The sequence below is a fragment of the Lissotriton vulgaris genome, chromosome 12 (genome assembly GCF_964263255.1).
Source record: "Lissotriton vulgaris chromosome 12, aLisVul1.2, whole genome shotgun sequence".
Classification (NCBI taxonomy): domain Eukaryota; kingdom Metazoa; phylum Chordata; class Amphibia; order Caudata; family Salamandridae; genus Lissotriton; species Lissotriton vulgaris.
In genome coordinates this window covers 671,383,282-671,455,370 of record NC_141700.1, presented here as the reverse complement: position 1 = coordinate 671,455,370, position 72,089 = coordinate 671,383,282, and positions in this window count along the sequence as shown.

Here is a 72,089-nt window from a genome sequence, read left to right as displayed (position 1 = left end):
GAATGTGTCATTGTGTAATGTAAGTGATGCTCATGTAACGCGCTCCAATACCCTCGAGGGGAAAAAACTGTTTAACGCTATAGAATCCTGCTGCGCCTCACCTCCAGAGACTAGTTCATGGTTAATTTTAGACGAAGCGCGCATTACGTAGGATTATAAAAATGAATCTGTACTCAGACCACACAAGTGCAGGCATTTTTCCGCATGACTCAGAACTGGGAGGGCGAAGTGCGTGCGAAGTAGAATAAATGTGCGCATCTAATACCACAGTGCTTCGCGCATCCTGAATTTCACAAGAGACGGGTCAAAATTAGCATAAACCTTTCGTGAGCATACCAATAGGCAGCTATCGCATTATCTGGCCAGGAAAGACTAGTAACTATTATATGCACGTAGGCATTTATTAATGCATGCGCTGTTACAGGTATGCCGCTCGTGGGCGGCTCGGTGCTTCCAAACGCCAACAACCCTCCAAAAAAGTGAAACACATTAAATAGCGAGACAAAATAATAATGCGTTATCTTCATAAATATATAGACCGTGCTTATGTGGGTTAAAACGGGAAAACACCTCTTTCTGTATTGAAAATAAGATGTAACTTTGATATAGCATCGTTTATGATGCACCTCTAATGCCCAGTCTTGGAGAGGAGTACTATATTTGTATTGATGGGTATTTATTTTATTTTTTCACATTTTTGTACCCAATGTCAAGATTTTTTGATATCGAATTTTAACTAGGTATGCTACAGAAATAGAGAGATAGTCGAATTCCAGATTTTAGTGATATTGTGTGAATTTCCTTGGTTAGGTACATGTGGTGCTCGTGAGCACACTGTAGGCGGTCACGCATGAAGCTCGTTTGTGTGGTCGCACATCTAAGTAAAAATCAAAAAAAAAGGCAAACAAAAACACCAAAATCAAACTATATTAAACAATCTAAAAAAACGAAACCGCATTATTTTATATTAGGAATAGGAAATATTGTGCATGCCTTCATATTTAAAACATTGATTCAGGTGCAGACATTACAACATACTTTATGGATTATATTGATGTATGTGTTCGCCTGTATGCTTTATAACCGCGATTTCTTGCTGGCCGCACCCACGTACTGTAATTGGATGTTCATATTTGCTCCAGTTAGCGTATTCCCCTGCGTAGTTTGACAGGTATATATTTGCACGTCTATGTTGTTCAATTAAGCACGAAACTACAACTACGGCGAATTTCTGGAGAACGCAGCTGAAGGCGTCTACGGTGTCCGAGCGCGGACAGTGTTCAACAGCATCGCGGTTGCCGCGCGGTTAACCCCGGCTCGTGGCGAGTGCCCGGGACGCGTCTTATCGGTGAGGACAAGGGAGGCGCGGAGCTCCGGCCCCAGATGAGACTGTGAAACAGGATTCCTCGACAACAATAAACACCGTATGACAGTATCGACCCTAAAAACCCCACTTAAGATGCTACTTTCCCATAAACTAAACCTAGAGACGTTATTACCAATAAAGTGTCTCGGTTAAAAATATGAGATTTATATGGAAGCCTCAGCCCGGGCTATCTTGAGTGATACCACCTTGAGTAAAACCTTTAAAACTGTCCTAGTGTTCCACGTGCAAAGATTTACTGTTTGCAACCCTGAGTTACAACATACAACTGCAGGTCAAGGTTAAATAGTATTGGGATGTGATAAGAAAATTATAATGCAGAATACCGATGTAATAAAATACGAGAGTCTAGTTTAAGAAGGATATCTCTCAGTGTAAAACAGATTTCATGGCAAGGGACAGAGGCCAATATTATGCAATAATCCTTTATTGTCCTTATACACAGCAGCAACACATCATTCTAAAAATTCTATAACTCTTTAGAACATGCATGATAACATAGAACACACAGCCATCTTCCTTTTGTTGCTGCTCATACACAGAGAAGTACTATTTCATCTTACTTCTGATGTGTGTGATAACATGTATTTTATATGTGAAATGAATAATAGATGGTTAGGATAAGATTTGAAGGGAAGTATGTTGTTTGTTTAGTAGCTTTATGTAAAGAAAACCAAATGTAATTTTAAACCAAAACTGTGTGGTTTCAAGTAGTTTGCCCCCCCCCCTCCCCCCTGTATGAGTCAACTCCACAGCACAGGGAACATGAGTGATGAGAATTTCAGAACAGAAGAAATAACAAAGAGTGGTTTTAAATTGAGGAGGACAAGAGTTTCGACATTTCTATTTTTGAAATAATCATAATTTTGAGAGGCATAAGGCAAGAATGCGTCATGTTATTTAGAATTTAAATACTACAGGAGAGTGCGCAAAGGAGTGCAGGGATTTTAAGTGTCTTTATATGTCGAAAGCAGTCAGTATCCTGTGCGAGGCAGCAGAGGGCATTGGGATTTTGTAAAAATGTACTTACCGACGTGTAGCATGACGTGATAGCGCGCGAGTAGGGGCACGCAAGGGCAGGCCATTATTAGACCATTCGGAATGTTGCAGCACGATAATTCCTTAAGAGTGAGTCGCAAAGGTTAGGGCAACTTGCACGTAGGATTGTTACTTTTGACAGGATGAGGCCACATTGCGTGTTGCTTGTGTCAGCCATTTTAAAGGATTGGGAAAGTTGAGGATCAGATGCTCTAAGGATTAGGTGGCCATATTTTGGGGCATTATGTTCACTTAGTAAGGAAATTGCCTTCTCACAAGGAACTCATTTCAGCCACCTGCTATTCTGGCAGCTGGGGAGTATCTGGAGGCATAAAGAAGGAGGAAGTATTGAATACTGGAAAATAAAATGTATTACCATGGAGCAGGATAGAAGAAATATTTTAGAGGAAAAAAAGAAGGAATATATGGAGAGAATGTTTGGGGACTTGGCAGAAAGAATGGATAAGAACATACATAAAAGTTTTAAGAGATTTTTAAAGGAAAACAATGATTTAAAGAATCTAGATGAGGAGGAGGTTTGGTCAACAGGAATGGTTGAACCGGTAGCTAGTGGTTCAAAGGTAGGCAGCACTAAAAGAGCTTTAAAAAGAAAGCAGAGGGTCTGGGTGTAAGGAGCCAGATACAGGATGTGCTATGAAGGCCAAAGGAGATTCGATAAAGGGAAAAGGGAAGAGTCATAATGATGTGGCATGTGATGAGTCATCCTCAAGTGGAGATGTAGAGTTGACATGCTCGTCGGATCTCGATGAGACAGAAGAGGAGAGTATTAAAAGTAAAAAGAGGAAATTGGGACAAAAGAGAATACAATTTGAATTGGGTGATTTTGTTGACCCACAGGGTGAAGAAATGTTCGATTCTCTACTGATACAACACTCCATGTCACACAGTGGTCGCCAGCAGAGCATGTGGCTCTGTATGTTTCATACTGGATTCACAGGGAAACCCCTAAGGAGGTTTGGACAAGACTATAGTCTGTTGTCAGAGGCCTACCCTGCAGTCAGAGGTAGCCTATACCCTAGAGTTGAATCCCAAAATGTTGAGTTTCCTCAACAAAACTAGCACAAAACCTCGAAAAAGGGTTAGATCAGTGTCTGAGGGATTGCAAAGATAGGCGTTGAGATATTTTCAAACCCCTTACAAAGGTGTTTGATTTGTGTGAGGAGACACCTACCAATAATACTTGAGTGGATGTATTTGATTGTCTCCAATTGGTCCAGAGAGCGATCTGCTTACTGGACAATACTAATGTGGCCTTGTGTATGGAAAGGCACAAAAGTATTTCATGAAAATAGATCCCAAGTTAGCAGAATTGACAAGCAAAGAGTTTGGCAAAGAGAGTAATGGGACGTTGTTTGGCAAGGAGTTCATCAAGGACATCTCCAGAGATGACAGCCCTTTTAATTCTTTACAGAAGGTGCAAAAGGACATATGAAAGGTTTTGGTGGGACCGGGAGAATTCAGGGTCGATTCCACAGCCGTGAACATGGGTTAGGCCATGATTCTTTCACGCGAGGCTTCAGACCCTATGGCTATGGGTATAGGTTAGAACAAGGAGGATTTTGTCCTGAGAGACAGTGAGCAAGATTGCGTGGATAACGGAGTGAGAGAAGCAAGAGGTGGAACAGGTGAGTTTAAGAAATGCCGTGTCATGTACCCTTGTAGAACTCGGCAGCAGACTAGTTTAGTTTGTTACGAGAAGGAGAGAGATTAGATATGATCCTTGGGTAAAAGGGACAGTTCAGGGGTATCATATGGACTTCGTAGGGGTACCAGAGCAGGAATATTCTCCAAGGCAACCACAGCTTTCAAAAGAGCAAGAGAGGTTGGTGTCTCAAGAGGTGGTCCCCCTTTTGAAGAAAGGGGCCAGAGAGAGAGAAGAACAGAGTCCAACATGGTTTGTAAGCAATATATTCTTAGTGGTGAAAAAGGAAAAAGTGATGAGACTGGTATTAAATCTGAGAGAACTAAATGATTGGGTGTGTTACAATCACTTCAAGATGGAAGGAATAGACATGTTGAGGGACTTATTAATACAAGGGGATTGATTAATGAGGCTGGATTTAAATGATGCTTATTTATCAATCCCAGTATGTGTAGAGCACAAAGATTACCCACAGCTCAGGTGGGAAGAGAAGCAATGGAAATTCAAGAGCTTACCATTTGGGCTGACGTCAGCTCCTTGGTATTTTACGAAGATCATGAGACCTGTGATGGCATAGTTGAGATCAAGGGGAGTATGGATGATAGTGTCTTTAGACGATGTGTTGATTATAGTAGAGAAAAGAGAATGTTGGAGGATCTGGGTTTTGTGATAAGCAAGGAAAATTCTTGTCTGACACCATTACAGGTGATTCATTTTTGGGGTTTTCAGATACAGTCCCTGGAGGTGTGTTGAAGTTACCTATGGAGAAAGTAAAACAGATATGGAAGGAGTTGAATATAGTAAAGCAATCAGTATGAATTTCTTTGCGTCAGATAGTAAGGCTGTTGGGACTTTTATCAGCATCAGGTCAGGCAATTGTTAGGCACCCCTGCATTGCAGGGCACTCCAAAGATTGAAATGGTATCACTTATGTTCGAGAGCAAAGTATTGACAGACGGTAGAGATGAGTTAGGAGGCAACACAGGAGGTGAATTGGTGGTTAATGTACATGGAGGTGTGGAATGGAAGAGCCATTTTTGGGGAGGTCCCAGAGGTAGTAATAGAGTCGGAGGCAAGTCTGTATGGATGGGGAGTAGGTTGTGAATCGGTGACAAGAGGAGACCGTTGGTCAGAGAAAGAGAGGGAGATGCATACCAATTGTATGGAGTTACTGGCAAGATCATTTTACAGTGAGGCATTTTGTAAAGAATCAGCTGAAGTTTTGTGTGCTGCTGAAGATGGGCAATGTTTCAGCGGTTTGTTATGTCAACAAGTTGGGAGGCCCTCGATTGAGGGGGTTAGCGGAGTTGGCAATGGAGTTCTGGAGTAACTGCTTGGACAGGGAGATTAGGGTACATTAGGGTACAGGCTCAAGATGTTCCAGGGAATACCAATGTAAAGGCAGATTGGAATTTGAGAAATCTGAAGGAATCAAGCAATTGGATATTGAACAGGTAGGTGTTCTTGAGTTTGGGCAGTAGATGTAGTCCATTGGAGGTTGAATGCTCAGCTACAGAAGTTTTACAGTTGGAGACCTTATCCAGAGGCATTTGGGGTAGGTGCTTTCCTTCAAGACTGGGGGAAAGGGAGGTTTTATACATCCCCTCCTTTCTCGGTGCTTTAGAGAGTTCTCATGAAGGTCAGGAGAGAGAGAGGGTGAAGTTGGTGTTAATAACTCTGTTTTGGCTGTCACTGGTGTGTTTTCCAGGTATAATGGGTGTGATGGGTCTGTTGCTTGATGATCCGGTATTATTACCATGTTTCCCACAGTTACTGATGGATGACTAGGGGAATTGCCACGAGTTGGTAACAGAAGGACAGTTGGATTTGAGAGGATGGTTAATTTCATGAGAGGATGGCAGGTGTCTGGGTTATCGAAAGAGGCTTCAGAGCTTATTATGGAATCATGTGCACCAGGAACAACAAAGGTGTACAGGTATGGAGAAGATGGTCTGGTTGGTGTACAGCAAGGGCTTTGGATCCGGTATCAGCACCTGAGGTAGAAATAGTGAATCATTTGTCAGAATAGCTTAAGAAAAGTTTAGCGTACAACTCAGTGAATTTGAGCACTTCAACTACTTCAGCTGGGCATATATTGGTGGATGACATGCTTTCGTTAAAGGAATAATAAAGGGGGTGCAATTGGACATACACTCTTAGGCTAAGTATGCTTCTTTGTGGGATGCGTCACAGGCCTTAAAGAAAGTAGAAGGATGGGGAAGTAATGAGTTGATGTCATTAAAGCCGTTGTCATGAAAGATGGTGATGCTGTGTTTGGAGACTTTTTGGAAGGTTTCAGAAATAAGAGCTTTGGAGCTGAATTCTAGGAGTTTTCAACCTGAGGGTGTGTGTTTTGAGTACAAAAATTCACCAACACTATGTCTAGGATGACTTTCTATCCAAGGATGGAGAGGCATGATCTGCTGTATGTGGTGCAATGTTTGAAACAGTATGAGGAAAGGACTATAGGTTTGAGAGAGCAAGGCTGTTCACAATTGCTGATTTATTATTGGCAAACCTTCCAGAGCAGTATCTGTGCCTATTTTGGCAAGATGGGTAAAGGAGGTAATGAAGTTAGCAGGAGTTGATGTGAGTGTGTTTGGGGCACATTCGGCTAGAGGAGCGATGACAAGCAAAGCCTTTGTAAAAAGTCTAAGTAGTATTATGAAGGCAGCCGATTTGTCAAGCGAGTTAATGGTTAAAAGCTTCTACTTAAAACCTGAGACCAGAGAGTAATGGATGAGCTTTGAACATGCATGATATTGTCCTCGTGCTTTGCCATAAAATGCTGATTTTCCATAGTTTTAATTGGAAGATAATCATAATTTTATTAAAGAAACAGAGTGTAATATTGTCCCTCCCTATTTGTGCCCAACCCTTTTGATGTGTTTGATTTTTATTGTTTTCCTGGACAGAACTAGGGAGAAGCCATCAGAGAGGATTCTTGGCATCAAGGGAAACGTATGTGGATTACAATGGATGGTGTTAATGTTTTCTGTGTAGTTTGGACTTTGATTTAACAGCCATAAAGGAAGGAATATGGCTGCTTGTTCTATGTTATTATGCATGTTCTAAAGAGTTTTAGAATTTTAAGGATGTTCTATTAAAATTCTAGGTTCTTTGTTGCTGCTGTGTATGAGGGCAATAACGCTGTAGTGCATAATATTAGCTTCCGTGTTTTTAAAAAAAATCATGATATTCTTCCCATTAAAACTGTGGAAAATTTGCACCTGAAAAAAATGTTACTCACTCTTTGCAAAGGTATAACTACCAGCATTAAAGTGTAAAGTACATGCACTTTGTTTCCTCAAATATGCACACCTTATGTACACTGCAACCTAGCCTACTTTAAACTACAGGCGTTCTGAGGGGTGGGCCACAGCAGTGTTCAGGGAAATCCTATATAAATGTGGTGAGCAACACTCACATCCAGTTTAGATCAGTAAGATGCTGCTTAAAACGTGGGGTAATCATGTATCAATTACCCTGATGTGCAGAAGGGGGAAGCTATTTAAGGAAAATATATTGAATTGAGAATAATAATAAAAACCCTTGTCTTACCATATACACAAATGGAATACTCACAACTATGACTAGAAAAGTAGGCATAGGTTGTTTTTGTTCATAAATTCCATAAAAATATGCTTGTTTCTTGTGATGTGAAATTTTATACAAAGTCCTCCCGCCATCGTAATAGACCCCATAGTGTCCAAAAATGAAGGGGATGGAATGATGACTGCTGAGAGCTTCACATATTGTTTCAAATGTAAACTTCTTCAAGAGGACTATGCTCACAAGTTTTAACAAACATTGTTATGCTAATGTTCTGGACTTTGATGGGCTATCTGTTGAAACAAGTCATTTGTAGGCATTTACAGTCCCAAAAGAAATATCTGTGTAGTAGATAAAATCCTACTAGTGCATTAATACAATTGGTTTATATATGTACATCTGATAACTTTTTTCGATGATCTGCAAATATTCAGTTTTTTGGGGGGCGGGAAATAGCCACACTGAAATATTTTCAGGTGACTAGGGGATTCTGACCCCACAATGAATTTGGGACAGAATGGCAGATCCACATAAAATTTCTATTCATTTTCCCTTTTTATATATTGCATGGTAGGATAAGATCCTTCTGGACAGGGGCTTTTCCTTCAGGATACATAATATTCTTTGTACTATGCTTAAGGCAGAAGGACGAACGAGCCAGCTGATAGCTGTCCCAGCCGTAAAACAGCCTTTGCCACGCAGTCGGGACCACTCAGTGCCTTTACAACACTGGCACTACAATTAGTACATCGTTACCATGTGTTGTTTACCATCCGAGTCATTACAATGACTTGCTTTAGAGAACCCATTGTTGGACTGTTGTTGGATTTTAAGTTCAAGGCCTTCCCTACTGTTGCGCAGACTGGATTTAGAATAGTAAATTATACTATTCCAATGTCCAGAGCTTCCCTAAGGCAAGTTGTTGTAATGGCGTGAAAGGAACGCGTGGTAATGATGCGCTTGTGGTACTGCCCATGGTGTAAATGCATGCGAGATAAATGCATGCCTGGTTCAGTCATACAGCATTCAGCTGAGAGGAAGACAGTTATACAATGTATCCACAACACCTATTCGTTGATTAAAACACAAAGGGCTCTCCCACTTTGAAATCGACTAACTCACTCATCTTTCTCGCCCTGACCTTAAAAGAAGTCATGTTTTGAGGCCACATTCCATGAATCTACAGATTTTACAATGGTAGATACATTAGCCACAGACGAGGAGTCCTGGAGCCTTCGCAGGCAATGCATTTCATTCGCCAAACCATAGGGAGAACTGTGCACAACTCCAAGTTGCCCCCTTCCTTGTCATAAAGACCCGGGTGTAAGGTTCTGATTACTCCCCCTCTTTTGGGTCAAAATGTCAAATGTCAATGTCATTACTCCAGCCTGCACTGAACTTGTGCCCTTATATAAGAAGAGGGCTGATTCAAGCACCCACCTCTACTTTATGTATGATAATTTGGTTATTTATCATGTCTACAGACAGTATATGTGCAGTTGCCTATGTTCACTGCGAATTGTACTTTAGCTGTTCATTGTTTAAATATTTTCAACCAGAGATTACTTTTGAATGAACACTTTTTACAGATCTTTCTTGCACATTATGGAGCAACCATTGTGTTTAAAACTATTTGTCTTTATTACCAGTCTTTAATACAATTTTGAATTATTTGCATGTATTTTGCCTCTGTTGTATTTTTCCATATTTTCTCTCCTATCTCTTACCCCCTGTTTGTTGTATTGATCACTTTAAAGGATTGAGATACTATAATTGAATTGATAAACTCTGTGGAAGTTTGCGTCTGCTCCTTTCGATTCTCCGTTAGGACAATTTTGTTGTTTGTTCGGCAGTGTACCCAGGTTTTTCGGTTACCCCATTGTTTTTAATGGTTCCCTGAATGTAAGCAGTAGGAGGATGCAAGTCCTTTAATTAAAAGTATGGCAAATATGCTATGCTTCAGGAACCGGTCAAATAAAGGAAGATAAAAGTAAGCTATAGAATGCGAAGCAAGTACATGAGATTGACAAAAAAGCCAAACAATAGTGAGCAATTGACTTATCAAATCTAACTGTAAGTGTTGGTATTGTTAACAATGGGTCTTCAACAGCAGCTATTTGTAGGCAGGACCTAAAAATTATCCAGGCCTCTAGTGAATTTCAGCTGCTGAAATTAGTGAAAGGAAAATATTCCTACCAAACACCAATTCATCCAAAATGTAGTTGACGTAGAATTTAGGAAAATGAGTTTGTTTGGGCCTGTACCGAAGTCAAACTGCCACCATTCACATTAGAGAGCCTGTTCTGCAGTGTTTCAGAGGGACCATCTCTCAGTCCTACCCTGTTCAATGTCTACATGACTCCATTTGCCAACAACATCACTCCAAGGATATGGGCATGCATCTTGGCACAAAATCCAACAAGCATAGTTACTCCTTAAATTCAGGAAGGACTTAAAAACGAAAGCCCCGATTTAGATATTGGCGGAACTGGTCCTGCTAATGTTTTTTTGGGTGGGATTTCCACCCACCGCCTTGGCAGTCTGCCTGCCCAATTTAGATGTTGGCTGGGCACTGGAGGGAACACTGCAGTGGTACCACTGATTCTGCCGGGAGAGGGGCCACGCCAACAGTGGCACAGCCAGAATTGGCTAGTTACGGGACTCCAACCATGATTCCAGCTGGCTGATTACAATGTGCCTCTCTGCCTGCCCAATTCTGGTGGGAAGACCTCCTACTTTCAGGTGGTGGAATAGAAGGAAAATTAGGCAACAACGTACCTATTTCCTGCTTCCTGCTTCTGTTTCCTTCATCCGCCCCTTCGTAGAGGTCCTCCCATTGCTGCACTGAGACCACCACAATGCTAAATGCGTCTGTTGTCACAGGATTGAAGGTAAGCCACTCATACATTTTTCCTATGTATCGTATGGGGTGGTCATTCAGTGGTGTGTAAATGTTGTGCGAGCGGCATGCAAAATGTGATGCAGAGTGACATACCACCTTGCCTACATATGAATTGCATGCCGACATGGCCCATATGTATTTAGACCCATAAATAAGTTGTACTTACCAGTCTTCATTGCACCAGGACCTCACTCCACCAAGAAACTGCTGCTCACAGACCCCAGCACAGCAGGAACATCTAAATAAGGTCGGAGTAGTCCCACTGGCATGACGGTTATGGAGTACTGTCAGCCAGAAGCAAAGACCAACGTGGTCTTCTGCCTATTGCAGCAACATCTAAATACGGTGGGTGAAAGACCATCAACTTGGCAGAGTAGTTGGGACTGCCAATACTGCGGATGGTAGTAAGACTGTCAAGATCTAAATCATGCCCAAAGATCTTCAATAAACAACTCACCAGTAAGTCACAAATGTTGCTGCACCCCGTACCCTCGATTGAAACCGTCCAAAGAGTCCCCCCTTCACCTATAAGCAAGTTTACCTTGACCTCTGTCATAATTGTTTGGATTTAAAAATATCCCATAAAAAGTTACAATGAAACTAGTGGTAATACATTTGTGTTAAAATTTCATGGACAACATGTTTTTTATTTGGAATACATTCATGAGGTAGTAATAAGTAGACATTTTTAGAGTTATGCCCCTTAATCATATCTTAGTCATAAACCTAACTCTTAACAGATGCTCCCACCTGAAACCTACCTTTTAGAATTCTAAATCACCATTTACCCTTAAAGTAAACCTAACTCCAACTCCAAACCTATCCATGGCACTAAAACGAATCAAATGAAACCATATTCATAACCCTAACCCTTACACAGTCCCTAACAGTAGACACCAATCCTAATCTTCATCCAACCCCTCAACCTAGCACAACTCTACCCATATCCCTAATCCTTAGCCTACGTCTATCCCTCACCTTAATCCAAGCCCTTACCATTGTGTTTACCATACTCTTTAACTATAACCTAATTACATACCTTAAATCAAATACTTCCCCAAATACTTAGCCTATTCCTAACCTTTAACCTTTAACCTTTACCAAGCCACTCACCTTATTCCTATCCCTTTATTATAACCTAAATCCATATCATAACCGTAATCCAATTTAGTGAAAATATTTGTAATTAGTGGTAGCTTTTTAAAGTTTTAATATACAAAAGATTATTTTAATTTTAAACTACAACTTTTCAAGTTGTTTAATATATTCAACTTTTGAGAAAAATCCATTTTAGGTGAAATATTCAACCTCTTAGGTGAAATATTTTTAGATTAACTTTTTGGGGGAACTTTTTTTATCTGATGTTTTTTACTCCAAACTCTATTTTGTCTTACCTTTGTCCAGTTATCATTTCAGTATCGCTTTACTGCTTGGTTGGCACTTTTTAAATACGCATACATGTACACACATAAACTGTTCACTGACCAATGGACTACAGCTCGAACCCCCACATGAATCAACATATTATTGGTGTGCTTTTCTGTATTTATTTGTAAAAAATATCTGAGGGTTGTATGCCATAAGACTCTTGTAGAACTAATAAGCATGTGCATCAGATTTATGTTTCCTGTTTATGGTGGTCTTTGGCAAGTCTGACATCCAAGTTGGGTCTATGAGGCCTGAGCCGGACCTTAGAATAATTGCAAAATTTCACTTCAAAGTTAATGTACACAATCACACACTATTTTTAGGTCTGGTTTAAGCCAAGCAATCTTTAGATCTCACCTAGGCAGCACATGCGAGCTGTCTCTTCGAAACATGCTGTATCTACAATATAGGCTTCATGCACCACCCAACTTTTTCATTGGTTCCTCTTTTTTAATGTCGAGTTTTGTTTGGTGAATATGCTTAGTAGTCCCTCATTTTTGAATTTTGTCTCCTCCCATGAGGATTGCCTCTGTTACATGTGCTCTTACTCTTCAGGTTAATTAGAATATTTTGAGAGCACATTTTTTTGTTGGCCTGCCTCTGCCTGTCTTAAGTGTTCTTGTTTTTTTTACTTTGCATGCCAGCTTGATGAAAGGTTTGCAGCTGCTTCATTTGCAGTGCTTGATCTTTCTTCACCCTCTCCTCGGGCTGCAGCTGCCTCAACTTACCCCCGCCTGTTTACTTTAGCTGCTCACATATCCAGATGCAAGCTCCCCTCCCTTCCCAAGTGCCGCTTTTTGAGGACACAACCAGGTTAATGCACGCCTGTAATACACAAAGAATCCACAAGTTGACACTGAGCAATTAATGATTCCAAAAAAGACTTGGAATAGGTAGGCAAAGTGGAGGCTGTCCCTCATGTAAATATTGACATTTGCATCGGCTCGCCCTCAGCTGATGGCTTTCTTTGTTCACACTGGTTACTTTGATTGCCTAGGCTCAAACGCGCTTTGCTGACAGCCTTATTTTTTATTAAACACACACATTTTATTTTTTGGGCAAGAAACACATTAGTTACTTTGCCTTGACTCTGAAGCAAACATGCTCCGCTGATGGCATTATTGTTTGTTAAACACACTTGGAAATCACTTTTAATTTTTATTTGCCATAAATACACGGAGAGAGCCATTGCCAAGACCCCACTCACATGCTGTTGCCACTGAACATGAAGTAGGTGGAGGCAAGAGACAATCTGCAATTTTCCTCTCTCACCCGATATCATTGGCCTCCCTTCTGTGCTGCTCCACCTCCAGCCTAATTTGCTTCAGAGTAGTAGCTGGTCAGCTACTCAGCACCCCACCACCAGCCGGTCTCTGCTCCTCAACCTGGATCCAAGGCAACAAACATTAAACACCCATCCAAAATACTTCTCCAAAAACACCTGCCAGGAAAGCGGACCAGTAAACTTACCCACCCTGCACCTGGTGAGGTACATGACTCCAGACTCCAGAGTCTGAGCGTGCAGAGTCCCCTCACTCTGAAGTTAGTTCTCCCTCCAGAAAGTTTGAATGGTTTTGGGCTTATCCAGAGCACTCTTCCTCATCCCACAGGCAGTTGCCTTAAAGTAGCCACAAAAATGCACTGCAAAAAGGGTGCACAAAGAGCCAGAGACCACATTTACTCCAGCCTGGCCAGAGGAGTGTTGAAAATCGGGAAACATTCAGGGAATACAAATGGAAGAACTGGTGTTCGTAATAACAAATACAAATATGTTTTTCACAGAGCCATCTGTCGCATGCAAACACGCTGTGCAAGGCCCTTCACCAGCTGCTTAGTAATCATTGCCAGCACATGATTAGGAGTTGAGAAGTCAGTGATTCTCAAATTTGGAATATAGTGTTGTATTGTTATCCTAGAGCTGGAGCGACTTGTTCCGCATGTTTCCAAAGGGAACGTTTGAGTCACAAACAGGTAGGTTCAATGAGTACCTGAATAGAGGGCTGGCATTTTGAGGTAAGTGACATCTGTATGTTGAACTATTCTTTATTTTTAGTCCATTTTCACTTGATGTTTACTTTTTTTTATAGTTTTCTATACAGCCTGAACTCAACTGGAAGGTATTGGAGCACTTAACAAGAGCAACACTTACATTATACAGGGTCATGTTTATTTTGCTTTAGGCACAGGGAGATTAAGTGACTTGCCCAAAATCGCAGGGTGTTAAATCGATGGCGGGACTCCAACCCGGTTCACTGGTTCCAAAAGCAGCAGCTGTAGCCCTTAATCCAGACCCCATCCCCACCCTTTTCTTGTATTGAGTTCTCTTTGCACACTACTCTCCTCCTGCTTTCACCTGCACACTTCACTGTTCCCAATGCACTTTATTACCACTCTTTTCACAACTGCATAAAACCTCCAGTGCAGTACCTCACCTGTACACTGCATCCCCTCACATTCCTCCCTCACATTCTAGGCCCTCATCGGAGTTCCTGGGGTTGCTACATGAGATAGCAACCCACCCCTAATGTTATCATATTTACAAACCTTTGAGATCTTAAATCTTTCTGGACATAAAATAATGGCATTCAGAGAGTGATAATGAAAGAAAATTCCCTTCTGATCACATTGGCAGCAAAATGGGCCTGTGGTACCACTCAGTAGATTCATTCTTAGCCATTGGAGGGACTGAGTGTGGTGCTTCTATTGAAGGTGCCTTTGAATTCATAAGATCTTCCATACTTTTTCTTGTCCCACATAACACAAAGAAAATTTGCAGGATAACCTAAGCAAAGGGTTGAGTTTATCCTGGGTAATTCTCACCCTCTCTTTGCTGGCACTGTAACTAAATCTTGATTACGCTGCTTTAGAATCAGGGGTGGTCTGCATTTATATGGGCAAATTGACAGATTAATGGTGTGAGCACTGTGCACCAAGGGTGAGCAAACAAAGCAGGCAGACTTTCATTTCGGCATATCTATGATATTTACTTTGATTATTACTTTTTTGAAAATGACTCAAAGTTTTTTTTAACACATAGCCAGTGTTCGACCAACACTTTTGTCTTTCAAATACATCAATAGAGGTGCATCATTTAACTTGTCCTCTATCTTAATTTTACAGGAAAGTACCATATGTGTAACATCTCAAGTGAAGCAATATATTGCTGAGCTAAAATGAAACTTGCCCAATAACTGACATCCGTGTTTTCTGACATTCTGTTTTAGAAATGAAGTAAGACTTTGTGTACTCTTTCGGGACTTTAACAACAACATAGCATCTGTAATCACATTTTGCCAAAAAGTATCCAATTGGTTGCCAAAAAGTATTCAATTGTTTCTTTTTTATTCCACATTGTAGAACACCATAGCATCTGTAATCACATTGTTGCCAAAGGTTATTGAATTGTTTTTTTTTTATTCGACAGTTAAGCAGGTGCCAGGCGAATAATGTTTTAGATTAATTCTTGTTTACATTTTTTTTAATGTAAACTAAAAATTGTAAACTACATCGAAGTGTCAGGATTTGGATGATAATATTTTAGTAATCTATATCCATACCATGCAGCAGAAAGTAGTCATTTGAGCATGCAATTTTGAGGGTTGCTGTAGGATTAGTGGTTCGTGGGAATCAGTAGAGCATAAACCTAGTTAAAACCAGGGACGTATAGGACTCATAAAAATATTCTGGATAATTTACAATAAATGCAGATGTTCAGGGTAGATATTTGTGGCTTGGAGAGATGCAGCCCACCTTTACTAACACTTTGCACTGGGGTTGCATTACTTTTATAATGCAAACCCATCACAAAGTTTTATGGTGGTATTTACTTACCAACGCAAATCAAGATTTGCATTGGAAAGTTTGCCAAAGTAACGCAAAACGGCACTATGCTAGATTCTGCGCCACTTGGTGCTAAAAAGGGACATTCAATGTGTGCTACATAGACCTTCTAAGGCAACCATCCATGAGCTTTGATGCAAATCCCTAGCTACTAGCAATATGGCTCATGGAGGCAGATGTATCAGAGGAGAAATGTTTTAATATCTCCATACCTTTCAAATTTTGTACAGTACACATACAACGTGGGAAAAGTATTAAAGCATAGGTCTTGCACTGGAAGTTTCCCCTTCCATTACAAATATGTTTGACAGAGCCCGTACACACTTGCACTATGGTGCAAGGATGTGTGCTTTGGCACAAGACAGCCTACAGAGCACCAGTGCTGGGGGAAAGAAACCTGCCATATTTTCCACTCTCCCTTTGACACAGCTCAGTACAAGAACTTTGGCTGCTGAATTTTGTCACATCAAAAGTTAGTATCTTTCCTTCTTAAGATTCTCTTATGGAGTGGATAGTCAGTACTTTTATGAACTGCAGAAATGTTGGGCCAGTTCTTTTTTCTTTTAACTTTAGAATGCTTTATTGAAATAATAAACAAAGTAAAACATCAGTACATTTTCTTATAACAAGAGGATGGAAGTTAGGACAAAGTGTGCATGGCAGTGAGAAAAAAATAAAATATCACCTCAAGAGATACTGTACAAAGAGTAAATGCATTTGAACTTTTTTGGTTTTAGTAACTGCATTTTAACTTTTTTGGTTTTAGATGTTGGGCCAGTTCTGATTTTGAAAAGATGTTGTATTGTGAACACTTTCAACCTAAATTGGTAATGTCATAGATTTCCTTTCTTTGTTTTGCATAATGTATGCAGCACCCTACTCTTATGAGAAGCTGGTTCATTGTGAAATTGTAACTATGGATCCATTGATAAATCATATCGGCCTCGATTAGGGGTTCCCTTTTAATTCTAATGGGTAAGTGGTCCAGGATAACTCCGCAGACCGATAAGTTTATCCAAGTTCTCTGGGTGCTGAAGGCAGCCAGAATCTCAGAATCTCTGAAATGCTGTGTGGAAACTTGGAGTTTCAGTTGAATAGATAATGGAAATACCAATTTCCATGACAATTCTTCATTTCTCAAGCAACCCCAGTATTCCACCGGTTATACCTTTTAGCTTCCCCACTAAAGCCCCCTCCCTCTGCAATATCCAGAGGGTAGAGTTAACGGTGTGTAATGCTGGTGCCTCCTGATGGGGTTCAGTGCACAATTACTTAAGCGTGGCCTGGGGCAGTCTTCCGCAGGTGCAGTAGCAACAGTGCTTCCACTTGTGCACCTTTGCACCTAGTGGTTTATTAAATATGATGCGGCTGTTGCGTGTGATTTGGTGTCCATTCTGCCAAAGTGCATTAATGGGCACTTCTGCAGTCCAAATAGTAAAAAAACATCACAATGTTGCACTGCTTCAACAATCTCCATCCCTTTGTAAGAATGCACAATTCGAATCAAATCCTTGCCTAGGAATGGCAGACAGGGCAACAGAATCATTTCAGGATTGCCTCACTCATAGCAAAAATATTGCATTATTTGTCTGGGAAGGGGAAACCGGTGTATTTTTTGCAACAAAGTAGCACAGGTCGCTGGGCTTGAATTACAATAATCCAAGACAAAGCAAGTTCTGTTGGCCCTCATATTTGTGGTGTAAAAGAATAGGCTTTTCTCTTTTTGTCTAAGAATAAAATCGCTTCTGCGGTGGAAACATGCAAAATGATTTTGAGGTTAATTTTTGTCTCTGTTAATATAGTTGTACTCATATATGTAATAAAAGGAACTATTTTTCCAGATGCATTATATGTCAAGAAATAATCATGAAAGGTTTCTGGTGCTTTACTTTCTCTGGAAGTTTACTTTAATTTGTCATTTAAATTTTAATACTATTTGGAGACAAACGGGTAACAATGCACTGCAACAGATATGAAAATACAGACACACAAACATACACACCTACTAGCATACTTAAAGATTAGGATTTCCAATTTGTTTCTTTTTTCAGCCCGAATTTACTCCCAACGTAATTTGAGGCGTGTTTCCTCGGTGCAGGTACATTAGAGAACAGACTTCTAAATGCAATTTAGTAAAAGGATCATTGGTCTGTTTCTTCCGAGACTCGCAGAGTGAGTCAAAACAAAAGATTACAATTATGTTTCTCCATTCAACATTTCCAAGGATTTCTAAACGTGTCAAATGTCCTGAAAGATGTGTTTGTCTAGTCTAAAATATCAAAATAATACATTCTAATAAGGTATCTTGTTTCAGTTGCACAAGCCTTCCACAGCCGGTGACGACAGGACCAGGTTATCCGACTTGCAGCTCACTTGTTCAAGTCAATTAAAGGATTTTACCAGATTGTTTCTGGAAGTCTTGCGTTTCAAAACAGGGCCCCTGTTTACATGGCCTGAGAGTCATGTCCCAGAAAGAATGTTAACAATTTTTATATCGTTCACTGTTGACTTGTTCATGTTCATCAAACATATGTGAGGCAGTTTGTTATGACATCTATTTGTGCTTCTTTGTAACTCTTCGGTTTGAATTTCCACTTGATTTATTTATTACCAAAATCTTTTTGAGTGAGCTGCACGCAGAAGGAATATGACAGAAGCTAATTCTGTAACAGTTACTACATAGCAGTCAGTTTACAATGTCTGGACATCGGCTGATTTAAATTATCCCAGTATGCCACTGGATTTCCAAGGTCTAAGAAAAAACATTGTCCCTCATTACATCAAACAGTAACACAAAATGTTTCTTTCGGTTTTATTCGATTGTAATTTTTTTCATCTTAGTGATTTCAGAAACACAATCGCTCACAGTCAAATAATGCAAACTATGTTATGTACTGCTTTTCACTAAGATTAGTTCCAGCAAACAGATGTGTAAAATGGAGCAGAAAGTTAGCAATGGCAAAGGTTTCATTGATCATAATGGCAGTCGTATAAAATGCATTTGGTACTGTCCAAAACCTAATGGTGTTGACATTTCGGCCCAACTGCTAATTAAATGCAGGGGCTTCATCAGGACTATGTAGATGCACTATAATACAGAACTTAAACTAAGCTCACAACCTCAGAGGTCATTTATCACTGTATGTCTTACCACTATATATGCGGAGCTTATGCCAACATGATTGAAAAGTACAGACATGAGAAACAAATAAATCAATGACTGCGGTTGAAGATAAAAAAAAGTCAAGCCAAATGCCTAAATGGGCAAGGCTTACTGCAAGTAAAGTAGATGGTAAAAGCAACACTTTTGCAAGAATAAAAAGTAATTTATTTAAAGAAATCGCTGCTCGTTTATTTAAGACTCAATCACAATAGGATGAGTGTTCAATACATGCAAAGCATGTAAATGTGGCTCAAATCTTCCCACATAGTTTTAAACCAGAAAGCTTTCAAATTTCCCGAGATGATGAAGGAATCAATATTCATCTATTTTCTTAGTAAATAGGATTCAGGTGCCATTGTGTAGAACTTTGGGAGAGTAAACTTACCAGCGTTCGAGCTTCATTGATCCTGCAAGCTTGATCAAGCAGTACATAGGCATGCAGGAGCCAAATAAATACACTAAACAGGCAGCTGCACTCAGTAACAAATTATGAAACTAGGGTACAATGCTAGTTATGAATGGTTTATATGTGAATATAAATATTAAACATTTTGCAAGAACTAAAAATGAATGTACAAAAAGCATCAAATAGAAAAAGGATTTTTAGAAAACAGACTTATGAAGTGAATGCTAACCTCAAAAGAAAAAATAAATCGGAAAGTGGACAACAAATTGTTGTTTCTAAACAAATTTATTTATCAAGGCAACAGCCTGTATTACTTAAAGGCTACAAAAGAATTTGAAATTTTTGATTTTGCAAAATCAAGAAATCGAATTGAAATGGTCGGCCATACCATCAAAATAGGCTCTTTTGGTGGAGGGGGGGGGGCGGAGGGCTGGGGTGGCAGGGTGTGGTAGGTGTGCCAACTCAGGGCATGAACATTTGCTCAACCCATTGGCCACACCAGTTATTATGCCCTCCTGGTAGTCAATAGTGGGCATTTCCTTCCCATCTCTACCCATGAGGAGGGGTCAGAAAGTCCAATTATTACCATGAATTAAAAAGCCATAAAAAAGTAGGGGTGGGTGGTAGCCGACCCATGCATCAGGTCATCTAAGAACAGGCACAACAGCCTCTCATTCTGGTGGGCAGAAAACTCACTAGACCCTAGGGAAAAACAGTAAATAAAAAAAAAACAAGGGTTGTTGGCAGTACACCTAGACTGGACACCCTAACACACTTTTTTCCTCACTTGAGGTGCTAGCAAAAACAACAAGTGATGGACTGAATGTGGATCAATGTCACACACTCCCCCAGTCAAAAGATCTGGGCCCAAATCCATCGTTTTTTTGCACTCCACACCACCCTGGGTTAGACAATGGCGATATGCAAATCAGCTCTTACCCTGTTGCCCCATGGGAACAGTCCAGTCCGAACTACAAAAGCCATGTCCTTCCCAGAACGGAATCAAGCATCCGAGGACCGGACCGGTTTCGAGGTAACACCTCTCATCAGCCCGGCTAGCTTGACTCCAAGTGGTGTGGAGTGCCTGGGACCCACGTCTGGGCATCCCCAGCGCACTTAGGGCGGCAATTGCAAAAACAACAAGTGATGGACTGAATGTGGATCAATGTCACACACTCCCCCAGTCAAAAGATCTGGGCCCAAATCCATCGTTTTTTTGCACTCCACACCACCCTGGGTTAGACAATGGCGATATGCAAATCAGCTCTGACCCTGTTGCCCCATGGGAACAGTCCAGTCCGAACTACAAAAGCCATGTCCTTCCCAGAACGGAATCAAGCATCCGAGGACCGGACCGGTTTCGAGGTAACACCTCTCATCAGCCCGGCTAGCTTGACTCCAAGTGGTGTGGAGTGCCTGGGACCCACGTCTGGGCATCCCCAGCGCACTTAGGGCGGCAATTGCAAAAACAACAAGTGATGGACTGAATGTGGATCAATGTCACACACTCCCCCAGTCAAAAGATCTGGGCCCAAATCCATCGTTTTTTTGCACTCCACACCACCCTGGGTTAGACAATGGCGATATGCAAATCAGCTCTGACCCTGTTGCCCCATGGGAACAGTCCAGTCCGAACTACAAAAGCCATGTCCTTCCCAGAACGGAATCAAGCATCCGAGGACCGGACCGGTTTCGAGGTAACACCTCTCATCAGCCCGGCTAGCTTGACTCCAAGTGGTGTGGAGTGCCTGGGACCCACGTCTGGGCATCCCCAGCGCACTTAGGGCGGCAATTGCAAAAACAACAAGTGATGGACTGAATGTGGATCAATGTCACACACTCCCCCAGTCAAAAGATCTGGGCCCAAATCCATCGTTTTTTTGCACTCCACACCACCCTGGGTTAGACAATGGCGATATGCAAATCAGCTCTGACCCTGTTGCCCCATGGGAACAGTCCAGTCCGAACTACAAAAGCCATGTCCTTCCCAGAACAGAATCAAGCATCCGAGGACCGGACCGGTTTCGAGGTAACACCTCTCATCAGCCCGGCTAGCTTGACTCCAAGTGGTGTGGAGTGCCTGGGACCCACGTCTGGGCATCCCCAGCGCACTTAGGGCGGCAATTGCAAAAACAACAAGTGATGGACTGAATGTGGATCAATGTCACACACTCCCCCAGTCAAAAGATCTGGGCCCAAATCCATCGTTTTTTTGCACTCCATACCCATGACAAGCAAGATGCCAATCTGATTTGTTTGGGCATAGTTGTGACATATGAGATGACAGAGTGGGGGTAAATGCCAATTTCCTCTCACTTGCTATGCAAAATGGATGTATTTGATAATGGGGCAGATGGCAAACAAGTAACCCTGCCGAACCCCAACATTTTTTAAAACTAGACACCCGATTGAGTCCAGATTGGTGTGACTTGTACGAAACCCACTACCTTGAAATACTCAGAAAATTCTGCAAACCTCAAACACTGGCTGAAATCATATATTTTTTTCAATTTCTTTCTAGGAAACTCCCAGAATCTGCAAAATATTCCTACCACACAACATTCCAACACTTCTCCCGATAAAAACAGTACCCCACTAGTGTGACTGAAACCAGCACCAGCAACAGGAAAGGTCCTAAAACACAGCATGGATGCCTCACATTCTGGCCATCAAAACTCACCTACTTTGGTGATGCGGTTAGCCGTGGTATTTGGACCTGTGATCAGCCACCACCCAGGGAAACTTTCTAAATTAAGATATTTCTTTAAACTAGATGCCAAGGGCAAAAAAAAAGTGGTGTGACTTGCATGGATCCCACTATATATTTTTACCCTCTATGTTTTTGTAAACATCAAACTCTGGCTAAAATCATGCTTTTATATCACATTCCTGTGAGTGAAACTCCTGGACTTTGTGGGACTCCGTGTAATTCCTATTACCCAGCATCACCCCACTTGTTACAATAAAAAATCTTCCCCACTTGGCCTAGAAACAGCGCATAGGAACGGATGAAGCCAGGGAGCATACAAAATTAATAAGGTATTTAGTAGAAGGTGACAGCCTCGCAACTGTGTAAATATGTGTTTAATAAATGGGACCGTTTTGTGAACTGTAAAGCTGGTGCAGTTTCTACATACAATTGTAGTTGAAACAGGCCCTTGTGCTGTAGCAGAATTGTTCTCCCTGCCATGAAGGGCCGTTTTGGCTTTCAATTTAGGGATTATTTTGGTTCTTACAACTCTCCAGCAGGGCAAGACTTGGGATGGACCCCATGAGGCTGGAAACTTGTTCTGCAAATTCTTGCTGATCCTGTTTTCAGTGCAGCAAAGAGCTCTGTGCAGGACAAACTTGTTTTTCATTGCCACCTTGTGAATAACCTACCAATGTTCGCTTGCCTGTGTCCTTCAAGTTTTGAAAAAATTACTAAGTCCCACTTTTCTCCAAATGTTGGTGAAAGTCACTTGTGCAGCCCTCAGGTGTTTGGGGCAGATTATGTGTTACCAGGTCTCCTTCTTCAGCCAGAGAAGCTGCCAGGGTCCACATCTCTGTGGTCAGCTGGACTCTCTTGGAATCAATCGTTCTACTGCTTTTTGTGTTCCTGGAATGGGAAAACAGAAGGTCTGCCCCACTGAGTTTCAAAACCTTGGCAGCAGAAGCGCTCTGCGGTCCTTGAATCTTCTTTCTTCCAACAGGACCTTCTTCTTCAGGTATTGTCGCCCCAGGTCCAGGAATTCCCCATTGTATTCTCGCCTCCTAAAAACTTCCACAAGCCCTAAAACTAAGATGAGTAACCCATTCTTCCCCCATCTAGGGTGATGCTGCTGAAAAGATGTAATCCCCATGATCACGTTCCTTATAAGGAGCGATTTATGAATAATTTTCTCCCAGGAATCCTTTAGGAGTGGCAGCCATATTCCTGGAGAGCCTTTTTCTCTTGTTACAGAAATTCATCTATTAATAATAGGGGTGGGTGGAACTTACGGATTTGACTCCACATAATTCTGAGGAATTAACCGCATCGCTGCGGAGGTTATTTTTCCGCTGTGTGGCTTTTTTCAAAAAGCTGCGTTAGATGACGAGCTCAGCTCGTCATCCGCACACGACCACCGTGGCTGATGACGAGCTGAGCTCGTCATCAGCAGCGAAGGGGTTAAATAAGATTCCATAGAGTTCTGCCAATGGATGAAAAATATGTAGCTTGTGTTGCAATTTGTCACCGGCAGCATGAACAGCACTAAAAATCAAAGTGAACGGCACCATGTACTGCGTATAAGAGCAGCCATTCAAGTTGATCTTGCTGCCACTTGAGTAGAAAATCTACGCAAGCAGCAGCAAATCTACTCAAATGACAGCCCTCTGATCGTGACCGCCCACCTGACAAACTCACGCTAAGGGACACCAAATCTCTGTTGCGCTTGCCAGCTTGCATTTTCTGTAGCCTCACAGGAGAAAAATTCCACCATATGGGGATTGGTGGAATTTGGCCAGAACTCTGTGTAACAGAGTAACGTGGAGTGGCCAAAATTCTATTAATTCCAAAAGTGGAAAGAAACGTCCCACCCATCTCTAATTAATAACTAATCATTTTTGTGTCTCAGTAATTAATGTGAACCAATCAACTGAATGCCAGCAACATATATACAGTCATTATTAAATAGGCTGTTTTCTTACTACAGGACTTACAAGATGTGTTGAAAATCAGAATATTCAGGAATAAACTGTCTAGATAGATTATTTTTTATGTATTTCTTCATCTGACAGATTGAAACATCCAGTTCAATGGTGTATTGGTAATTCTTAATGCATAGCACTTTAGCCTTGATTCATGCTGGGAATCAAGGTCTCAAAATCTACCCAGCATTAAACATGAAGAGCCCTGCAATCCACATTGTATTTCATCAGAAAGGTGAAACATTCCTATGTCATGCTTTTTTATATTCCCCCAGCTTTACACGTTCACTCTCACAAGATTCTCTGAGAGATTCTTTAAAAAGTCTAGATAATAAACAAGCCAGACCCTGAAGGCTTGAGGATATAAACTCAAACCGTTATTTAACTATTTTTAGATGAGAGTCTAAATAGATGGCTACGGTAATGGTTTCTGGGAAGGAGAACCAGGGGGTTATCAAATACTTCCAGAATTTGTTACATGGTTTGCACTACATATTCAGAAGTAGTTGCTGCTCTGAAAATACAATTGTCATTGTGCTAAACAGGAGACACATGGGCAGAGGCTGATGGGGTTGGTATATTTTGCTCTACCCTGGTCTGAATATCTACACTTCATAAGAGAACACTTTAAAAGATTTTGAGAAGATGAGCAGTTAGTACTTCTTAACTGTCTGTGCAGTAAGAAAATGGTTGCCATATTGCCTGGCACAATGGCCAAAGACTTCTCTTAAGTGGGTGCCCTTCGTGCAGGTCATTCATTCATTTATTCTTTATTTCAGTTCAAAATAACCATAAACAATTTCACAAAACAGTACAATTATTTCCACAATACATCTTATGGGAAGTAAAATACAATACAATGCTGCATGATTCGTTATGAAGTCAACCTGGATTTAACCAACCAATTTAGCGATGTTATAGCGATATCGCAAATTTCATAAATATTAGATAATTAAAAAATATTGATAAAAAACAGATTTGAGGAACAGCTCTTTCAGGACATTCTAAAAACAAAAATACCTATGTGAACAAATAAATACCAGTAAAATACATTTTTTTTTTAAAAGGATACGCTCATAAAACAGACTTTGTATGTAATATATAAATAAATATATATTTCATTTAGTTCTAGTAAAGTGCACGTGCCAAGCTCATAGTAATTTCCCATTCATTTTCTCAGCCTAGAGTTTCATCCTTCACTTTTCCTTATCAAGCTTACACCAAACAAATATTGACTAACACTGAAAACCACAGTCTGCCTGGTGTCAGAACGTAGTAGACTTTCTGCTTCAAGGCAGAATCTAGTAATAAGCAAGCGGAAAATAGGTTTTATCCATTTATTCCTACAGCACGCAAAAGCCGGACAGAGGAACAGCAGATGTGTCTCATTCATTAACCTAAATCACACGAAACACATCTGTCCTCCTCGTCCTTGCCCAGCGCCCATTTTACTGTATTTGACCTTATTTGTAGGATACCATAACGATATTTACGGTATAAAGACTTAGCTAATTGTGGCTGTATTTCATCCATTAAGGGTTCAAAATTCCAAACTATTTTCATTTGAAGGAACCATGTGGTTAATGACCCAACCCTAGAATAATGGGACATGGAGTCATCTATAAAAGACCAGTAGGTTTCTTTTAAAAACTTTTTTGAGGCAAATCGGATGGCTCATCCCAGTAATGCCTTAATCCCAAGTTAAGAAGCCAATCGTGAATGTGCTTTAACCAAGGCAAACCCACACCTTCATTTAATCCGAGAATTTCTTCAAGACCCTCCCTGTAGTGGATAAGCTCTTCTGTACTCCATAAGCGAACCCAAAACAATGGTCTAAGGTTAGCCTGGCCGTCCACACGATTAAAATTTAAATCCATCAATACAGGAGGTAATGGTGTTTGTGTGGGCAAACTTAATATTTTCTGAGAAACTTATTTTCACCCACCTTGAATGTTCCATTTACCACGGGACCCCCCAGCTCTGCCCCGTACAATGAAGCTGATTGTGCTTTATATTTGTACACTTCAATTGCTTTGGATGTACTACTTTCGATGTTCCTTATTAATGGGAATGTATTCTGGAGAAGTATAGTTCTACTTTTTTCTAGCTGGGGCCTCCACGTCAGTTTTGAATCCAAGGTAATACCCAAATAATTAAAATCATGCACAAACTCAATTATCTGATTATCCGCAGTTACGTTTTTCTTAAAAGTTTTGTGTGGGTTAATGAACATATATTTTGTTTTACTGGGATTTATTTTTAACCCCTTGGCTTTACAGTATTTCCCAAATGAGTATATTAAATTTTGTAAACCTTTCGGTGTTTGGGAAATTAAAATCGTATCATCAGCAAAGAGGAATGTCGGTACAGGCAGCCCTCCTAGCCTGGGGGAGTCATGATCACATCCCAAGAGATGATCAGGGATGTCGTTACCATATAAAGAAAATAAAGTCAGAGCTAAAACGCACCCCTGTCTTACGCCACTATTAACCCTAATTGGTTCCGTTAGTTTGCCTTGTGCACCACATCTGACCTTTGCCCAGTTGTCTTCATGTAATCTTATTATTTGTAAAAGAATTTCCCCCGGGACCCCTTTTTCCTTTAAAGACTTCCACGGGAGATTTCTAGGGACAAGATCAAACGCTGCTTTTAGGTCTGAAAAGGCGATATACAGATGCCACTTCCTAAATATTATATATTTCCAGGCTATACAAAGGAATATATAAACCTGGTCAATCGTGCCAGTCTTCACTCTAGAACCTGCCTGATACTGTGATAAAATATTATGTTCCTCAATCCATTCAATCAGTCTGTTTAAATTTTGCCTGGCGTATACCTTCTGCAAAACATCGATAAGACTAATTGGTCGGTAATGTTATGGGATTATGCCGATCACCTTTCTTAAAAATAGTCGTGATCTCTGCCCCTTTCCAAGTTTCAGTTAAGGGAGCGCCTGAAGCAAGAGTATTGCACAACAAATTAATATAGGGGTCCCACACACCTTTATCGTGCTTCCATAGGTCTCCAGGCATTTCATCAGGACCAGGCACCTTTCCTGGCTTTAGTGCATCTATGGCTATGAGGGTTTCCTTTAAGCTAAAGGATAAAGGTGCGGTGTTTAATGTAGTTTTGTAACTCATTGGGCAAAAATCAATATAATTTGGGGAAGAAGAGTAGAGACTAGAAAAATACATTATACAAGTATTAGCATCTAAAAAAGGTCCCTACTGCATCTACTATTTTTGTTGCCCTTTGAGATTAGCCACTAAAAGCCAACTTGGTATTTTGATTTTGCTGCTACTAATAGTTCATCCCAGATGTTCGACTCCCATTATTTCTTTGCGGAGGTTAACAGTTGCTTATACCCCGCCCTTTTTTCCCTTAAAGCCACAGCGTTTTTAGTTTTAGAAGCTACAATGAGCTCATATTTTACAGTACCACATGCTTTATTATACCATGGGTTTTTCAACTCAGCCGCCACCGTAATCACATTGTTAGCTTTCTTCGGGATTTTACTTAGTATAGGTAACAAGTCCTTAACTAAATTGCAGTGGATATCCATCATTGGAATGTCTGATACAGGGAAATCTACGTACGAGGAGGCCCTATCTACCAAAGTGTCATAGATCTGTTTGATAGCCACTGGGTTATTCCCTATTGAAGGCCATTTTAAAGCTCTCCTATTTTTACTTACAAGTGGATCTATGATTCCACTGTCAAGTTCCCCTGTTCTTAAGGTGGCAGAATGGAAAAGGTCAGCTGACAGTGTCAAACATAATAGATAATGGTCACTCTCTACTCTAGTTTTGACTTTTAAGTCATTTGCCATTGGCCAAAGCTCAACTGAGATCATTATGTAATCTAAAAGGGTTTTTATATTCTTCCTAATGAATGTGTGGGCTGCTGGGCTATCAGATGGTAGACGGCCGTTACAAGCTCTCAAGCAGTGTCCCGAAATAAGTCTTAGTAACTGAGCAACCGCTACTGTACAAGGCACTACTAACTGGCTGTCCATGAGTTGAATGTTATTGACCAAATCTTCGTCCTGAAAGATATTTTCTAGCCCCACCACAGGTTCGTATTTGTGATTAAAATTGCCTCCCACTATTTTCAATGCCCTTACCTCAATCGTGCTTAAAAAGTTATCTAACTGCTTAATTACAGTCAATTGTTTGCTTGTTAAATATTATCTAGAGTATATATTTATTATATAGACTTCCTTTTTGTCAGGTGTATACAATTTTACTCCAAGGATGTCCTCTGAACATATATCAACTGGTTTACCATCTAGACCAAGAGTAACCTTTACCCAAATACAGAGGCTTCCTGAAGGCCTCCCTCTAGCAGAGGGGATAGCACATTTACTAAAAGTTTTGTAGCCTACTTTATGTTGAGGTTCTACGGCCCAAGTTTCTTGCAGCATAATTATGTATTTCTGGTCAATATATTCCTACCATACAGCATCTTCTAAATTCCTTCTAAGACCTGCCACATTCCAGGATATCAATACTATCTCCCTTAGGCTTCCTACCTCACTTTCTTCCATGCACCCAGTTGCTGTGCTTAATATACAATCAGGTCTAGTATGCCTTGTGCGACAATTAACTTTGTCTACAGGAACCATATTTAGATTGGTAGTAATAACCATGGCAGATCCTTCCTCCTGAAGTTGCAGAGTTACTGCAGAAGATTCTACACATGGCGCTGATAATTGTCAGTCTTGGGCATCCAAGTCTGACAATGCATGGTATATGTTTGTCAGTGGCACTGTATGCTGTCTAGATGTTAGATTCCATGATGGTGGTCTGTAAAAAAAAAAACAATGGAAGTGCACAAATGTTAGTATTCGTCAAGAGTCATTCCTCATTTCTATTCAAAATGTGGCGTACCAATTGTGGCCGACGAAAGTTTACCACTATACAGTACCCTTCTATATTTTTGATAGAGTGGCCAAGCCAGACTACCCTGCGGACCATTATTATTTCCTTAGTGTCCCTTCATTGAAAATCCTTATATTTAGCTAGCTAATCTATGGTTTTATTCCGGAGGTCTTCCCAGATTTCTCTCTCAGTTGTTCTAAGGGCAGGGACGCCAGCTAGTATTAATGTATACGGGCATGAAGCAGGGGGCAAGTTTAGAATGTCCGTATTGGCAGTTCTATTTGAAATATGAGCCCTCACTGAACTCTGTGCATCATGTATCCTGTCCACTTTTGGGAGTGCTGTACAATTCCTCAGTGTCTCTGGTAGTCCAGGGCCAGTTAGTGGCACCTGGGTCCTATCACCTGTGCTAGTCTGCATAATCTGGATGGTATTACCTCTTTTTCCTTCAGTCAGTTGATGTGTAATTCTTTGTGTAATTCTATCCACCCTTTCAACCCTTTCAGTGTTCCCCCAGTATGATCTTCAGCCAATCTGACCTCTCTATTGTCCCCTAGATTTTTTACTACTATTTCTAAGCTATTCAGTTTATCCCATAACTGTTGAGGCCTTTGTTAAGAAAACCCTGCATCTCATTAGCCATTACTTCTATCATTCTGGCATGACTGATGACATCAATACCTGTCGCAGCTTCCTTAACATTACTTGTGCCTAAATCGAAGATCACAGGATCTGTCTGTGTACCAACAGAAGTGGTATAGATTTGGCATCTATTTGGAAAATGTTCCATAACAGAACTATCCATTACCTCTGAAGCCATCCCAGGTTTAGATTTTCTTACAGGAGCCCCCGCTTCCTTTTTGCAGGAACTGCAGCTTTTTCATTAGCAGCCACATTTTTTTGTACCTTAGTCCTAGTAACTCTGCACACCACCACTTCCGGCATCAATTCCCGGGTACAAAGAGTAGAAGGGGAGCATAACGAGGATGAGGGAATGGTGGGGGAGTTAATAAATAAACCATCACTTACACCCAAACCTGCACGCTCTACATGAGTTTCTCTTTGAGTTAAGGGGTCCATAGATAATTGACGCTCTGTTAATTCGATCTTATGAATCAACAATGACTCAGCCCTGACCAGAAAGGCATCCAGTGTCCCTACTGCACCCTTACGCTTCTTCATCTCCTTAGAGTACTCAGTTATTTGTCTATGCAGCTCGATCAACCAGAGAGCAGAATGGCAGTATCAAGGGATTTCAAAGAACACAGTACAAAGTACCTTCCTGCAGCAGTGGCTTCCAACCATTGTTTTACAAGAGGCAAGATGTTAGAGGGGTAGCCCAGCCCAGCCTCTCCCAGGCTAAGATGGGCGCAGACGGGTCCGCCCTTGGCCCGGGCATGCCTGCGTGCCTTCCGTGCTGCGGGAGCCCTGGCCGCGTTATAAGCGCCTCCAGGTGCTGGTGATGACGTGGAGGCACTGCGGGTCTACGGCATGCGTTGCAGCATGGGGGTTGTGGTCTTATCTCCCCCCGCTGTGTGGATGTGGCAAGTGGCAGAAGTGCGGCAGGGACGACAGCAGGTCTGTACCGGGCTCCCATGCTGCAGGAGCCCTGGCCGCGTTATAAGCGCCCCCGGGTGCTGGCGATGACGTGGCGGCACTGCGGGTCTATGGCCCACATTGCAGCGTGGGGGTTGTGGTACTCCCTCCCCCCGCTGTGTGGATGTGGCAAATCGCAGAAGTGTGGCAGGGACAACAGCAGGGACAACTCCAGGTCTATATCGGGCTCCCGCGGTGCGGGAGCCCTGGCCGCGTTATAAGCGCCTCCGGGCGCTGGCGATAACGTGGCGGCACTGCGGGTCTACGGCCTGCGTTGCAGCGTTGGGGTTGTGGTGCTCTCTCCCCCCGCTGTGTGGATGTGGCAATTGGCAGAAGTGCGGCAGGGATGACAGCAGGGACAGCAGCAGGTCTGTATCAGGTCAGAATTGTGCACCCAAATATGGAAAACCAATGTGTTCTCTGAAGTGCACACAGAACCTTTGTGGACGCGTGCCCCATGGAGGGTAGTTGCATACTTTGAAAGATTGAGCCACAATGTGCAATTGCTGCTCTGTCTTTCACTACCGGTGGATCCAGTCACATTTTCAAGAGAGAGCAGGGATGCCTCTTCATTGAGTGCATTGTGTGATGCATCCATCTGTAAAGGAGTACATTTACAACCACTTTTACATGTTGTATGCCTGCGAAGAATTCACAGAGCGATTCCAGGCAGGGATAAACTCATTTGTATGTGCGGAAATGTCAGCCATGAAAGTAGAATTCTCTGCACACGTAAATGCCAAGGGCTGGTAAAATAAGCATTCCAAAGTGTAATTAGCCTTGGAAGTTTGTGAACACCAGCATACATTTATGTTTGCGGGCAATCAGAAACTCCCCTCTTTTACATTTCCACCATAGAAACAGAAGGAATTTTACTCCAGGAGACCAAAACAAACATTTCTAGGGTGGAAAGGTGGATCACTTCCAGAATTGCTGGAGGTGTAGGAGCAATATCTATGTTGCCAGTGGTTGCATGTTGACCCACTGGCACTCATTTTTTGGTGGATCAATGCTTATTGTTTCTTAACAGAGTTTCAGCCAGAGAAAGAGAGGGTGAAACAGAAGAGGGGGAAAGACGAGAAAGAGAATGATGGAAAACAGTGGCCAAGGGATAAAGCAGGGGTGAAAAAGAATATGTAAGAGTGAGATGAAGACATATGGAGTATCTGATGGTGGGCTAAAGAAGCTTGAAGTGGAATAAAACTACACATCATTGGTTTTCGGCACACTGACCTTCTGGCTCTATTTCTTTTACAAATTAAGCACTATGTAGGCGAAGGGGATTCCTTAGCCCTCATCGCAGCAACAGACGACATTCGAACTCTACTGGACAATGGAGACACAGTCGCCCTCATCCTCCTCGACCTCTCTGCAGCATTCGACACAGTCTGCCACAGCACCCTTTTACAACGTCTCAGCAACATCGGAATACAAGGAAAAGCACTTGAATGGATCACCTCGTTCCTCACCGGAAGAACCCAGAGAGTCCGCCTTCCACCATTCAAGTCCGAGGCCACCGAGGTCATCTGTGGCGTACCACAAGGATCCTCACTCAGCCCCACCCTCTTCAACGTATACATGAGCCCACTCGCGACCATCGCCCGCCAACACAACCTCAACATCATCTCTTACGCGGATGACACTCAACTTATCCTTTCTCTCACCAAGGACCCCAGCACCGCCAAAACTAACCTACACGAAGGAATGAAAGAAGTTGCTGAATGGATGAAACATAGCCGTCTGAAACTGAACTCGGATAAAACAGAAGTCCTGATCATAGGTACATCCCCCTCTGCATGGGACGACTCTTGGTGGCCGGAAGCCCTTGGAAAAGCACCCATCCCGACAGACCACGCACGGAACCTAGGCGTTATCCTGGATTCTTCACTTTCAATGAACAGACAAGTCAGCGCCGTATCCTCATCCTGCTTCAACATTCTTCGCATGCTCAAAAAAACATTTCGCTGGATCCCCACCGAAACCAGGAAAACAGTCACCCATGCTCTGGTCACGAGCCGACTGGACTACGGAAACACCCTCTACGCAGGTACTACCGCTAAACTCCAGAAGAAACTCCAACGAATCCAAAACGCCTCAGCCAGAATCATATTAGACATCCCACGCAACGAACACATCTCTGGTCACCTGAAAGACCTCCACTGGCTACCCGTCAATAAGAGAATCACTTTCCGACTGCTAACCCACGCACACAAATCACTCTACGACATCGGACCAGAATGCCTCAACTCACGACTGTCCTTCTACACCCCCTCCCGCCAACTACGTTCTTCCAGCCAAGCCCTCGCCACTGTCCCTCGCATCAACAAGACCACCATGGGAGGCAGATCCTTTTCATACCTGGCTGCTAAAACATGGAACTCACTCCCCACTTACCTCCGCCTTACCCAGAACCACCTAGCATTCAGAAAGCAACTTAAAACGTGGATATTTGACAAGTAATCCTCCTCCCCTTCCTTAGCGCCTTGAGACCCTCTGGGTATGTAGTGCGCTATATAAATTATCTGACTTGACTTGACTTGACTTGACTTGACTTAGGGTTTTTCCCTTGTCCATAGGGGACAAATGTGCGCTTGCACAAGGGATTCAATTCCCCTTGTGTTGAGTTTTCCACTATCAAGGAACATTGCACAGCCAGAACAGGATCGACAATGAAATGACAGATGACCTCCCATGAAGCACAGCTGGGAACCTGCCCTTCACACAGTTTCCTTAGAGCACTTCTATGAATTTCTGATAATTCTAGATAGCCAAAAACTTTTGGTCCAATGGAGGTGGTGATCTCCACCCGTAATTTTCTTACTCTCTGTTAATCAAGCAGTCGGTGTTTATCCATTCTACAGAAGAGTCTGTTTCTTAGGTGGAGTAAATTCATATCAAAATATATGGATCTCAGAGGACTTCTCAAACAAGTTAACAAGGTACCTAGAGGAAAAAAGAAGCTACTTGATCTGTGGTAAATTAAATTCAGAGGCAAGTTGGAAAAGGTGGACTGTGTTATACATATACAAGCCTTCAATCTGTCATTCCAGATCTCGAATGAAACTTAAATATTATACATAATGTTATCTCTGGGTGCACACAGATTTCTTAATCTGTTGCTGGGGATAGATACACAAAGTATGGCACCCAGAGCTTTGCGGCCGGCCAGCACTAAGACTAACAACTTCAGTCACATGTTTACTTAATACCACACTTTTTTTTCATGCACTTTTACTGAAGCTGATTCAAAGTTACTTTTTAACTGGTTGCTTCAATTCCTGGCACTAATTGTTAGTCTCCATTATATTGTCCTTCTGTTTTTTCTTTTCGGCAGGCATCAAAGAAGAGCGAAGGCAAAGCAAAGGTTAACCATATATCACTAATGGGCATGCATTGCATTGCAATTTCAAACGATTGACTTCTAGACTCATGATACAGAAGAGTCTGTTGCTTGAGCCTAGCAACTGGCAAGCCAAAAAGAGGGCAGATATATTGCCTCTTTTTTTAAAGGTGCCCAGAGATAGCAAAGGGTCCTGCTGGTGAAAGCATCCATCCACGATCACTGACTTGGTCTATTTGCTTGGGAGCATCCCCAGGCACCAATGAATGTGCCATCCTGTGTTCCCTGTTATCACCAACAAATAATAATGATTTGATTTAACTTTCAGGCTGTGACAAAGCATACCCCACCCAAGATAAGACTTTTTAATGTTATCTTGGCTGGTCGATGTGCGAAAGTCAATAAATAAATACATATATTGGTCAGTTCTTCTAACATAAGGCATCAGTCAGTGGTGTACTTTGGGACCATGTCTGCATGTGGGGAAGTGTTGTCAGTGGTCCTGCCTCTCATCAGCAATCCCGTGAATCGCCAGGAAGAAATGGCTAAGTGGGCAGGACCGGTGTGCACCATGTCCCTTTTCGCACCTGACCAAGCAGAGTCATTATGGATCAGTGATTAAAAATACCACTCCCAGGCAGATGGCATTTCTTCTGTAATGTATCCCCTGATGTTTAACCAGTGACATACTTACTAGTAGAGGAGTATGGGTGGAAGTTATCAATGCTGTGTGCTGTAGCAAGCTGTAGTCTCAGGTTTTTAATATTGTCTAGAAGTGTGCAATGGCTTGTCCTAAAGAGCAGCTAGATAGTGAAGTCACTTCATCTTGTGGTATGGTGGATAAGTGCCATGTGATGTCACTTCTGCTTCCCCATTGAGTTTGTTAACTAACACCACACTGCAGATACAACTATTATTTTGAGTTTATTGTGGTAAAATTAAAATTTGCCATGTCTATCCTTTACAAATTTCCTTCCATAATGCAGAGAATACATGTGCATCTTCAATACAGACTTGAAGACATGGACATAAATTAGGGGTAGATCGGAGTATCGGCTGCTACTACTAGCTTACCATCTGGTACCCTGAGCCTTCAGCTTACTCACCCTCGTCTCAGAGGGTTGCAGGCAATGAGTGACAGAAACAGATAGTTAGGGAGCTCTCTAAGTTCTCTATACCTTCTGTAGATTTCGCTTCTTGCCTTTTCCCTAATCGTCCTCGACACCCAATGCGACACTGTTCAGGTTGTAAGGGAGGAACAAGGGGCCAAGAGGAGCAGGTCACAGTGAGTAACGATCATATCAACGCCAGAACAACTTATCTCAGCACAGGACTAGTGGTCTACCAGTAACATAATCAGAAAGTCGAAGCTAGCAAATACATTTTGGTAGGTGTGACCTGATGAATATTGTCAGGAAACTGGAAGAGTGCAGTGTTAGCCACCAAAAACTGAATTGTGATATACACACTTACAGGAGTTACCTCACATATTGTAATTAATCAGGCCACTCATAATGAGAACCTTGATGTTGAAGGTAGCTTAACTCATAGGCAAATGAGTGCCTACCATTAAAGAAACAAGCAATGACAAATTTAATAGGTCATGCATTGGGCAGTCTTTTGGCTTTGACAGTGCTTTTTAGGTCTTGCGACCTATCAATGCGCGCAAGCGCATTGAGCGGAGCGAGAATTCAAGTGCTCAAAATCCTCGTGAAACCACTGGCTTTTTGCTGCGGTTTTCATTAAGTTCACGTGGCCACAGGCACGCGCTTTTGGGCCATAAACTTACATTTCTCCTCCCCCTCCCCAGCCAGCTTCCCCCAGGCCGTAGCAGCACTCCTCCCACACCTTTGAAGTGAAGCTTAGCTTCACTTCAAAGGCCCCTGCTGCTTCACACCGTGTCGCATTTCTCCTCCCCCCTCCCCTTCTATGCCTTCCCTCCGTCTTGTTTTTTTTTCGTTTCTCTGAACTCACAACATTTTCTTATCAACACAAAGGCTATAGTTCCACAACAATAAGCTAGGAAGAGCAGAGGAGAAAAGGAAGGAACAACAGGCATTGATACAGCTTTTTGAGGTGATACTTTCACTAAAATATACAGGTTGGTGTTTTACCGAGTGTCCATTGAATATGCGAGTTTTCGACAGGCTTCCTTATATAAAGGCAACATTAGCGGGAGAGTCTCTTCATTACACGAAACACAGTCAGAAATAAAACAAAACACATCAATTTATGCAACATAGAATGTTAAGTGTGCACAACAAAAGACTCTGCAACCATCCATACATCCGGTGTGAGGCCGGAGCCATCTGTCAGTCTGACAGCAGCATCACAGGGGCTGTCCTGATGTCCCAATGATTGAGCCGTAGCCAGCCCCTGGCTTAAAGGGAGAGTAAAGTCCACGATCTGTCGCTCTTCCGTGTGTGACAGATAGCTCGGGCTGTGGGAGCACGCGTGGCGGTGAACTACGGGAGTGAGGACCCCAGGGAGCCGAGTTAGTGCTCGTGGGAGGTGCGGGCCCGCTAAGGTGCACGGGCGCTGCTCCAGGGTACGGAGGCTGCCTGGTCAGCCTACCTAACCCACCTCATCCTGCCCTCTCTCTTCCCGGGCTCACCCGCCGTTGCTGCCTGCTCCAGCCACACTCTGTCCCTGCTCGTCACCTGCGCTGACCACGGGAGTGAGGACCCCAGGGAGCCGAGTTAGTGCTCGTGGGAGGTGCGGGCCCGCTAAGGTGCACGGGCGCTGCTCCAGGGTACGGAGGCTGCCTGGTCAGCGCTACCTAACCCACCTCATCCTGCCCTCTCTCTTCCCGGGCTCACCCGCTGTTGCTGCCTGCTCCAGCCGCACTCTGTCCCTGCTCGTCACCTGCGCTGACCACCCCCCTGCCGCATCATCCTTCCCATCCCACCCCCCCCCCCAAGTCCCCGGATAAACCCATATACGACGCCTGGGTCAGCGACAAGCCACTCCGTCGAGCCAAGGACAGGAAAGTCAACGTTCATTGAAAAGTTGGGGGATCCTCCAGGCCAGGATGGGGTTGGGAAGGCGGTAAGAGGAGAGAGATGGTTCAAACACAGGGCAACTTTGCACAAGTAAATACATAATACATCTCGGGGTTAAACAAGCTTACCTGCAATATGTGGGTGACACAAACTGCAAATATTAGATCGACAACAAAAATATCCAATAAAAATCAAAGAACGACAAGACCAATTAAACAAGGCACAAGTAGGGCCGTAAAGAATGCCCACTGTTATTTTAGCTTCAGAGCTAGGCTACAGAAGGCTAAATAACACTTCGAGCTGCGTGGGAGTTCAGAAAGAACTTCCCAAATCCAGAAGTTCACTAACAGATGCGCTGAGACGGACGGCCTAGAAACAGCCTGAAGGTGGAGTTCTTAACTCGCATCCGAGCCGAGCGCCGCTGTGCGAGTTCAACGAGTTTGTGCACATAAGGTGTCTGCACATCGACCTCTCCTCCATAGGCAGCCTTCCCCCTGCGGCCCCTCCCCAGCATTGAACACACACTCTGAAAGGAGATGCTCGCATAAACCAGGAGGGCGGGGACAACTCTTGAACCCATTGGAGATTGCTGATGTACAGTTCTGCATGGAATGCAAAAAACATGAGTGCATGACAGTGTTTTCTAGTATTTTTAATTCACCCTCAAGGGTGAGGACATTGATCCCAGGGTGTGCAAGCTTTGTCGGTCCTAATAAGTAGAAGTATTTAGGGACATAAGCTGCCGGCTTGTAGCGCTATGGAGAAATAAGAGGTTTTCTAGTGGTGTGAAGCCCCTCCTGGGCATGTGCTGCTAAATGTGTCTTTGTGCCTGCCCGGTCAGCTCGCTGCGGCTCCCCATGGCGGGCGAGAGGGGTGCCAGCTCTGCCCACCGGGAATCACTGCCCTGCTCAGTCTGCGCCCTCAGTGATAGCACTGCCCTGAAAAGCGCAGGCTCCGCAGACAGGTGTGTGAAGCGAACTTTTTCACAAGGTTGCCCTGAAAGACACATTTCTTTCATTGGCTAGTATTTATTGGTGGGAAATTCTCTAGTCTTTTGAATGTTCCACAGTGTTGGCTCCTGTGAACCTCACTAAGGTGCAACACTAGCCAGTGACAATATTTTGGCAACTTTTTAAATGTTTTAAACGAATCAACGATAGCTCGTTGAACTTTTTTTAATGAATAGGATTACATTCCTAGTTTTCACTACTAAGTGACTGACAGTTGCCAGTGATCTTCGGGCATGTGTTGTTAGGGCCTTCTTAACTGATGGCAATGCTCCTGGGTCTGTCTCTCGACAAGATGTCGGATGGACAGGTTAGGAAAGGTGGATCTGAATTCTGTCTAATAGGAAGGGCATCTCTTCAGGCCTCTAAACCTGCTCATTCCACACACAAGATGTCTGTGATCCCCACGTGTTAGGATGATGGGAAGTTCTAATAATGCATTACTCTCTCTCGGGGCTGATGTTAGATTTAGTAATGTGTTGTTGAGAGCGGGCACAAGTCGTCAGGTGAGAAATCTGAAACTTGAAGGACTTCTTCTGGTCTGTAATAATCACTGTTTTTGGGTCTTGTCAGTAGACTGCCTCAAGTGTTTGCTGTGGACTGCATAGGTAGAGTAACTTTTGGATCAGTCTGTTGCTTTGTCTTTTTTGTCAGTCAGGTGCTATCTTATTCTGTGGTTTTCCTCATCTTTTCTTGTCCTGCTCTTAGATCATAGTTTCTTTCCTATAATTTTGATTAGATGGCTTCAGCTACCTTTCAGTGAACTTTAATGTTTTGTTTTGCTATTTGGCACTCTATGGGAGTGCATGTCTTTTCGTGATCTCTCCCCGATGTGCTGCTTCCACTTTCACGTGTTGCCCCCCCCTGTGCTGCTTCCACCTTCACATATCCCTCTCCCCCCACCCCCCTAAAGGTAGTTGCTTTCCATCCAGTTTTCCCAATGCTTCCTTCACCCCTTATCCTGCTTGGCTTTTTTTTGTCTTTTTAGAACTACTCCACTAGCAAACTCAATATGTCTGGCTCTGCAACCACTTTTTTGGCTGTGTCAGTGCTTGGTTTGTGTAGAACTTCAGTTTTCGGGGGGTGCTGTCAGGCATTCGCCAATATAACAAGCACTGGTGTTGCCAATAGGTCTTGCAGTAGGAAAGTTGGAGCTATTACAATTGCAAATAACAATGCCTTTTTTTGTTGTTTTCATTTTAAAAACATAAAGGGCTTTGTCATTTACAAAACCAATAGCTCCAACTTTCTTACTGCGAGACCTATTGGCAACGCCAGTGCTTGTTTATTGTGGTTTCCGCAAAACTTAGTTGAGGAAGATGCAGGGCCTTCATTAATCTAAAAAAAAGATGGTTAAAATGAAAAACATTCTTGGTCTCAAAAAGCACACATCACCGTAGTCGTGTCTTGCACTTAAGGGAACTGGGATGTGCTCCCTATGATGACATCATAGTGGAGTCTTTGCCTATAGCTGAAGTGGGCTGAACCAATGCTGTGGGGTGTAGAGAGCAGAGCAAAAATGAGAATGGCACAATAGCAGACAAGCCGAAATGGATGGGGGTGGGCTGAAAACTCCTATAAGTAGGTAGATCATACATATCATTGTAGTAAAATCAAAAGGTCTTGCGTAGCTCCAGAAATATTAATTTCAGTGAAACCTAAAGTTCTTGCCTAAAAAACATACCTAAATAAACACCTCCCTGATCATCCTCTTTAGAGTCCCCAACTCGACAACACATCCATTGAAACTAGATGCAATTGACTGAATTTTAAACCGCTGAACTTGTTCTGTGCAGTATACGCCCTGACTGTAAGCCCCATAAAGGTCAACATTTGGTGAAAGCTAAAAGGAAGTTACTGAGGCAGAAAGAAAGGTTATTATTCTCACAAAGACGTGCACTGGAGAAAGGAGGAAATATTGCGAGGGAGAAAGTAAAATCTGGAACTTCCCGTGTGCCATAAAAAGTCACCTTCCCATGTAGTTGCACGAAAGGCACATGACGAATTGCGAACAAATGTGAACATTATCAATGCAAAAATACAACAATACAAGGCGAAGTTGTGGTGTGCATGGACCTACACTGCATGCAGGTCTCCCACACCCAGGAATGCCCTCGCCAAAAGAACAAACTGCAGGAAGAAGCTGCCTCAGACATGTCTGGAGGAAGTAAGAAGGGGTCGACAGCAGGCCATTCCTGGCCAGGCAGCCATTGTTCCAGCGTCGTCCCCTTTCCATGGTGACATTTCCTTTTGATGTTCCTCACTAAACTAATTAACGGAAATACTGTAAAGGGTTTGTGGGTGAGTCGCAATGGAAACTCTTATCAGCCACATCTCTGCAGCTTTAGAATGTCTCGAAGACCACTTCGCATTACCCATCTGCCCAACTGCCACTTGTGCGTTAATTAAACTCGTGAGTGGCGAAAGCAGCTTTCTAAAACAAAGCCTCCCTTCTAATGCAGCCCACGTTTAAAACAAAGAAAGCTCTACCTTACACATTTGCAATTCCGTATTTTTAGGATATTAAGCATTTCATGAATTATTCCAGAGAGCAAACGCCATGGAACTTTGTGAAAATTATTTCCACTGCAACATAAGAAAGGCTATTTAAAGCAAACCATAGAAACCTGATGAATCTGCCGAAGAGCGTCTAGAGGTGGATTGCCCATAAAATGTGCACTATTATTAATGTGAACTAACATAAAAATGAATTCACAAAACATCAGGGGCTCTATTTTCAAAACTTGCACCAGTGCACAATTAGTTTGCGGTGTTGTACCTGTGTTCGTTTTTGTGCCTGTGCTCATGATGTTTTGGGATCTGTTTTTTTTTTAATTTAGATATATTTTTTCGCTTTGGGCACAACGGTCGCAAGTAAATGTGGGAACGCACGTTTTTTAGCAGGTATTTCAAGCGTTCTAATCACGGGCACATCGTGCAAGAGCACTTAAAGAATCACGCAGCTTGCATGCGCGCATGCGCTATTGATACATGACAATGAATTACTCATTTTCAATGCGAGTTCCACGTTTGTTGACAACAATGTGGAAAATTATCAGCACAGTCACACAATGCACTATGCGATGAACTGCATAGATTGCACGTGTAGCATAGCAGTTAGTAGCAACAATCTCAGAATCAGACGAGAAAGGCATTTTTTTGTGTCATTGTTAAATATCACCAACTTAGTAGGTGTCAAACAAAATCACCTTTTAAGATAAAACAAGTCCATCTCAAATATGCCTTTTTATTTTTGAATAATAACGTTTTAGTCGCTTTAAAAATATGCTTATAAATCGATCAAAGTAGAAGAGAATGGAAGAAGGAACAAGGAAGAAATTCTACTGTAAAATCAAAGTAAGTGAAGGATGGAAAAATGACGTCACTAACAATGCATTTCGAGTACGCTGGACAGACACCCTTTAGTGAAGAAAAGAAGGCGAGATTCACAAAGAACTTCCTAACGCAGCACAGGCTTATACTTATGTTTGTGTGAAGATAGACCTATGAATTTCTGAGCTGCTTTGATAGGAGTATGTTAGGAAAAACTTTCAGATTTCTCATTTACGCTAATACAAAGGAACTCCTGAATGTGTACTTATGTGCAGGCTACAATTAAACATGCAAACATTATTCTTATGAATACTAATACCGACACCATTATTACCTTACTATGTTGTTCTCCACTTTGGAGACAGTTTTTCGGTTTTCGTACATCTTTGTTTGTTCTGGAGAGTTACACCGCATTCCCATCGTCAAATGGCATTTATCCTGCCATTGGCATTAATATAGCGCTGGCTTTTTCGAAGGAGGGGACAGAAGGTGGGGGGGGGGGGGGGCAGAGTGGAACAAAAACAATTATCAGCAGATGTGCAGAAACCTTTCAGGGCATCACCAAATCACCCCTTTGGAACTTTCACTTCCTGCCGACAGGAACAGAAAGGCCCACTCAATATTGCACCATACTTAGGTATTTGTAATTTTTATCCATTTCATGCTTAAAATGAAATTTTAAACTCAGGCCCAGAAATTGTCCAAATACTTTTTTTCTCCTAATTAATGCGTCTAATCAATGTTCAATTTCAAGCTTGGACTTTAAAACTCAGTACCCGAGGATTCCCCTAACAGTCACTGTGTTTCTGGGGAAAGACTATTCACCTACATGCATGTGGCTCAGTGAAACATGTCCCCTGCGATCGTGAAAGCATAAGAGGTAGGTAATGGAGTCAGGAAGATAAATCTTATGCTGGTGGAGACATTCTGCCAGGAGCTTCTGAACTTCACATAACTCCACAAATAATGTTTCTGATCGCCAATTGCCAATAAAGAGAGTTAGCAAATTCTTCCCTTAATCCTTTTATCTCTAGAGTCCAAGTATACCAGTGTTTTATGATGTGCCACAGATATATTAGGCTAATTGGAAACTTTGTAGGTGACTTTTTAAAGTATTTGAAACAAAATCCTGATTTGTTCTCGGTTCACAAACATGAAGGATGGAAACTTGGAGACTTGCTCCTGGATTAAACTTCTGCATTTGGGGCTAATGTCAAACTTCACGAGATACAAAAACGATCTCTGTGGGGCACCTGCAAATCTACCCCAGTCGTAGTTTTACAGAAGAACTCAAATACGTAATATTTTTGCATGCGCAATTTAAAATAGCTTGGATTTTCCACAAATGGAAATGTGATGCGAATGTTCATTTCCACATTTAACTTTTGTTTATTTCTTCAACGAGAACATATTTTACTGGAACACTGCTCCTCCTTTATACCTCTACTACAGGTGAGAATTTTCTTTTCTATTGCCAACCCACAGACACACTTACACCTGCCCTTGCCTTGAGTAAATGTGAAAGCCTTTCTTGGCTGCAAGGACCATGATTGTTTGCCAACTGTAGCAGTCAGGACCTTTGCAATGCCCACAAGCACACTCCTTATCCTAAACCTATGACTGTGGACACTGTGCCATATGTGTAACATATATGCATCCCCTAATCCTATTTGGAATAAACAGAAAGTAGATTTTGCTTGGTTTTGTTTCTAAAAAAAACACTAGGGCCAAATGAATGAATTAGAGGGCGCGCAACAATTCATCTCAATTTGCAACAAGTATTTTGAATACAAGTCAAAACAAGCATTTACAATGTAATGGTTTCGCCTTTGGAAAAGTTAGAGCTATTGGCATTGTAAATGACAAATGTTGTATTTATGTGTTGGTTTTGAAAACAGATAAATAAATGGCATTGTCATTTGCATTGCCATTAGCTTAATCTCTCGCAAATGTAAGACCTATTGTACCCTACGGACGAGCTCAGCAGACAGCAATTACTACCACACACACATACCCAGAGCCACACACACACACCCAGAGCCACACACACACACACCCAGAGCCACACACACACACACACACACACCCAGAGCCACACACACACCCAACCCAGAGCCACACACACACACTTTGCTCTTCTGAAATGTTGGCATGTATGGTGGTGAGCTGTGTGTGGTGAGCTGTGTGTGGTGTGGTGTGTGTGGCGAGTGCCAGGCGAAACCTAAAAACCACAATCCTTCAGTGCAGGAAGTGATGACAGTGAAGTCCCAGCCAATGGAAGCCCCGAGAAAGAACAGCGATCATACAGAGTGTACTTCAGGGTAGTAGTGAACCTGCTACGTTAAACGATGTTTTAGTGAGAGGCAGGCTATTCAAAGAGCGCCTTAAGGACGACCAACACCCACACATTGGAAACACAGAAATGTGAGGCAGCTAAATAGTGCCAACCTAACACTGCTAATACATCAAGACACAAACATTGCATTCTAGACGTAAGCTTTTAATAGCGATAAAAATTAGAAATGTATTACATTTTCAGAAAACAATACCCCAGATAGATAATTCAAGCGCTTCAACTTGATCTCAGGTTGTGACAACCCGGCAGTATGGACCCAATACCCAACATCAAGTGTGGCAACCACCGATTATGTGCCAGCCTTATTTACTGTAGGGGAAAGACACTTAAAGACAAGGTGAAAGATGGATGGGCAAAAACCTAACAACTTACCAACTAAGCATCAGTGCAGAGAATGGAACCACGAGTGGCATCAAGCAATAGCTCTACAAAATAAAGTGTTTATCTACATATGCTCGTAACCCTTACGTTACGTTAAAACCGTGATGTCAATTAATAAAATGAAGCTCTAAAAAAGTAACCTAAACAACTTGTACCTTCACGGTTGCATGTACAGCCATCAACGTACCACCTCAAATAACAATAGAATAAAGATCCCAGCCCAGGAGAAGATAATACACACATCAGATTCACTCTTCAATACAGAACACTGTAGTGCTTCTCCAAGCAGAACTGTCACTAACGAAAGCGACAGACAGAAGATGCAATCACTGGGGAAAAGGTGAAGAGATGTCAAAAGGAGGGGGGCGTCGAGTATGGATGGACCTATATGCACCTGCAGGCATTCAGCCCGACAACAGGCGTGGGCAGCGGTGCTGAGAAGCCATTCACACGAAATGTCGCTGACCACAGTTTTGAAAGCGTAGCTACAAGTTTCTCGCCCATACAGTGCTGCATGAGATCATAATTCAAATCCTAATGCTACATAGCCCATACTGCTACGGATTGACCTTTTATGTGCCTTTTCCCCTGGCGCATGCACTGTATGACGCTACTTAACCTATACAAGTCCAAAAGTTCATGTAAGCGAGAAGAGACAACATAAGAGCAGAGAAATCTCTCTACAGCATAACAAGAAAAGAGCAGTTTGCTCTTGACTGCAAAGTAGCGCTATAATAACCACCCAACATTAAACGTGAAGTTCACCCCAATAATTACATGGCTGTAAGAACATGGTGACTTGGCGCCAAAAGAAGGCCTGTTGGTACAGATAAATTTCAAATTTAGGAAGAGTGAAATACAAAGGGGAAGAAAGCACATTAGTACAGGACACAATCACTCCATGGTTACAGAAAATGTAAGTATGTCCATATGAAAAAAGTGCAATGATCAATAAGGAACAACCACAGTAGAGAAAGTTCAACTACATCATAGGAGAAGCACTACTAAATGCAGCGCACCTATGTATGTGAACGGAGAAGACTATGAGCGCTCACATGTGCACCAGGAAGGCCCACATATGCAAGAGGAAGAGCGTGTATGCAGGCGTCAATCCATGCAACGGGGAGCATACAGGCCAATACAAAGAGGAAAGCACACTATATACAATCAGGGTGCGCATGCCTACCCCAAGCAAACAACAGGGACAGGCAGGGAATTCCACATATAATAAGGAGCGCTATTTTCTTCAAGGGAGAGATGGGTGTACAACTAAGTGCAGAGATGGAAAGTGCAGCTGACTGCAAGGGGAGGGAGGCACAAGTGCGAAACTCACGGAATTGGAAAGAGATGCAAGTGCTAAACTCACAACACTCACATATGCGCATGCAAGCACGACCCAACCCAAGGGAAGAGAAAGAGTGACCCAAACTCCAAGAGAACAGACATAATAAGCAGACGCGGAGAAAGACTGAGGCTCAGGACGTAGCTGACACGGCACTCCCGAATTTTTTGTAATTGTGTGACACACTTGCACGGCGAAACCACGCCGCCGCCGTGACCCGCTGCCCCCGCCCTTCCCCATGCGCAGCCAATGATGGGCCGTTGCCACCGAGCACCTACGGGCACACGGACAGTGGGAGGGGGGCGGGTTAACGGCACACGGACAGCTGGAGGGGGGGCGGGAACGGGCAAACGGACAGCGGGAGGGGGGGCGGGAACGGCCACAAGAAGGCTCGAAAAATAAAAGAGCACTCACCTGGACATCTTCCGGTGGCAAATGATCAAAACATGGCATCCAAAAAAAAAAAAATAACATCCGCCCACCGCCGCATGACATTGGAAAAAGCCTAAAATTCTCGGGAACGCCCACGAATCTGCTCCCGCATTGACGTACAGATCTCTGTTCCAATGGCTAGCCTCCATTTATGGAGCTAGCCAATGGAACAGAGGGGTGGGACAACACACACATACTGTACACATAAGATGGGGTGTTCAGCTTTCGACAGGCGAAACCTAAAAATCGCAAACCTATCTAAGCTTGGTCTGTAAAATTACAATTCGACGTGGGTCATAATCCGATCTACCTCATGAATTATAATGAAGTAGGAGGCCAATTGTAGCTCACTCCAATTTTTGACCATCTCAGAGATGGCAGTGTGCTGGGGTGAGAGTACCATCATATTTGTGATTGCCTTTAACACCTTGACTGCTGCAGCAATTCCTGCTCGGTGCTGAACTTTTCGGATTTCCATGGTTCATGACGAGCTCAGCTCGTCATAAGCACATGACCAGTGTACTGCATGACGAGCTGAGCTCGTCATGAGCATGGAAGGGGTTAATTAAAGTAAACTTGTTTTAATGCAGTCTGTTTTCCTTAAATGAAACGAGGTTACATTTAAACAAAAGTTTTCTATTTTTTAATCTTGTGTTTTGAGAGATGACAGTGGTCCATTGGATCATTGCCTACTTACCAACAAACGTTTTTTTTTTTTACGTTCACAGAGAGGAAGTGGTTCCCTGACCACCCGAATTCCTAAAAATTTGATACATCTCATGAGTCGGTCTTTGGAAGGGATACCTAAAACGGGATCCTTCCAAACAGCAAATAAGTATGGTCACAATCCCATTTTAGTAATTGATAAAGATTTACCAAGTCCTAAAATAGGATTGATATATGTAAAAACCCTATTTTGCAGTCGCAAACTCCAACTCCGAGGGTTTACAGACATAACATAAGTCAGTATGTCTCCCCTTTGGTTTAACAGATTTGTTCATCCTTTTCAATGCAGATCAGATTCACTAAATTTGTAAATATTTAAACATAAGCTCTTGATATTGGAGTATACAGTTTAGTATTTATACAAAAGCTCTTGATATCAGAATATACAGCTTGACAACGTCACCCAGACCTTGGCTGTTCGACGTAACACCAAAACCATATAGCAGATACAGAAGTTTGGAAGGCCAGCGTCGCCTGGAAAAATATTTGTCACATTTTTATCATTCTGATTTTGTCATGTATTCGCTTTTCTCTGATGAAAATAGTACTATTCTGCCCAACCAAATAAGTATTGCTAATCTGAGTTCCTTCTTCTGGGAAGATTAAAAACTACAGAAGAGATGCATTGAGAGAGGATGCTGAAAAGAAAAACATTTACGGCCACATGCATCAAGGTATTTAGGAGTCGCAAATTGTGCGATTCAGTAAAATCGGCCGTTTGCGATTCCTAAATATCTTTTTAGTATGCATCAATCATTTTTGGCAAAATCGCTATTTTTAGCGATTTCCAAAAATGCGATTGCTTTTAAGGAATCGCAAATTTGCGATTCCTTAAAAGCAATGCATGATTGTTTTTAAAATTGCAAATTCACAATTAGGGGGTGCAAATTACCACAAGGGTGAACCTCGTGGTAATTTGCGAAAAATAATTAAAATGCTCAAATTAGCATTTTAAACACTGTCATGTTACAGACACACATGTCCTTAGGACATGTGTGTGTGAAACATCCACTTTAAAATACATTTCAGGGGTGCAGGGGGGGTCCTTTGGACCCCCCCTGCATCCATGGAATGCATTAACATTTTGCGAATTCTAATTTGCGATTTCGCATTTCCCATTGATTCCTATGGGCCTTTTGGCCCATAGGAATCAATGGGAAATGCGAAATCGCAAATTAGAATTCGCATAATATTTGCGATTCGGTAAAAATTGCGATTTTTACCGAATTGCAAATATTATGCGAAAATATACATGCATCCCATTTTGCGAATTCCAAATTGCGATTCCCTATTTTTCGCAATTTGGAATTCGCAAACGGCCGGGATGATGCATGTGGCCGTTGCTCCCTTAGGCTTGCACCTGCATGTAGACTAAATGTCTGACTTTTTAGGAAATCTCAATGCATGTTAGGAGTACTACAGCAATTCTGTGTCTTTTGCATTTTCCTGAAAGTACTCTCCAGTGGTGGCTCCTCCGCTAAGGTGGAGGAGAGTCGCCCCACTGCTCGTTGAGCAGTGCAAAATAAAAATAAAATGATACTAGCAAGAAGTTGTTCTCATTTTATTTTTCTGTGCCACTCAAAACCATGTTAGATGCGGGGGGACTGGGCTCTCTGCCGTCAGAGGGAGCAGGAATGGTTTGCACTCCTTAAGTGCACATGGCGGCTTGGTCTGCCCTCTGGGCCGGGCAAACAGTAAGGCGCACTTAGCATGTTGCCCCCTGGCTATGCTGCACAGCGCAGTGCAAAACATGCCCAGACTCCCAGGTACTGCCTGAGCGGCCAAACAGACCACTCAGACCAATCAGACCAATCACGATGCTGCTCATGCAGCGTCATGATTGGCTGGGAGAATCCGGGTGACTGGCTGCTTCCGGTACTGCCGGGTGAGGACGGAGGTGTGACATGTGGCGGAGGTGCAAAGAAGAAGGTACGTTTATTTTTTTATTTTTTATCCTCCCCGCCGCCCCAGCACCCCATTACAAAGCAGTCCCCACTGGTACTCTCATGCATAAATGTTTGCACTTATAAAAATGTAGTTAATGTGCATTTTTTTTCCAGGTATTTCCTTAAGGAGAAACCAGTTCAGCTATATCCATATGAATATTTGGGTGTTGCCACCCCAATAATGCATTTACTCCTGCATTACCAAGATTAAACAAATGAGTCCATTTGGTATTGGAAACTACCTGCAAGAAATAAGTGAATTCCAACAAACACGTGAATTGGCAGGTGTTTGAAACTGTTGCTATGAGGCCCACCCAGACACACCCACACACCTTTCCTGGGAACAGACATACTCACACAGAAATCTACAATAGTGGCAACTTTTTGGAGTGAGCAACACTTTTTTGAATGTAAAATCCCACCATTCCTTGCTCTCTGGATTGGGATTTGATCTGTCAAGGGAGCCCTAACAGTTGAACAGCACAAATAATTGGTATTGTGTCTTAATTTGAAAATATTATTTTGTATCTACACCTTACTAAATTTCAGTATTTCTATGCAACAGATTTCATATTCGTAATAAAGGTGTATGTACATAACAACACGGCAGTCTGCCTTGCCATGTGGTTGTCTGTAAGTCCAAGTTAATGCTAAAATAACTTCTTGTTTTATGTATCATTGTAATCAGTAAAGAAGGTAAATTCATTGCATTCTTGTGGCAAGAGTATATTGCTATACATGAACCAGGGCCTTAGGACAAAGTTTCTCACCAATTTAATTTGTGTTTACAGGGATGTATTTAAGGCCCACACCAAATAAGAGCAATGTCATTTGTCCCATTGTGAACCATAAAATAACTTGAAGTCTGTGGCCTGTGAGTGCTGACCGAATTCTGGGATCCAAAAAGGCAAGAGGAGCGGTAATTATCACAAAAATAGAATGCTCAATGGGACTTTATCCAACACCTTTAATCTCCAACAAAGTATCAGACAAGGATCCCTTCTCTCCCCCTATTATTTTTATTAACCCTGAAACCCCTCCGTATACAAATTAGAGAGATCCCCTCCATTCCCAGAATCCCATTTACTGCCGGCCCACAGAAAGTGGCTGCCTATGCAGGTGACATCCCCCTATTCACTACACAAGCAGATTTAGCTCTGACCAACATCATGTCCACCATAATTGACTATAACTATGGGTCACACTACTGCCTCAACAATGACAAAACAGAGGTCCTCCTTCTCAATGTCCACAGTAGCAGCTCTATTATCGGCGAACATGGTCTTAAATGGGCCCCTGACAAAATAAAATACCTGGGGATCTGGTTCACCTAAATCCTCAGAGATTCTATTGAACACAACGAAAAAATGAAATTTAAAAACAATTAAAGACATCTTAGATAAACGGTCCTCCAGATTCATCACATGGTGGGAAGAATAGAAATGATGATCACCCTTCTTATTATTTTCTTAGTCCGTAAGTCCCCAATATACCTCTCAGGCATTTTTGGGGACCGAAAGCAATGAAGGAAAAACTTGATGTAGAGAAACAAAAGCAAATGCTAGAACAAACTAAAACATCTGAATGCAATACTAAAAGAATATAGGAAAACATATAGATAGGGAAGTCAAAGTGAAATGAGAGAAGAGTTTTGTATCGCAATCAGAGAAAATGAACCAAAATGAAGAAGACCTCTTTTAAACAGCCCTTTTGGATAAGGTATCCCCGTATAATATGACTACCTGCACCTTATTACCCCAACAACGGATTGCCCCAACAGCGAGGAGTACTCCAGATGCACCTCCAGCACCTGTTTGCATCGTGTCAAATGTTATTCAGAGTACACCAAATACTGGGATACGTGCGAGTCCCCAGATAGGTTCAAATACTATTAATACAGACAGTTGGAGAATCTGTCTGCTCCCAGTCTGTTGACTTTACTCAATGGTCTCCCCTTTTTCAGTGGTCTGTTAGTAAACATACGACACCCATGAGACGTTCCTCATTCGAGGCAGGTACACCAACGAATACCCGTGCACAACTAGAGAAACACAAAAAGAGAATAATTAGGGCAATGGCTTATGAATGGATGGAAAAAGGAGTAGTAACAACGGAAAATGCATTAAATACATTCTACACAATGCCACCAAGAGCTAAAAATGATGTTCTTCAATGTATAGCATATTGCCTAACTGATTTATTTAGAGATTTAGAGACAAGGAGAGGAGGTAGTGAAGCGATCCCACAAGATTTAAGACAATTATGGAAGAACAGTGATGTTTTCCATCATGTGAATGTGAAGATTGACTTGAGCAATGTTATGCGTGGCACACATGTGCCTCCTGTCAACTTATGGAAATTCCAGATTTAGACTATAATAGTTAGTAGGAAGATGTTAGTGCAGACATTTTTTTGCCAATGAGGGCAATGCACTCTTTTCCGCCTTTGGCTTGACAAGTAAACACTGTACCACAGTTTGTTCATACCGCTTGGATAAAGGCAGAATTCATAGCAATAAAAAAGGATCTCCCAGATCCTAAAAAAGAGTAAAGACCCCAAGGGATTTTTTGACAATTTGGAACAAGCCACTAATATTGCCCCCATGACCCACAAAGATATTTATATGTTGTTTGGTTACGTCGTCAATCTGGAAATATTGGATGAGATGAGAAGGAATGACCATGAACAACTGAATATAGTTTGGACTAACTTAGAACGAGATGATAGAAATAGACACGCAGGAGATTTGCCCCTCAAAGTATGTGTCTAAGGTTTCCCCAACTATTGATTAGGAGATTGCAATTGACTTTGCCTAGATAAAAGGTTCATTGGGATAAATTAACAACATGTAAACAAAAGGAGAGCAAGAAGTAACAGATTTCTTAAGTAGAGTTAAAGAAACATTCGAGGCTCACATTGGGCAGGATCTTATAACAGTAGCAGGACAACACATATTTGCATTTCAGTTTGTTAACAATTGATTGACTGAGTTGGGAGACAGCATAAAAACATATGAGAGCACATGGACAGCAAATAGTCCAGCAGAATTATTAACTATGGTGTGTTATTCAAAGAAAGAGAAATGCTGAGAAGGGGAAAACAGATAAGAAAATTAAAGAGTTAAAAATGAAAGCATTGATGCAGTAGGCATATCCAGAAAGAGTTAAGTTGCAGGGACGCAAGAAGTAATATGATGGCAAGAAGAAGTAGTAGGGGAGAGGCGGAGCAGAAACGAGAACAAAAAGAAAAACTATAATATTCGTGACCAATTACAGTACAATAAGTAATAAAATTAAGAATATAATAAATAGAAATTGGCACCTGGTAACAAACAAAAATAAAGAGAAACTCCCAAAGCCGATGTTCGCGTTTAGGCGGAACAAAACAATCAGGAACAGCCTTGTACACACCTATAGAGAGGAAACCAACAAAGTACAAGTCGATATAAACAATGCCCCACTCCCTACAGGGACTTTCCCTTGTGGGCTGGAAATTATTGAGATGAACAAGAGGGGTGGTGATATCAATTTAAAAAGGAAGAAACAGGAACAATTTTTTATGTCCCGGTTTAACACAGTAAAAAATGGTCTGAATAACAAAGAAGACTGGGATCGCATTTTATAAACTCTCTGCTCTCCTAAAACAATAGACCTACTGCTGAATTATACAGGCATATAGACTTGTTATCGGTTAACAATGTTTTTAAATAACTTGAATTAACATCATAAAAAACGATATAGAATTAAGTACTGTAAGGAACCCTATTTTTTAATAATAATCTAACCAATAATTCACAAGTAATTGTTTATATCAGGATTGACTAAGATATAGAGATTGCTCGAACCCTAAAAGTCAATAAGAGTTAGACATACGTGATGGAACTACACAAGTAGTCCATTTAGTACTAAGATTCCGCAAAACAATGCAAGACTACGCATAAAAAGAAAGTGGTTATCTGCAGTGTTAGTAATATACAACGCTAACACATAATTTTCTTAGTGTGGCACCCTGATGGATAACCTTGCCCAATGCCGTTATAGTCTACATTAAATATATGACAGTAGTGGAGAAAACAATGATAGTTAGTATTTTGAACTACTGCAGTAGTCCGAGAGATAGGGCGCACGGCATTTGACGTAACAAAGAAAAAAGCGACATGCCCGTTCTCGCGAGATTCACGATACAAACATGACCCGCGCAATTTATAGATAAAAATACGGAAGGATCAGTCGGGCGTACTCTTTAATGACGGACAAACAAAGCACAGGAGGAGCAGGGAGACCGATTGCCCAGATATAGGTAAGTGCTGTTGCGCTGCGGGCTTGCCGTTCTTTAGCTCTAGCTTTAGTTTGATTAAATCTTATCAAATCATTTAGTCAACTTTAGTTCACGCCATCGCCGCTTAGTACCTAAAGACAGAAGTATATTACAGGACAGCGAGCAAGGACCATCACCCCATTAGAGAAAAGGTTTACTCCTTGAGAGAAAACGTTTTGATAGCGGCATTAGAAAATAATGGTGTTTTGTCGCAACTCGACTGTTAGTTGACAATATTTTTAATACGTACCAATTGGTCAAAATGACGGGCAGCATCTTTAGTTACTTGATAGAAATAGGAATTAATAAAATTTGGTTAATACGATGTATAACATATCGAAATAGATTATCAGTTACAAAGTGCATTAGGTTGCGTTATCAAAGCAAAAAATACAGTACCGTTAGAAAGATAGCTACGATGATAACAAGAAATGGGCCATGTATATATTAAAACCTAAATTGTGCTGTTTATTTATCATGATATAATACAGCAATCACAATTAAGAGTTTTATAAACGAGTAGTAAATACTAGATGGACAGTAAAATGAACAACCCACATCGAATAGAATATGTTTAATCATGATACAGCTATTCAATATAATAAAATGATTCTTACTCTCTAGGGCTGGTCAATTAAAAAAGATACCGCCTTCAAGCAACCTACCAGAAATATTGCGCTACTATCAAAGAATCCAGTCATGTGCAGTTGCTAAAAGCCGATATTCATACCAGTGGGTAAGTTAATCTTAATGCTATTCTCTAGAATAAAAAGACAAGACAACTATTAGAGATATGCAGCTAGATTCATGAAAGAAAAATCAGCTGCAAAGGGCCGGATTCTGCGAATCTGGCCCTTTGCGAGCGCAATTTTTGCATTTGGGATTCATCATCCCAAATGCAAAAATCGCTAATTGCTAATTGCGAAATCGCATATTTGCGAGGAGTTGCATTTAAGGAATCTCTCTTTGAGATTCCTTAAATGCAATTCATTATCCATTTATTATTGGCGAATTCACTATTTCTGGCCGCTTTTTACCGCGAAGTGTAACTTCGTGGTAAATAGCGAAAACTTAGAAAAATGCACTTTAGTGCATTTTTCTAAGTGGTATGTTACACACACACATGTCCTTTGGACATGTGTGTGCGCAACATCAGGCTACATTTACATTTCAGGGGTGCAACAGGGTGTCCATTGGACACCCCTGCACCCTTGAAATCGCAAAATCAAAATGTTATTTGCTAATAGCGATTCGCACATTGATATGTCTTCCCATTAATTCCTATGGGCCTTTAGGCCCATAGGAATGAATGGGGAGTTATTCCTTATTTGCGATTAGCAATTAGCTTTTTGCAATTAAGGAAGCTGTAGGAATCGCAATAAATATTGCGATTCCTGCATGACTCCCGTTTTGCGAGTCTGTAATAGCGATTCCTATTTATTCGCTATTACAGACTCACAAAACATGCCGATGATGAATCTGGCTGTAAGACTAGACTCATTTGTTTGTAGACAGCTACAAGCTACATATTAACAGACTTCGGTGGCTCCCTTGACCTTGTTATAAGGACATACTCCAAAAAGACGAAGGTAACTGGAGTGTTTTAAATACATGACAGTCTATTAATGAATACTGATCCAATATATTGAATTAACTGAATATACGTTGAAGCACCCATCTCCAAGAAGGAGACTCAAAAATCTCGAATTGATTAAAGAGATGGAATCAATACCAAACAAATATAAGGTATGCGATTTAGACGACACTATCGCCATAATATCTAGTTAAAATTCCGAGCCCCAAACTCCCTTTTTAGCTATCTGTATTAAACTTGTTTCCCCATAACTTAGAACCATAGACCACCCACGTATTTATTATAATTGTGCCTTAAAATGCTGTGCTAATCATGTTTTGGAAAATGTTTAACATTCAGTATAACACACTATATATGAATAATGATTGTAAATAAACAAAAAAGAAGTCAAGAACCCATGTAATTAATTGTATGTTTCTTTTTAATAGAACTTTGTCCTGATGAAGGTGTTATAATGATACCGAAATGCTGCGTCGAAAACTTGTACTATATGGTTCCCTATTTGTATTGATCACTTGTATTTTATCGTTCTTTGTGTGAATTGTCACATTTTTAAAACTTTTGTATGGCACTTTTCTTATGCGCGTAATACTTTCTTGTATGCAATAAATTGTACAATTTTCTTGAACATTGTTTTTTTATATATTGTTTTAGTTTTTATGCTTTACCATTTTACTTTTGAGGATGGATATGTGGTATTGATGGGTTCTAAAGTTATTGGTGGATAGAGAGTGTTTTCCCACATTTGGTAAAATAGGGATATACCATGTTGAGAACTGGAATAGGCCATAATACTTGCACCTATTGTTTCCAGGAAGGGCACTGGAAAATGAATGTCCTTCTCTTCAAGGAAGAGGACATAGGCTACAGATAGAATTAATGAGAGGTAGAGGCCGAGGACGGAAAAGGATAGAAAATGTAGGACATGATGCGAGTACTAATTATTTAGATGGCCGCAACAACAATTTTCATGCACAAGAATTTTTGGCTGAGGATTATTATTGTGGCAGGATCCAATAGGGAGGCCCGAGAGAGGAGCGAGTATCACTACCTGTAGACCAAACTGAGCCATATGTCAAGATGACAGTTGATGGTGAAGAGCATTAGTTACTAATAGATACAGGGGCTTCTAATACCTCTATTCCCCACTGCTCGCTCCCTCATGCATCTCTCTCTGGAAAAGTAGATACATCATGGGTTTCTCTAATATTGTTGTGATAAGTCCCATTTCAAAACGGCTTGATTTTACTATTGGTCCTTCGACAAGACAACTTTTATTTGAATTAACAGACAAATGCTCCCTAAATCTGCTTGGATTAAAAGCTTTAAAAATGATGTATGCCACTCTCTATTGTTCACCAGATGGCGTATACCTGACATGTAAAAACAAGTATTGGCATAGCCAATAGGTCTCGCCTTTGGGACCTCATAAGTGTTTGCTATGCAACAGTTCATGTTGCTGCACCAAGGATATTGTGCTGCATAACTAAATACATGTATGTTCTGAAAGGCGAGACATATTGGCTATGGCAATGTTTTTATAGCATAACTATGTTTCTAAACACTACTACAAAGTAATGAATTGTGTGCTACTAAAAAATCTTGTTCTAGCTTTTTTGCTTAAAAAGCAAATGTGGGACAGCTTCCAGACCACTTGGGTTCCCTTGTCTCTTTAAAATACCCACATTAGTAGCATACTGTACTGCAAACCTAGTTAAAAGAGGTCTTCAAAAATACAAGGCGGCTGATGCATTCATCGCCTTTCAGAATAAGAGAACAGAGACGGGATCTTCCATGAAGGAGCTGGATTACCAAAGGCTGCCAATTGTATACAAGCCACTGTGGCAAGAAACTCTGTATCAAGGGGCTTTCATTTTGCCCCTGTGGAGTTGCTGTCCTTCCATGTTCTTCTGTGAAATTGTATCTCAGCTATGCCACGGAGAGATGAAGTTTGTGTCCTGACCTTGTGGCACAGGATGTGACAGCCGCTTTCACAACAGCTATTAGTGCCATGGAGTGAGGCTGTGTGAATCAAGAAATGAGGCCAAGCATTATTGCGAGACCGGTACAGGCTGAGGCAAATCTTGGAGCACCACAGCCAGACTCCATTTTATGCTCAGTGTATTTTGTATTATAAGTGTCCATATATACAGCCTGCCCCTGACGAGGCACTGATGCACTTTATACCGTGCTCCACACTACTCCGGGAACCCAAGGCTAGGGCTAGTGCTTAATCCTGTGGCTCTCAGGAAACCCATTCCAGTTTCTATGTGGCGGATTAAATGAATAGGAGTTAAGCATCATCATGGGGCCGAAGAGTGCATGAGTTCATGCAGATGGTTTGTGAGATTTATTTGTGAAAGAGGAGATTAGGTATTGTTAGGTTTTAGGTGTGGCTTTCAAAGTAGAAGTGATGTTTTGAAATTTATGGAATGAAATTATGGCAGTATTAAAGATTAAGGGAACCATGCATGCGACTTAATGTAGGCTGTACTAAGACAGGAGTCTTGCAGAGGATGGAAAGTAAGGAGAGAATCATTGGAAAGACAGGCGAAGGAGAGTTTTCATGCAGGGTTTTGAGAATACAGGGCAGGCTTTTGGAAGTAGAATGCCATCTGAGGGTGCACAAATGTAGAATGAAACAACATTATTTGCATGTTAGATCATGCTGTATTAGGTTCTTTAATACGCACTAGGATAGGAGAACAGTCTATCCGCTCCTAGGTTATTGTGAGCACACTGCTTCAGCAACAACAGCTTATCAGCTCAGGGGAAGGAAGCATTAAATAATGGCTGGTTGCAATACTGGGAAATATCACAAGCTTTGGGCTGCGCTTGAGGGAAACACTAACCTTATAGTCATAGCAATGTGAGAAAATATATGGGTAAATATTTGAAACATTGAAGGGATTCTGCAATACTGGAACAAATGTCTCCTGATCTTTGCCCTTAAAGTTTGACTAAGTAAGACAGCGCCATCCTCCCCGGGCTTGTCTGGCATGTGATGGGCGTCACCTGTGAGTAGTGCTTTACTACCTGAGGTCCTCAGGTCGACCAGGCTGCACCAGATTCCTCCTAGTTCTCGCACTTATTTTTTCTTTCACAATTATATAGGCCTCTGCTAACCTCAAGGGAGGGGAAGCAGGATAGGGGTACAGCACCTGTGCGGTGTCCGCACAAGACACAAAACTCATTAAAGCCAAACCAACCAGAACTAGGAGGTACATTTTCCATCAAGAGGTCGTCATTGCATGTCTGACCTGAAGGACACTTTTACCATCCCAAAAAACTATATGCAAGTTGACCTGTCTACGTACTGGTAGTCCATGGCCAAGGGTGTTGGTTGGATAAATACTGTACGTCATAAAACAGGGAAACGGATTGCGAGGGCTGGATTGTCAGTCCCATTATGTCTGCCTTCTTAGCCACCATAATAATCAAGACAGCCCTTTGCTCTAGGCTCCGAGTGGCTGAACCAGTTTGTAACCGGAAACTAATTGCGCTATTGAAGAGTCACAGGGGCGCTAAGTGACTTGCCTAAGATTACACGGAGTGTCAAGGGTACCCAGGAAGACGTGCACGTCATAAGCACCTTTTAAAGCACTTAACCACAGGTTCCCCCTAAAACCTTTACCCCTATATTCGTATTTGGTAATTGAATTACATTTGTGACAGCCACGCAGTATTTACCTCGCTGTGTTTGTTTTCGTTTATTACGTCTTCAGAAAGCTTGTTCTCAGGCTGGGTAGGTACTTGGGTCGCAACTTGTAAGATGTTGTTACCACAATAGTATTTCATAAGACTCTTCTAGATCTGAGAGAATGTGCGAAGTATGGCACTAAGTGAAAATACAGACAACATTGCACGTGTTTCCTTTTCGCGTAATATTTATTTGTTTGTTGCGTAGCCCTTGTACCCTCATGATGAAATAAAGAGCATAGGAGCTCAAAGGTGGTGTATTTATCGCCCCTGCAAGTGCAGGCCCCCCTCCTCCCCACTGCTGCTGCACCTCCTCCTGCTTCCGCGCCACTTGTTCTAAGTTTTTATGCTTGCTTTTTTAGGCTCTCGAGAATGGTAACTTTCCACTGCCAGCTTTTTCTGTTTACACCGTCCAGTTGAGAGGGAGCTTCGCTTAAAACCTCGACTGGGCCACACTGGCGGTGATTTAGCACAGCACTTCCTGCTGGAAACAGGCGCTGGTGCATCAGGAGAGGAGTGGAGATTAATTAAGGTGAAAATACAGTGCCACCTCCCACGTGAAATGGCCATTTTGCAAACTGAGTCTAATGCCACACTGGCTTGTTTGTATTTTTCAGTAATAAAATGGTTGCCATGCACAGAACGAAACAAAATGTTTTTTTATTTTGCTGTGGGCCTGAAACACCAAGACGCGGTAGCTTGGTGCGCGATACAATTGGGCCGCATGTGGGTCTGAGCACGGGCTGACTTGAGGCCCCCGCACAGCGAGAGGCGGCGAGCGGGGGTCTTAAACAATATGAAGCGGTAAGAGGGGTTCCACCCGCCTGACCGAGCGTGTACATTTGAAAAGGGCAAAGAAGGTGAGATATACTCAAAAGGTAATAAAAACTCCTCCCTTGGCTGCATTTATCTCCTCTCACCAATGATTCTCTCAACACCTCCTAATGTGCGAGAAAACATCATGAATTCACCCTGGAGAGAGAGCCTATGTCAAGGAAGGCTGACATTAAGGGGTAGCTCTGGGTTTTAAGCGTTCAGGGCTGGGAAGCCTTGTTTATTATTGGCATGGCCCAGCGCCGTTTCTCGCTTGCCCGCTGCCGCTCTCTTTCCCTTAATGGGTATCTTAATCTGCTCCAAGCACAAGGTATTGTCTGATACAATGCATGATTTCCCTGTGAACAGGGAATAGAAACCATGGTAGAACCTCTCTCTGATTGTTTGAGAGAACACACACAAGGCGTTTCACCTCCCCCCTCTGGAGAGGGCTGAATGGTAGATTCCAAAAAGATGCCATAGCACCTTGGACAGATTGCATTTAGAGGAGTGCTCGGGCTGGTGCTCAGTAGTTGCTTCCTGAGAGTGTGTTGTGATGTGAATCCCAGACCCAATGAAGCGCTGTGAAGGAGTGCAGGGTCTGGCAGGAGCTGCACTGCTGCGTACAAGGGTCTTGCGAGCGACAGGTTTGCTGTGAGGAGCAATAAATATTCTAGAAGAGAGCCTTCCACCCACTGCCAGCACGGATGGCAGTGAGTGAACCAGAGATGTCGGACTCCAACTTCTGGACTCTCCTGTCCATCTTTACTCTCCCTCAGAGGAGGAACCCGCTGTGCAGGACAACACAAATGTGGCCAAACCCATTTCCTGTGACGTCTAACAGGCTGCCGGCAGCAGGGGGAGGCGCGTGCGCGCCACGCTTAGCAGCAGGGGGGAGGAGGGGGCTGCATGATTCTCTTGCAGGAGCGATAATTGCTACCATATGGTGGCGCTCGCTCCTGCAAGTGAATCGCCTCAAGTGCACGCGTTGCCATTGAAGGCAATGGAACGCGTGCACATGTTTGGCTGAAAAGTGGTAGCTATAGGTCTTTTTGCCTATGCAGCTAATGCGCACTGTGTAGGCGAGACCTAATGATGCACTAAATAAGAGCTATATGGTGACAGATAGGAATTATTTGGGCCAAGAAATGTTGTCCATAGATCCAAACTTATGGGTTCAAGGACCACATGACACTGAGTATATGCAAATAGCCCCAGTCCCTATACAAGTGAATAATAATGCTGTCACCTCCTGTCGAAAGAGAGGAGAAGACTGTTGCCTGATCACATTAAGGTAATTCAAAACATACCTCAACCTACCACACAAAAAATGCACATTCCTCTCTAGGCATGGTCTCATTTTGTAGACAATGGGTATCAACGTTTTCCTTGATAGTGAAGCCTTTACTGTCCCTAACACATAAAGACATTTCTGAACCAGTACCATGGCATGCTAAACATTAACATAGCTTTATCACCGTCAAATAAGCTCTTTGTAATGCACCTGCTTTTGGTACCCCTGACTATACTAAATGTTTTGCTTTATTTTTGCATGAAAAAGATGGATGTGTTTTGGCTGTACTAACACAAAAACATGGAGAGAAGAATAGATGATGTGCCTATTTTTCCTCATCATTGGATCCAATAGAAAGAGGCCTTCCAAACTGCCTCCAAAATAATGTGGCAGTGGCAGCAGCCTTAAAACAGGTAGGTTCAATTATTTTGGGACACAAGGTTACAGTATATGTACCTCATTCAGTAGATATACTATTGAATAGAAACAAAGATGCAACATTTAACTAATGTCATATTGACGAAATATTAACTGACACTGGTGTAATCAAATACCACTCTGGAATGATGTAACTTAATATACTCGGCCACTCTGATGCATCTTCCTTTAGAACAAGATGAAGTACAACATCACTGTGTGATTGCTACTGAAACTGAACCTACTGAAGTGGACCTGGTCAATGTATCAATGCCAATTGTTAATGGTACTTTATTTGTAGATGGCTGCAATTGCCACCAATTACACTGTAGTTGAGACATGTAGAATAGACCAAACATCGGCACAGGTCACAGAGTTGATGGCACTAAATAGAGCATGTGAATTGTCAGAAGGGTTAAAAGTTAATATAAACATTGATAGCCATTATGCCATTGGTGTGGCTTACAATTTCAGCTAACTATGGGCTGAAAGAGGATTTATTACCTCTAGTGGAGCCAAGATACAGCATGGACATTACATTTCTAGACTTCTAAATGATATCACTCTCCCAAAAAGAGTAGCTATCATTAAATGCAGTTTACGCGAGAAAGTAACAAATGAGGTGGAGCAAGGAGATGCTTTTGCAGATGAGATAGCTTGAACTACAGCCTTGGCAGAACAGTCACTAATGTACATGGTAGTGAGGACTGATAGTGAAGGAGAAGTGTATGACCCTTATGCAGAAATAAAAGAAGTACAACATTTGGCAAATGAGGAATAAAAGAAAAGATGGCAGGAAAAAGATGTGTTTGATCAACACTTTGAGGAATGGATGGAAGGCCCAGATGGGCATAGATAGATTCTAGTCCACACAAAAGAATGAGTGAGGGTACAGACTAGCCTACCCCTGATTCCCTGTCAATACGTAGTACACCAGAAGGAGTAGGGAGTAATAAAAATGCTTATATCTCATGATAGCCTTGGGCGGACGAACACTAGCAGCTTTGGAGGAGCACTGCCCTAGGAGTAAGTGCGACTAGAGGGGGTCTCTCCTTGTCCACCGCCAGTTCAAACTCAAAATAGGGTGAAACTCATAATTCCACTACCATCCTAGAGGAAATTCCTCGATACAGAACAACAGGGTTTTAGACATCCTCTTATCTCAACTGGAGGTCAGAGTATCAAAACACTGGGACAGGTAGAGTCCTGAGGAAGACCGGCGTGACCCTACACGTGGGGAACACACAAACGGCAGAAAACATGTCGACCACCTGGCTGTGAAAGAGGGGAGTTAGGAGCACATTTCATCTCCCAATCACCACCATCATTCACGTTTTTAACCCTGGCTGGAGGGTCAAGGAATAAAGTCTTAGGCACAGCGACACTTCTGAGCTAGTTTTAACTCACACAACACTGCACTTTCACTACTATAATTCCCAGCCACTGTCATATAAACTGTTTCTCTCTGTGCTGTATTGTCTTCCCCCACCCTATTGCTCCACGCCATACGTGGCTATGCCGGGGTGTATTGTAAGCAGCCCTGTGAGTGAGGGCAGTATTAGCACACACAGGACGTGCCATCACAAGATATAAACATTTTTATTACTCCCTACTCCTTCTGGTGTACTAAGCATAGATGGATTCGACCAGACAGTTTTGCTTTACCTATGGTCCAAATGGTACATGGACCTGCACATATTGGAGCAGATGAGATAGTAAACACAATTTCAAGAATATGGGAAAACAATAAGGTCAGAAAGGTGGCTAAAAATATTTGGAAAATTTGTATCTTTTGTGCTCAGCATAATGTGGTGAAAGGAATTTCAGTATAATCAGGTCATTTTCATATGCCATAATATCCCTTTGAATGCTTGCAGATGGATTTTATCCAAAGGCCTACAAGCAATGGGAAGCATTATGTGCTGGTTGTGATATGCAGTTTTAGCAATTGGGTTGAGGCATTTCCCTCAAAGGACAAACAGCTTTGAATATGGCAAAAGTATTACTAAAGTTATATTTTCCTAGGTTTGGCTTGCCCTGGAACATTTGAAGTGACAATGGAGTACATTTTTCGAATGAAATAATGGATTTTGTATGTAAAGGTTTAGATATAATGCAGCTGCAGGATTAATTGAATGGTGTAACAGGGCACTGAAAAACAAGTTGTCAAAAACATATGCATCTGGTTAATTGAGTTGGGTAGATGCACTACCCTTAACCCTAGCCTTGTTCTCCATGAGGATGACAGTAACAGCTAAGAATAAATTATCACCATATGAATTGGTGATGGGTAGGCTGGCAAATGTCCATGGGTTTGCATCTCTTTGGAAACTATGTGATATGCCACATTCTATATTGCTGGATTATTCTAAAGAACTAACTAACCACCTATCCGAAATTCACCAAAAGGTCAGAGACACCTGCTCTTCACCCCTGGAAGGACACATTCATGTCATCATATCAAGCCTGGGGACTGGGTGCTGACAAAAAACTTCTTGAAACTGTTTGCAACCCCTGTGAAAAGGCCTAGTCCAGGTCTTGCTGACAACTCAAACTGCAGTGTGGTGTGATGGACACAGACACTGGATCTATCTTTCCCATGTCAAGAGGGCATCACCATTCTGGCAGGAGCAGCTTTTGGAAAGAGATTGTTTGAGTCTCAGGAAAGTGTCAAATCCAGGAATAACAGATAATGCACTTACTGGACCATGCTACAATATGCATCCAAGAAGACTGAAGGATTAAATAGGAAAGGGCTTAGGACGGAACAAGCACAAACTGCGAGGTGCTCAAGAGTGCCATATTTAATAGACTAACTTATTCAGTGAAGTTAGTAAAATAATGAAATTGTAGACTATGATTTTCTAGGAAATGTATCCCTTTGGCTGACCAGTCAATAATATTGATCCAGAGGAAAAAAACATGGTAGGAACTACTGAAGATGAAAATTTAAAGAAGAAAAATAAATTGATAGTTGTTTTTATAGTATTGATTAGCTGCATTATGACATTTGCCTTAACCTGGTACTTCGATGTTTACTGCCCAGTACATGTGATATTTTCTAAAACCACTTCTCACCTATTATCCACCCATTAGATCACCAACATATTTTTTCTGAATATCTACAACGATGTAGTTATTCAGATGGCTCACACCAATTACCAACAAATTAATATCTCACACAAATTTTGGGTATGCATGAAACTTCTAGCGCATACTGCAACAGGTATGCCATTTCTGCCACTGTCATTGACTTATAATGATTCCTGTTTTATTATTTTTCGGACAGTAGAGAAGTGGTGCATTGCAGATGTAATAGATTTCATGCATTATTTTAGGGATAATATTATGGCCCCTGCATCTTGTAATATTAGTGGAAAGAATTCACCTTCTAAAACCAGTTTTAATAATTCCTTCATGTTTTACCGATATATGGAATTCCTTACTAGACTAAACACTACTGCTCCGCCCGCTGATTTAGCAATTTCTCACCACCCTCACTCTAGGTAACTATATCACCTGGGTAAATATGCCTACAATCTACATTTTCCCTGTTTTTAGGTAGTAGTATTTGCAAGGTAAATTTTTCAATGGCTAGTGTCTCTAATATTCATCATGCCCTCACACCAGGTGAAGGGATACATTTTATATGTGGTTCCAAAGCTTACTTATGGCTGCCACCAGGGTGGAGGGATCCTGTTATTTGGGTTTGGCTCTTCCTCACATTTGAGCCATCCCCTTTGACCTTCGCTTTGCTAAATTACAAGCTTCTTGTGATCACCACAAAAGTGGCAGCTCAAACATTTTCTTAGTAGATCAGGCAGATACTGCTAGGCAACAAGCGTACGATTTTGGATTAGAAATACTACCTATACTTGGGATATCTACAAATTCCCGTCGTATTAAGAGAGTGTGATGGTTATTGAAGGCTACTATAAACAAAACAATGTCAGCCTTAGTAGAAATGGCTGCTATGCATTTTGTACTTTTACAAAACCACATGGTCCTTGATATGCTACTCGCACAACATAGAGGTGTACGTAGGGTTTTGCATACTGGATGTTGCATTTTATATGGGGCAATTTAAAAAACATACATCAGGCCATTGAGAGCATGTATAGCATAGCCCAACAGGTACATGCATATGCTAATGAAGACATTTCCTCCATTTGGGATTGTATTACCTCATTCTTCACTAGCTGGGGCTGAAAATTATTGATTGTAGTGGCTGTAATGGGGAGTATGGTATTAAAATGTTGCCTCTGCGTACAATGCTTGCCAATGTGCTGTGTACTGGCAGCAACTTTCCACCTTTCTCCCACACTTTTGCGGCAGGCAAACGCAGCAATGGTTCAACAGGAGGAAATCTTTATGGTAATGCAAATAGATGAAAAATTATTCTCTAGCGAAAATTGTGAACAATTCAACTAAGGACACACTGATGGTTTGGGTTGGATGATACTAAAATGTTCAGAACTAATGTTCTGAGGGTCGTATGTGAAAAACGTTTTTTTCTTTATTAATCTGAACATCAGCTCTTCCATTTTATATTCCCAAAGATGGTGAAATTATGAACTTTGGTGCCTTTCTATTTTGTTTCAAAGCAGCCAAAACTGACTTGTTTTTGATCATGTGTTCTCCACACCTGGCGTTGACCTACCTGCTCTTCGCCCGCCTAGGGCTTAGCAATGTTCACATGTAATATTTATATTGTGATTGTTCGATTGTCTATCACTGTATGAGAAGGGACAAGCAATGTCCATGTGCAATGTTCACACTTGTTTGTTTCGATTTTCCACCTATGTATGTATACAAACTAACAATGCACACTTGCAACGTCGTTTGTGCAAATGTCAGTCAAGAACAAGCCATACCCTTGTTACCTAATCAGGATTGCTACTTTTGTAATTATTATTCACATCTGCAGCACATGCAACCTGTATAAATAACATTGCAGATCTTTGTACGATGTCCACTCTTGTCCTAGCCATCGTAGTACTGTGATTCTGTGCACCAGCACAAATTGTATTAAATGTGAGTTACTTTGGCAGACCTCCAACTACTGATCTCTTTGTTTGTAAAGTGGAAACTAAAGTAATGCAATTTCCACATGTCTCCAAACTTGGCAAAGAGACAGATCTGACTCTCCAGAGCTGATGTACCTCTTCTGGTCTGGGTATGTAGCAGGTTTGGTTCCTGCGGGAGTGATATCTTCACTCCAAGGGAGGTTCTTGGCAATTTCTTGAAGACTGGAGGTGCTCTGAGGTTCTTAGAGTTCTCACAGGTTCAGAACGAGACTGTACAACCCCTATTGAGAAGTCCTTGACACAGCAGGAAGGGTTGGCACCAATTTCTCTGCAATAGGGCTTCAGTTCTCGGGCAGCAGCTAGTCTTTGTTAGTGTCTTCTTCTTGTCTGTTGAATTTACAGTTCAAGGTGCCGGGATGCCTCCTAAATACTGAATTTAGTGGCATTAAAGGGGGAGACAGGTAGTAGCCAATGGACTACATACCTTTAGGGTGCTGTCAGGCGACGTCTTCCTCAGGGTCTGTCGTGAAGTAATAAGGACCCACCTCTCGATACCTCCAATTCCGAATGTAATTATTACACAGAATCTTGGAGTGATCAAGCGGGGGGAAAAGGGAATTGGGAAGGGAACTGCAGGGAAGGAGATCTGAAAAGGAAAAATTAGTAACAAAATATTCCGAAATCCAAAGTTGACTAAAGACCTTTGAACCAAGACTGAGAATTTTCTAGAACACAAGCCTCTAATCAAAACTCTCTAAGAATCCAATAAACCTCTTGTACATATGCATTCATAAATCACATTCCTATTCACTATGCTGTTTATTCTCATTTCTTGTGAATTGCGACAGATTCTTCTTTTAAAGAAATAACACCACACTTTAGTAAATAAACTCCTTTACCAAAGTTTGAAGAGCAACCTAATAAAATATCACAATGTTGTCTTTCACATAAGCTCCAGTAAAAATCACCTTTTGGCCTTTTCGCCAAATATCCCAAGAAAGAATTGCGCCAAGATATTCTGTGATTGAATTGAATTTACGCGCCTTCAATTAGCTTTGCGCTCCTCAGAAAACATTTAACAACCATTGCCAGCAATGAGATGCATTTCACAGTTCAAAAGAAAAAACGTAAAGAGATTCAGACTTTCTGTGCTTTTAAATCATCTATTGTTAATTAGCAGCCTTAATTGTCACCTTTAAATCAAGAAAGTAAACTTTTGACAATTTGCGCCATGAACTCTGATTTCTTATTCCCTATCTGTAGAGTACGACCTACTCTACTTCTCTGAAGGACTAGACGTCCCCTCTGGATACTCAAAACGACTCTTCTACTCTGGAATCCTGAAAACGGAGAAAGCTGGAAACTGCCACGCCCCCTGGGACGATCTCCGAAAGCCTCCGGTGAATTCTTACTCCAAAAAGCTGGATCTGCCAAAAACAAGAAGGGGAGCAAGAAGAACCCACAGCCACTCCCTAGAAATGACTAGAATAGTGAGCACAGGAGACAGGGCGCGGTCACGTAGGTTAGCGTGCCTACGGCGCTTACGCATGCGACCAGGCTACAAAAGCTCACGCATTAGGCGGACGCTTTCCACATGCCAAACCTCACGCATTAGGCGGAACAGCATTAGACAGCAGTTAAAGGACAGGCAGCCTGCACAGATATTCTAACATGGATGCAAGACAGATGTACAAGCAGGCCTAGAACACATCAACCACCAACGCCCTCCCAAGGATGACTGATGCATTTTGCCACACGGATACCCCCGAATGCTGAGTGGGGCGGGCCCTAGACCGCAAGCCACTCTAACCCTGACAGGTGCCTACACCCTCTAAGTGACCAATTCCTCTGAGAAGATGCACTACCCTAGGCCAGATAGGTTGTTTTCCAACCATCTCAAGATGGTGGATTTTCAGAAGGGGTTCAACAATACCTGCCACACCTTAGGGATGATGCTGGCTGACTATGGGTACACCTTCTCATCTAACTAGTTATCCCACCTTTCCTCCTGCCAAAAGTTGAGCAGGAAACGTGGGTTGGCATCCTCCACTATCTGAAGATACCTGGGTTGATTTCACAGGTAGCTTTGCTTTTCAAGCTACCTGCCTCGAAGGTCATCCTGTGCTGGGGAGGTGCACCTCATCCCAGATCAGGCTTTGTTCCTGGCCACTGAGAGCACTGCCCCTCTCCCCATGAGGTTAGAAACATGTCTGGTGGTGGCAGGCTGGCTAAAACAAGATGAGACCAGTGCTTGGTAGGTTTTATGGGGACCCTCTAAAGGTTCTCCTCTGTGCATATACTAATCAACCCAACACTGACATCAGTGAGGATGTATCAAACCAAGATGTTTGGTAACAAACATCTTAGGGTACAGTGAAGCCATCATGGGGTAGGAAACTAGTAATGACAATTATCCAACCCATGCACTCTATATGGTTTCCCTGTACACTTACAATATCCAAAACTAGACTTACAATTTGGTAGTGTCATATCTGCTCAGGCAGATAGGTCTACGCGTGGGATATAGTGTACCCTGCCAAAGGGCTGTGAGGCATGCTGTAGGGGTGATTTACCTAAACCTCATGCAGTGTATGGGGGCATGGCACAAAGGACTGTGTGCCATATCAACTCATCGGTTCTCTGCACCAAGAGAGGAAGCCTACAGTGGCAGTTTGCATGGTTTTGCTGAGGGTCCTTAGGGTTCCATACTTTATGCTGTAGCCCTAGTGAACCCTCTTCAATCTCAAAGCCCTATGTACCAGGGGCACAATTTACTAGGGACTTATTGGGGTAGCTGAAGTGGCGCCAGTTGTGGTACATTTTTAGGGAAAGAACACTGGTAATGGGAGCCTGGTTGGCAGTGACCCGGTATACCTCAGTCAAAGTTGCATCAAACACCAAGCAAAAAGTTGGGGGTAATATAACAGCCACCCAGTTTCTCACTCAGACCCGCTCAGGCACTGATACACACACTCACAGGCCTAATCAAAGACTCATACACCCAGTCAGATGCCCACTCAGAGGCGGATGACCCACTGACAGACCCACTCACAGGTTCATGTATCCACTCACATACCCAGTCCGACTCATAAACCCACTCAGAGATTCACACACCCAATCACAGAACCACTCAGAAACTGATGCATACACTCACAGATCCACCTAGGCACTCATGCACTCACTCAGAGACCTACTCAGAGACCCATACAGACACTCAGGCAGTGACTCACAGACCCATTGATATTCTGATGCAGTCACTGAAAGACCCACTCAAACAGTTGATATAGCCTCGTAGACCCACTGAGAGATTTGTGGGCCCACTCACAAACCCTGTAAGAGACTGAGATACCCACTCACAGGCCCGCTCAGAGACTCATGCACCCAGTCTCATACCAACTCAGGGATGGACTCTCCCACTGATGGATCAACTCAGATGCTGATGCACCTACTCACTAACCCAGTCATATGCTCTCACACCCACTCACAGACCAACTCAGAAATGTAGGCACCCACTCAAGGACTCATTCAGAGACTCACACACACATCCACAGACCTACCCTGACTTTAATGCACCCACTCACAGACTCACTCACTCAGAGATTCCTACTCATGGATCCACTCACAGAACCACTCAAAACACATACACCCACTCAAAGAGCCACTGAGACACTCATGGGCCAACTCAACGACCCACTCTGAGAATAACACACCCACTCAGAGACAGGCATGCGCAATGACACACCTACTTAGAGACTCATGCACCCACTCACAGATCCACTCAGACACTCAGGCACTCACTCAAAGCCCCACTAATCTGTGTATGCACTTACTCAGAGATACATACAGACACTCATGCAGTCACTCATAGACTCATTGATATTCTGATGCAGTCACTCAATCGTCCACTCAAAGACCCAATCATAGACTCATGTACCCACTCATGGACCCAGTCAGGCACTCATGAACCCACTCAAAGACCTACTCAGAGATTGAAAAACCCAATCATAGACCAAAGTGGAACTGATGCATCCACTCATAAATCTACTCAAACATTCCTACATTCACTCAGAGCCCCACTCACATGCTCATGCATTCAAACATAGACCCATGCAGATACTCAGATAGTCACTCATTAAACCATGAATATTCTGATGCAGACACTCACAGACCCACTCAGACACTCATACACCCACTAGGAGACCTTTTAAGAGACTCATGCATCCACTCACAGACCCTGTCAGAGACTGAGACACCTTTTCACAGACCCATTCAGACAATGATGCACCCACTCACAGGCCCAGTCAAAGACTCAAACACCTAGTCACACACCTACTCAGAGACAGACACATCCACTGAAAGACCCACTCAGACACTAACTCAACTATTCACATACCCAATCATACACTTACACTCCCCTCACAGACCAAAAAAGACATTCACACACTCCCACAGATTCTTATAGACCCACTCACAGACCCCCACAGCCACTCACACACCCACTCTCAAAGGTGATATGTTGAAGTTTAAAAAACATAGAAATTCACTGAAAAAACAAAGATTACAGGGACATTATAGTTAGGAAATAGGATTACAGAAACCTTAGAAATTCTCTGAAAAAAACAAAGGTTTCAGGGACGTTATAGTTAGGCTCAGATTTTACTCGAGCATAAACAAAGAAATTCATCAGTTATAGTTATCTGAGCTAATTATAGCTCATGCCCCAGCAATGTACTACTTATCAATCAATCAATCAATCAATCAATCAATCAATCAATCAATCAATCAAGAGTCTTGTAAAGCGTGACTACTCACCTGCAAGGGTTTCAAGGCACTAGGGGGACTGCTGATAAGTCAAAGGCACTGTGGTTCAGTAAAAGAGACAGGTCTTTTGGTCCTTCCTGAATTGAGGCAGTGACTGTCTGAGGTGGAGAGGCAGGGTATTCCAGGTTTTTGCTGTGAGGTAGGAGAAGGATCTTCCTCTATCTGTGGTCTTGTGGATATGTGGGATGGTGGCTAGGCATTGTTGGGCGTATCAAAAGTCTCTGGTGGGTACGTGGAATGTGAGGGGTTGGTTCAGGTATGCAGGTCCCATGTCGTGCAGGGCATTTTAGGTACGTGTGAGGTCTGGGGGAGGTTTCTCAATGCTCAGCAGCTTCTTGAGGAGTTTCTGGGTGATGCCTGTTGAGAGTGCATTGACGTGCTGCTGATGGGTGCGTGGGTGACCATCTCTCTGGACTCGGTAAGGATCCACTTAAAGATCATGTCGAGCAGGTGTAGCGTGTCGAAGCAGGATGATGAGACAACATTGATCTGGCAGTACATGGTAAGTGAGGAATCCAGGTTGATGCCAAGGTTTCATGTGTGATCCTTTGGGTGTGGGGGAGTTTCAAGTGCTGTGGGCCACCAGGAGTCATCCCAAGGGGAGGGGGTGAAACCCAGGATGAGGATTTTGGTCTTCTCTGAGTTGTGCTTGAGGCAGCTGTTCTTCATCCAGGTGGTGACAGGCTTCATCCCGTCATGGAAGTTGTTCTTGGTGACTGTGGGTTTGTTGGTGAGGGAGATAATCATCTGGGTAACGTCAGCATAAGAGACAATGTTGAGGCTGTGGTTCCTTACAATGTCTGTGAGCAGGGCCATGTAGATGCTGAAGACACTGGGGCTCAGGGAGGAGCAGCCGATGTAGATTCAGAGTGAAACAGTGATAATCTGACTCTCTCTGTTCAGCCAATGAGGAAGGAGTGGATCCATTCCAGGACTTTGTCATGGATACCAGCGTTGTGGATTCTTGTGCATAGGGTGTGGTGGGAGACTATCAAAGGAGGCCAAGAGGATGAGGGCTGCCCTTTCACCTCAGTTGAGGAGGGTGCAAAGTAGGGGTGGGAGGAATTTGCGGAATGGACTATCGCAGAGAGGCACGGAGATTGACCAAATCTCCGTGCCTCTCCGCGATATTTCCGTTTTGCAGAGCTCGCCCACCCGCCTCCCGCGGCCTCCCGCTTCCTGCCCGCCTTCCTGCCCGCCTATTAATTATATTTTAAAGCTGGAAATAAAGTTAAAAGAAAACTTACCTTATTATTGCGCCACAAGCTTCCCGGTCCGGCTTCTTCTTTGACACTACGCATGCGCGGGAGCCTGCGCATGCGCATTCCTGGTGAGGAATGTGCATGAGCAGCCTCTCGCGCATGCGCAGTCCCAAAGAAGAAGCCGGACCAGGAAGTTTGCGGCACAATAATAAGTTACGTTTTCTTTTAACTTTATTTCCAGCTTTAAAATATAATTAATAAGGCGGGCGGGAAGGCGGGCGGGAAGCGGGGGGCGGACGGGCGGCCAGTTTCCGTTTCGATCTGGATTGTGCGGAAATTTGCACTATTTTTCAGCCTTCCTTGCGGAAGGCAGAAAGTGCTAATTTTCGCACATTCCGTGGGCGGAACGGAAATGTCCGCCCACCCCTAGTGCAAACATCATCTGTGTCAGCAAGTAGGGTAGTCTCAGGGCTGTGGTTTCTTTGGTAGCTGGATTGAGAGCGTTTGAGGAAGTGGT